The sequence below is a fragment of the Abramis brama genome (assembly GCF_963993115.1).
Source record: "Abramis brama genome assembly, chromosome: 17".
Taxonomy (NCBI): Eukaryota; Metazoa; Chordata; class Actinopteri; order Cypriniformes; family Leuciscidae; genus Abramis; species Abramis brama.
Window position 1 is genome coordinate 34,732,165 of NC_139979.1, and position 72,089 is coordinate 34,804,253.

At 38.1% G+C, this 72,089-nt stretch overlaps 1 protein-coding gene and 1 long non-coding RNA gene across 4 annotated transcripts; one reads left to right on the forward strand and one right to left on the reverse strand.

Annotated features, from left to right (window-relative positions):
• Nucleotides 1-7,156: 7,156 nt before the first annotated feature.
• LOC311067214 (NACHT, LRR and PYD domains-containing protein 3-like) lies at nt 7,157-54,184 on the forward strand. Of its 3 annotated transcripts, none has more exons than XM_084088936.1 (12): nt 7,157-7,333; nt 8,033-8,152; nt 8,390-8,503; nt 18,911-19,024; nt 20,447-20,542; nt 20,738-22,465; nt 24,495-24,566; nt 24,910-25,083; nt 29,839-30,012; nt 33,142-33,315; nt 51,672-51,845; nt 53,881-54,184. In XM_084088936.1, exons 2-12 carry the CDS (start codon nt 8,040-8,042, stop codon nt 53,885-53,887), a joined length of 2,940 nt encoding a protein of 979 aa, XP_083945062.1. In that variant the 5' UTR covers nt 7,157-7,333; nt 8,033-8,039; the 3' UTR covers nt 53,888-54,184. The 3 variants fall into 3 exon arrangements, with proteins under 3 accessions (XP_083945062.1, XP_083945063.1, XP_083945064.1); XM_084088937.1 differs by having other exon boundaries at nt 8,058-8,152; XM_084088938.1 differs by having other exon boundaries at nt 8,058-8,148; nt 8,389-8,503.
• A 9,518-nt stretch (nt 54,185-63,702) lies between these two features.
• On the reverse strand, nt 63,703-64,782 carry LOC311067220. The gene is made up of 2 exons (XR_014603197.1): nt 64,547-64,782; nt 63,703-64,472 (listed from the first exon to the last, which is right to left on the reverse strand). It is a non-coding gene; the product is annotated as an uncharacterized lncRNA (long non-coding RNA).
• Nucleotides 64,783-72,089: the final 7,307 nt, after the last annotated feature.

Consider the following 72,089-nt stretch of genomic DNA (forward strand, 5'->3'; position numbering starts at 1 on the left):
ACATTCCACTTATCAGAAAGATGCAGTGAATTTCTGTGAGTCCTCTTCAGACCAACCTCACAAAACACTGCAGTGGTGCTGCACTCAATGCACTTATAATCAGCATGTTCTCGGCAGACAACACACTGGGTAGTGATTGGTGCTGAACATTTAAACGATACCTTAAGCATGTCATCCTTGACTGCATCCCAGGCCTGAAGCTCTCTCTTCTTTGCCTTACTGTATGCACTCTCAGAACATGAACTACAGCTCGTGCCTCATCATCAGGTTCAGCCTGTTGAGATGTAACAGACATGTAAGGGTCAGAAGGGTGTGTGTGTTTGGAGTTGGGCTGGGGAAGACCTTGACTAAGGGAAGAAACCTTTGCAGGGCCAGCGATACACCTCCTCACCACCTTAATCTTAACGCTCCTGAAACGTGTGGTCTTAACTGCTTTTCCCATATCTGAAATCAAAATATTTGGCAATTATTACATAAAGCAAACTGCAACCCATATTTACCACAGCCTAAAAGACAGAAACACATCAGTGAACATGGGATGCAGATGAGGGATATGTATTTGGTGCCATAGATAGATAGATAGATAGATAGATAGATAGATAGATAGATAGATAATAAGCTTTGTCATGTGGGATGAAATCCAGCCAAGCTTTGTTCAAACCCACAGAACTTTATTTTACATCTAGTCAAGATCCCAAGGTTTCCAAACAGCCATAAAATACGTCTTGGGTTTGAATATTTCACTCAAGTCAATATGAGTAACGTTAGGTTCATAAGCGTTACCGAGCTTACAATATTATGCAACAAGCCTTACTTTCTTACAGTGTGGAAAAAGTATTTTTTACAGGCTAACTTTGCGTTTAACTAGAAACTAAATTTCCCCATTAGCTTCAGACGTAAAAACAAGCTTATTAGCAACGTTAATGCTCACATAACAGGATGACAACAGCCTTCTGAGCCTACCAGTAGACGCAGGCCCTTCTGGCCCATATCTGTGAGCTGATAACCACTGATAACGCCCATTCAATATGGCCACAGGTGCCACTATCTGGCGAAACTGGGTTCGCAAAAAAAAAAGAAAAAAAGATGGCAATACTCGCAGTGATGTTAGGTGTAAATTCACTGGGGAAATTCACTTATTACAGCAGCTCCACAAAAACAAAAAACAAAAACAAGTATGGAAAAACACTGAATAAAAATACTAGATAGAAGTAATAGATATAATAAGTGCTACATAGTGTTGTTACTGCAATTAAAGAGTCATTGATCATGATTGTCGTCCCCTTAAGGAAACAGTTCGAGCTCTTGTGAGTCACAGCTCAAGATTAATTCATCCCCGCTGTTATAAAGAGCGTTTTAGGAAGTCTTTTTTTCCGCAACCGCAATTAGATTGTACAACCAGCGTTATACAAGATGATGGACTATATTCTAGCATTACTTGGTTGTATATAATCATAATGCTTTGCAAAACTGATTCTAGAGAATAAGTCTTGTTGCTGTTGTGAATGTTGTTTAAGTTTTCTATTTAGTCAATTTATTGTTGTTCTGCTGTGACATGTACATTTCCCCCTGGAGATTAATAAAGTTTATCAGAGGAACTGGTCAGGGACCCAGAGTCTCATGCAGGGGTGAGAGATGTTGTCTATGATGAAGTCAGCTTAGCTAACATCTCCTCGATGGTGTCCAGAGGACATTACCTGTGTGCGTCTCTTCTTTAAAGTCTAGCAGCTACAGTCCCCTCGTTGCTTAAGCATATAGCTAAATTAATGATTCTTTAATGGATTTATTAAAATTATTTATGAATGACAGGCAACACTGACAGTGACAAGGCAATCTTTATTTGACTAATCATGAACTAATCATGTCATTTATTTATTGTTAATTCTTTGTGTCGCTTTTTGTCATTCAACGTCTTCTCCAAGTCTTCTATTTCGTCTTGTGCCTGGGCCCATTTCTCAAAATTGCCATATTCACCATACAAATTAAACGATATGCAAAAATCATCCATTTAGCCCACCTAAATAAATGTTTTCATATGTGTCTCTCACTCTGCTTGCAAGTGTAACAGTGTTACTATGGTTACCAATGTTTATAGTAGCGGATTAATTTTGAACTGTAATCAACTGGAACTACCTGTGCATTAAACGGTTTTATACTACAGGGCCGTTGAATGCTTGAATCTGATTGGTTGACAAACGTTCTAAGGTGTGCATTATTTTCAGGGAAACGCACGGCTAAAGTAGTTCCAGGCAGGTCTCGACCGCATTACAGTTCCATATCACTTCGCGTAGTCAACCGTAATAACGGAAAATAGGATACAATTCATAACAAGAAAAAACATTTAGCCCCATGCGCTTGATCTGCAATTTTCAATGTCTAGCTTCACAATCAATGGAAACATGCAGTTTAATTTTAATAGATAAAGTATAGTCCTATATAATCAATAGAAAATTAAACTGAATATAGGCTAAATAAATGGATAGTCCTGCAGCACGGATTTTTATTGCAGATAATTTAACAAATAAATAATTATTGATAGGCCTACTTGTTAAAAGAGCTTTGCGTTTCATTTATTTGGCTAGTCTACTGTCATCTGTCAATAATAGAAAAAAAATGAACGAATTAATTAAAACGAATTGAATTAATAAATAAAAAATAATAATGACGCACATGCTTTTCTGTCTCATTATTGCAACATCTCTCTCTAATAACTGAATTAATAACTGCATTAAGCCGGGGACACACTTTAAGGCCGGTTATGAATGTAATTTGATACTTATGATATGACTGATCATGCCCAAACGCGCGTTCAGCGCGTTCAGTCTGTGTTCAGAGTCGGTGTTTAAAATCTGCTGCAGACAGTCGACGAAAACAGTCAGAGAATGTGTCAGCTAGTCGTGTGTCCCCAGCATTAGTCTGCTATCAGTGGCTCAAACCTCCGTTACTAACTCTAATATGACGTTTTGGAATTAGCAACGGAGGCATGGGATTAGATGCGTAAGAAATTAGTCCTACATACAAGAGCGTTTTAATGACAAAAACTTTACAAACATCTTGAAATACATAATCTGAACAATGTTTCGAGGTGTGGTAACTGTAGTATAAGCGGAATAATTGACTTCAGGCCGTTGAATTATTATAAAAATAATGCACACCCGAGGTATAACGGCCACTCCGCTTCGCGTCGTGACCGCATTACCACCTCGGGTGTGCATTATTTTTCTAATAATTCAACGGCCTGTCGTCAATTATTCCTTACTTACTGCACACCTTCCAGCCAATCAGAATCGAGTATTTAAACAGCCCATGGTATAAGACCATTTGATCTTCTAAATTAGCTCTCTCAAAACCCTAGATATAGGCCAGATGACCTTTCTGGCAACACACTTTAGTGGCTTTAAATCCATTAAAAGTCTTTAAACAACAGATTGGTTACGTAAAAAAAAAAGAAAAGTATGACAGCGTCTTTGCCGAAAGCCTGGCGTGGTGAGGATGCATGATAAGCCCTCCATGAACACCCTCTCCACTGGTGCACTGGTAGCCGGGACAGCAAGCACTCTCATAGCCATAAGATAGAGTCGCGGGAATGCCTTGGACTATCTTTACCAGAACTCAAGACAGTCCACTTCATCTTCATCAGATGCTACATGGATATAGCGGATGAGCTCAGCCTGGACAGATGAGCCATGATCCACACTTTTCTTGGTGCTTTTCTTCCGGTAGCCAGAGAAAAGACGTGGAGTTTTAGCAGGTGGTGACGACTCCTGATCATCGTCTCCACTGCTGCTTTCAGGTACAGTCAGTTTCCGAGCCTCAGCCAAGACAAGGTCTGTAAGTTTATCAAAAAACATGCTTAGTTACAGCATCATGGGACTGATATACACAGTGTCACTGTTGTGAATCAATCTAGGAAGACAATATACAACATAATTGGCATTTTAAATACAGTATGCATAATGTCATGTGTGTGATAGATTGTCTTTGGAAATGGTGGGTACACATACCTATTATCATCTCCTTGACTTCTCTCTTAACTTCCTCTGGTGCTTGGACATCTTGCTCTAGCCAAAAGAGGCAGAATGATGGATCTAGTAGTGCTGACATCATGTAGACATTGTCTCCAAATGGAAGATCTATTGTCACTTCACTGGAGTCATGGGGATGCTACGGTTGGCTCCATACTTTGCTTCAAATGCCTCTTTTAGGCCACAAGTAGAATGCAGTAAAGTGCAAAATTTTGTCACCTTTGCCATTGCACTGTTCAGAACTTTTATATCTTTAAGTCCATCTCGCTCAACGAGCTGCAGCGAATGTGCAAAGCACTGAAGTCGTTTTTGCCGGCAGCTGCTCTGGATGGATTCCCCATCATCCTGGTGATCCTCATTTACGTCCTCCCACAGGTCGCCATTTTCCAGGTCATTATATTCGCTACTTGTAGCAGAGGGAAAACAAACCGTAAAGACTTTCTTCATGTTCGAAGCGTTGTCAGAGATAATGTAATCTAATTTGTGCTTTATGTTGAAGTTATCACATACTTCCTCAAATGTTTCACTAATCCTCTCTCCAGTGTGAGACCCTGTGAATCTTTCACAGATTAACAGAACTGACTGGAGTCTTGGGTTGCTTCTGTCTGGCTCCATGAAGTGGGCAGTAACTCCTTAAAAGCCCATGCATGGTCCTGTCAGTCCAGATATCCACAGTAACAGACACAGTGTCTGTTTTCTCTCATTTTGATTTGATCTCGGCCTCTTTGACTGTTGCAAGCTCATTCAGTCTTCTTGTTATGCTGCACCGACTTACTGGACAATATATTTCATCTACCACTGACAAACAATTTCTGAAGCTGGGATTGTCAATCAATGACAGTGGCAGGTTGCATGAAATGATGAGTTCATTAATGATTGATTCAGTGATGGCCTTCTGCCTAGGATTTCCCTGATGGTACACTTGCACACCTCTTGGCTGAATAATGAATGTCTCAATGCTGCTCTGTCCCTCTCCAATAGTACCTTTTTTAGCATTGGTGAATTCTGTAAACATGTAGATGGACATGGGAAATTATTTTGCATGCTACTAATACAATCTGCATAAAACTGACATATGCAGGGTTCAAAATTAGCACCATTTACCAGCCAAATGCTGGTAAAATATGCAGGTGGCTGGTAGATTTGCTTCACTCACCAGCCAAAAAAACAATAGTAATCTGAGTGGCTGGAAAATTTGAACATTCACTAGCCGTTTGGCTGGTGGATGAAAAGGTTAATTTTGAACACTGGACATATGTGTAGTGGGGGAAATAGCTAAAGGAATACTAAATGTTCTATCATGTGTTTTTTTTCCTCTGAAATAAAATGTGGGCACTGCAGCCAAGAGTGGTTGTGAACTTGTGACTATTTCACGAACTGCCGTGAGTGTGTTGCGACATCTTATAGTCTAATCTTCTGCTACTGAACACATCCCTCTAGCCCTCGGACCTGGTGAAATATTAAGTCTGTCACATCATATGGATACAACACTTTGTGATGGTTAGCTTGTTACTGTACCTGTGACGATATATGCTAAATTTAACGTCTCTTTCACATTAGCAAGTGACTGACCTATCTGGGTGCATTTTGAGGTGCCTGATGAAGTTCGACGTTGCAGCATAATTTATCTTGGTGCAGCATCATTTATCCTGGTGCCACACACCTTGCATGTAGCTGTTTGCTTACCGCCACTGTTTGTAAAGTTATTAAAACCAAAACTAATGACAAAAGGCACAACTCTGGGAGGACTTGGTGTCACCATCGTCAATGCATTTTTTGATATGTGAGTGCACGCGGCGCGCACATAGGCGTAGCGCATGCACGTTGCACAGTATGACAAAGGGCAGGGGACATGCAGCTCATCATACGCTTCCCCAACATATATACACACCAATAAAAGAAAATAGAAATACATTAATGAATTTAGATTTAAAAAGCAATAATTGCATGAAAACAGGTTGTTGATGAGTCTCAAAGCTCGTGTCTGAAGTCTTTTGGGTCGAGTCGCAAGTCAAGTCTGAAGTCAGCTGTTTGTGTGACTTAAGTGCGACTCAAGTCCGAGTCTCAGACTCGAGTCCCCATCTCTGGTGACGGCTGTACTGAAAAAAAATAATTCTGTATTATCATTTTTTAAGGCCAGACAGGTAGTTTGTTGAGGTCAATTTGTAGAGAAAGACTACACGCCTGTACACATATATCAAATGCGCATACCTATAGACTAAACATGTAATACGCATGTGCAAGAAATTTTTTTTTTTCACTGTGTGATTCTATAAGGCTTCAGTAATCAGAGGAAACAAGAGTTTTCCCATTGCTTCTAGTGACGCAGTACGAGTGAACCGTATCGATATAGGGAACAGAAGAGATCACTTTACAACATCAGGATTTATTCATTATTTAATATTTCTAAATCATTTCTGTCCTTTCCTCTTAATGACTTTTGAACATTTCAGTTTTAAAAGTGGTCCAAAGTGCAATAAAGTTATCAGTGCAGGAACAATAAATTAAACCAACCATTAAACTTAAAAGTTTACAATACAGTATTTTTTACAGTATGGTTTTAATTGTTCTGATTCTTTCAGGTTTATGTCACATTGCATTGTTCCACATTTGTAGATCGCTTTGAAAAAATCATGTCCTACATGATTGATGATGACAAACTTATTTCAGATGTGATCAAACAAAGTCCTCTTTATGATTTATTATCAGGAACTCTGCGTTCTGCAGAAAGATAAATGAAAGACAAAACTGAACAAATGAAGGCAAGGATGAACAAATAAAAAGAATGAACGAGTGAAACAACAAAAATATAAACAAAACAGAAATAATGAAGGAAAACTGATGAACAAACAAAAACTAGTTAAAGAAAGTATAAATTAAAAACCAAATAGAAGAGAGAGAAAAATAAAATAAAATTAACCAAAGAATAGGCTATTAATAAAATAAAGTAACACAAATAAAAACAAACTGAAAAGACGCAGGTGCTTTGTTTGCGAAAAAACACACATCATTTACCAATTAAATATTAATCTCCAACGCGCGTTCAACAAAGTCTACTCTCACAGGCATGCGTCGTGGTGCTCTCGTGAACGCGCGTCTCTCTCTCTCTCTCTCTCTCTCTCTCTCGTCACACATAGAAAGTGAAAGTAAGTTTTCCTGTCGCCATTTCAAGCAGGAAAAATGCGCAAGACACGGAAAAAACTGAGCATCAAAGTGATTATCAACGTTCAAGAAGGAATTTACGTGTAGTTTTATGATGTTAAAGCTGGAGGATTTGAGATCCTGTATCTTGTAAAAGTTTGATCAAGGTGAGTGAGTGTTCATGTGATACACTAAATTTACATTTATGCATTTGGCAGACGCTTTTATCCAAAGCGACTTACATTGCATTTCAAGATACACATTTTAAATTCTTATCAGTTCTTGCTTTCTGGGAATCGAACCCATGACCTTGGTATTACAAGTGCCAACGCTCTACTGTTTGAGCTGCAGGAAAGCTCAAACAGTAGTGATTGTCATTGATTGACAGGAAAGTGATTGACAGGAAAGTGATTGTCATGTGTGGTGACTTCCTCATATCTCTGGATGACGTTTTAAGTGATTGCTTGATATGAAATCTTTAATAAAGGCTTTCTTTCACTTCAGTGTTTCTTTTGTGTTTGGTGATGTTTGTGATTCTCCAGAACTTAGAAGTTTAACATTTTATGTGTAATGTATAGGCCAATTCACACCTCGCAGACAAACGTCAACAAACACGTTGTTTTATTTATTTATCGGATCAGTGTGTGTCGATGTGGGTCGGGGTTTGTTTTCTTTTTCACCCGAACATGTTCAATCAGCGTTTCTCGTGTCAGTTATTTTTCAGAAAAGTCTAAATCTAACGGTCGACTTGTGTGTGAAAAGGCCCAATGAGCTTGAGTTAACGCAGTCACATGATCCTTTTCTCCCACACTCCAGATATGTTCAGCTAAATTATGAATGTTGTTTAATTTAATCATTTAATTTAGTGTCTGAATGTTTCTTCATTCAGAGTCAGTGGAGGAGATCAAACTCATCAGATTCTCCTGCAGCTTCATCATGGCTGATTCACAAGGATCCAGAGATGGAGATTGTTCTCCAGGATGCAGGTACTTTCAACAAACATTGTTAAATATTGTGTTCATATTGGGTCACAAAACCTAGAGAAAGTTTACACTAAAACCTATTTTTTGCCTGTTTTAATTTTGAAACTATCATAAATGTTTGATAAAAAGATCATAAAGTGCTTTTAGTTGAAAGATGAATGTTTATGTTAATATGATTCCTCTCAGAAAGAATGAACACAGTAATCTGAAGGATTAAACTGAATCTGTTCTCTGTTCCAGTTCAGTCCAGCAGAAGAGCTCAAACCCAGAGTCCAGCTGTGTGTCTATGAAGAGTAACCGCTCTATGGATCCGCCAATGAAATTTAAGAGTGGAGACAAACGGCCTGATCTCAGGTATATTATTTCTATAAAAGAGGTCCTAATAGTATGACACTTTTGAATTAGAAGCATAAATTATCTCAGTCAGTCAGTCTAAAGGCCCGTTCACACCAAGGACGATAACGATAAAGATAAAGATATAGTTCTAAAAATCGTTCTCAATATTAAAAGGTTTTATGAGCAGAGTTCACACCACAACTATAACAATAAAGATATGATGAACAATGTCGTTGGGATCACTTTCTGAACGATTTTTTTCCAGCTGTCGAACGATAAAACACTGACAGCCAATCAGAATCCATTCTAATTTAAAGGGCTTGCACATTTAAAATGACAGACGACATTGTGGAGAAGTTAATCGCTGGGGTACAGACAAATCCACCACTTTTTGACAAGTCAAGCCCCTTTTCGAGGATACGTTAAAAAAAATGGATATATGGAAAGCAATCGGTCGTACCCTTGGAATAAATGGCGAGAAGTATTAATGATGAGATCATTATGCAGGCTAGCAGCAAATAGTGTAACAAAATTACCTCAGGTATCTAGTTTCGACAACATTGTATTGCTTCCTTTGAAGTTTCAGTGAAAAAGGCATGGGGTCTCATTCATGAAACATTCGTAAATATACGAGTAAATATGTGAGTGATTTGCGCGTAAAGAGACATTCCCAAAAATTCTTCTCCTGATTCACAAATACTAGGTAAACGTCAGATTTGATAGTGAAATGTGTGTGTGTATTAATGAATTCCAATCAGTCGTAAATGGGACGCGCGTACACGCTCGTTCTCTCAATTACCATAAATCCTGCACATTAAAACCGACTGACAACTATATATGGGCATCATAATTATGACACCAAAAGAGGGATTTCAACATGTCTTCTCAAAAGTGAATGAAGAAGAGAAATTTCTCAGATGCAGAAATTGAAGTTTTATTATCAGAAGTTCATTCAAAACGCCACATTTTATTTTCAAGCGTACATAGTGGCGTATCAGGTCCTAAAAACAAGGATTTTTGGCAGCATATTACAGATGCAGTTAATGGAGTTTCATCTGTTAATCGAACAGTCCCAGAAGTGAAAAGAAAATGGTTCGACATGAAGCTTGGCTGCTACACTTGTGACTTGCGGACTTGTAAAAATAAAAATAAAAAAAAAATAAAAAGAAAAATGAATAAACAGCTTGAATATAAAAAAATTAAAAAAAATTAAAAAAAGACTTGCGGACTTGTGTTCCGTTTGCAGATGCTATTACTGGCTCTCGTAATAAAAGTAAAAAGAAAAACCGTATGTAATTACTATATATAATATTTTTTTCAAAATGCTGTGTAAATATGTACCCGATTAAGGTGAATTAAAATGCAGCCTTATTAATGAGCAAAACGTTCGGATGTTAAACGCACTATTTACGCGTGGCTGGGAGCAGGTGTAGATTTATTTCGTACCAACTAACATTTGGAAAATACAAACATTTTAATGAATCCGAAAATTTACGCCAGAACCACTTTACACACGATTTACACAAAAATTCGTTCTGCTCGAGTTTCATGAATGAGACCCATAGTGTGTATATATTAGGGCTGTCACAATGTTCGATTTTTCACACCACGGTTATTGTGGCCAAAAGATTTCATGATATCGATATATCGCGATATCTATAGAATCTGTGGGGGGGATTTTTTACTTTGATTATAGTTTTTCTTTTTTACACAACAAACATAAGGATACTGATAAACACAAGGCACATGCATTGTCTGAATGTTTCCTGAAGAACTGAAAAGCTCTTAAACCTGTTGCACCGGCGGCAAGTCATGCAGATAGCAGATTTGAACAAAAATATCAAGTGCAAATATAAATGCAAAAATAAGATGAGTAAAGAAATGGGATATATGATCACAGAAACCCACTGTTAACAGGTTAATGTCACGTTTCCCATTCCATGACTAGTAAAATAATCGCAATTTACTCTCTGTAAAATGGCGTAATCCGCAGAGTGATGGACACGGAGATGGGTAAAAAGGTTGGTGGCTAAACATTCTGCAGATTTGGTTTAAGGGGATCGCACACGCGGCACACCGGACGAGAAGCGCCACGACGCGTCTAAAGACAACTCGAGGTATCGCACACCGGACGAGAAGCGTCTAAAGACAACTCGAGGTATCGCACACCGGACGCGCACTTTCTCAGTTTATGGCCAGCAATACTGTTACGTTTAAGGACATTATGAAATGAAGATAATGTCTGTCTGCACTATGTTATGATTGTACTGTACAATTAAATACAATAGTTGCTGAGTCTGCGATCTGAACACTTTACCTCAGAGCATCTGTTAACTGAATGAATTGAGAATCTCACCTGAAAATCAGATAACATCAGCAATTCTCATTCAAGCAGCTGATTTCTGTGAATGAATGTAATTAAATGTATATTGCAGCACAGGGTGAAGTCATTAACGATGATTTGAGACAAATATAATTAGGGCTGGACGATTTTGGAAAATAATCTAATTGAGATTTTTTTTTACCAATATTGCGATTGCGATTTAATATGCGATAATTTTTAAGCTCTTTATCTTTTCTATTATTCAACAAAAACAAGCAATAAATCATTGTAAAATAGGGAAGGGAATCTTTAGGCACCTCATGAGCCGATACATTTTTTTTCTTTGATCTTATTAATAAAACTTAAAATATTTAATTACATAATTATAAGTAGGCCTACTTATAATAATTACACATTATAAAACTAAATTAATACAATTACATGTTAATAATTTTAACAAATATAGCTTCAAAACAAATAACAAAGAGGGAAAAAAAATATTACAAGCAATAAACAAAGAGTGCTTTCAGTAGCCTAAGAGTAGGCTGTCTGAACGTTTTCATCTCTTTTGAAATTATAAGATGTGGTTTGTCCTGTCTGTTTAATAACTGACTGTGTCACATTAATTTCGCGTCATAAAAGCATTTTGAGATGCAAGTACATTTAACCACGTAGACAGAGTCGCTCACAGCCGCATGCTCAAACGCTCTTCGCAAAGCGCACATGAGTATTTGAAATTGAAAGCAGCTTCTGTCGGTGATTTTCATATTTTTAAGCCAACTGCATTCCAAGACATATGATGCCTTCGTAGAACATTTGTAAGTAAAATACCGGCGGGCGAGACCGCGCACTACGTAACATCACGCAGACCGCGCGTCTCTCATATCTTGTGCAATGAAGCCCGCGAATGTCCTTGTAATTCGCTTCAACTTTTCCGAACTTTATTACAGATTATTTCTCGTAAGGTTCGAGTGGTGTCGTGAGAGAGAGACAGAGGAATTAGAAGCAAGCAGAATACGGTTGTTTATAAAGCACACGCGTCATCACATATCTGTGTTTAAAACTAAGCTCAGACATAAATCTGAAATTATCTTAATCGATACAGAATCGTTGGAGAGAATCTATAACACAATATCACATAAATTAAACATAAACTGTTATTTCCTTTAGCCAGGTCTATGTGTCGCATGCCAAGTTGATGCTTCATCTGCAATACAGACTGGTTTACTCTCACGTGTCACGTGACCAGACTATAATCGCAGCTTTGCGGTTAAAAAAATCGCATTTCATCATATCGCGATATTATCGCAAAAGCAATTAATCGTTCAGCCCTAAATATAATGTAAATTTAATATAAAACAATGTAAATGGTGCTCTGTGTCGTGGCAGGATTTTGAGCCGTTGCTGAGCGCAGTTGCTGGGCGCCGCGGACAGACGGCGAACGACACCGCCGGTGTGTGTACACTCATAGAGAATAATGCGTTCGAATTTTAAAGACGTGCGCTTCTCGTCCGGTGTGCGACCCCCTTTAAGGGGATGCTTTCTTTAGGAGATGTTGTGAGCTTAATTTTTTGGGGTGTGGACAAAGTGTTTCACTCTCTCGCACATTCTTCTCAGATTATCTGCGCGGGCGCGCGCTGCGTCATCTTCTTATTTGATAGGTTTCAGTGGGTGCAATACAGCCACCTGAGAGGTCAACCAGGTACCGGCGTACCGGCGCTGAAGTATTTACGTGTCATGTTATCATAAGAGTCACATTAATTTTAAACATTGTGGTTATCGCCAATACCAGTATATTGTCACACTCTAAATAAACACGATGTTGATATTTCATGCCTTGAATATCACGATTATCATCAACACCGGTATACTGCGACACCCCTAGTATGTACATATATATGTATATATATATATAAATAAAGGTGTTGACTAGGCATTGTTTTTATTCCACTATTGACTTCGTCAGCTAAATTCACTGTTAGATTAGTCTGCACTAGACTAGCTAGATTCACTGTTTAGATGCGCTTGGAGCATAGCATGCTGAGGACATCTGCTGGTAAAAGACGTAAAAATGCAAATAACTGATATTGATTCATTCCAAAGTATGAATAAAATTTGTCTTCAAAAGATGACGGACTCCTCTCGTCTTTTAAGGATATAGTGTACCCAAAAGCGCCTGTTTTTCTTTTTTAGTTTGTGTGTAACGTAAATCAGAAGCTGGTCATCCATTTTCGCTACTTTGAAACTGCAGCGCGCGAGTGCTTAGAGTGAAAAGACCGTTATCGTTCATTGGTATGGACGCGAATATAGTTATCGTTATAGTTATCTTTATAGTTATCATTCTTGGTGTGAACGGGCCTTAATACTAGCAATGACATCAAGTAAGTGTAAGCTGAGATTTTTTCCACCTTTATATAGTGGAGTAGGTGTAACATTTAGTGGATTTTTCTAACCGCTGGTTCAGATTTGTTGAAAGCTTTACAGTGTCTGGTGATGTCACAGTGATGTTTCACAGCAAGAGCACCGTTACTAGAGTAGAGTAAGGTGCTTTATCTTTAAAGGTCAGCTAAACATTGGTCTCTTTAGTCGGTTGAGTCTTCGTCCTCCATTGTGCCTTTGAGAAGAGTCATGTGATCATGGTTGATGTTCACCTGAGTTGAATCATTCTATAATTCTATAGTGGTTTTCAATTTGTTTGTTTTGAATTCATAATTCCTAATATTATCAGTCGCTTTAAAGCAGGGCTCAGTAGTTTCGGGATTTATTCGCTGTATTATCGCTTTTTGCTCGCAGGTTTCTCTCTAGAGCTCCCCCCACAGCTTCGGAATAGATATTTGACAACACTGTTGTAAAAACTCGTTGGCGATTCTCAGACACCAGAGGCTAGTAGATCAACGACATCAAAGCAGACGGGACATTCTTTAAAACGTCTTCTTCATTCGGGTTCGAACAGCGTGAGGGAGCGCAATAATGACAGCATTTTAGCAGATTTCTTTTGGCCGTAAAGCAATTGTTTACATCGCGAGACCTGATATCACGCGATACTTCCTGACACGGTGGCCGGCGGCCCGCCAGCTCAAAGTTGCAACTGCGGATTTTCCGCTCACGGGCACCAGGGGGGTGCAAAACGACCACCATTCCAGCAGCCATATCTCCCTGTAGCCCAAGACTGGTTGCCCACTGAAGCTAAGTAGGGCTGAGCCTGGTTAGTACCTGGATGGGAGACCTCCTGAGAAAACCAGGTTGCTGCTGGAAGAGGTGTTAGTGAGGCCAGCAGGGGGTGCTCACCCTGTGGTCTGTGTGGGTCCTAACGCCCCAGTGTAGTGACGGGGACACTATACTGTCAAAGAGCACCGTCCTTCGGATGAGACGTTAAACCGAGGTCCTGACTCTCTGTGGTCATTAAAAATCCCATGGCATTTCTCGTAAAGAGTAGGGGTGTAACCCCGGTGTCATGGCCACACACCATTGGCCCTTACCAATCATGGCCTCCTAATAATCCCCTTACATTGAATTGGCTCTATCACTCTCTCTCCTCTCTCCACCTATATCCGGTGTGTGGTGAGCGCACTGGCGCCGTTGTACTGTGGCTGCCGTCGCATCATCCAAGTGGATGCTGCACACTGGTGGTGGTTGAGGAGAGATCCCCTGACATGATTGTAAAGCGCTTTGGGTGTACAGTAGTACATATGAAAGCGCTATATAAATGCCCGATTCTATTCTATTCTATTCTATTCTATTCTATTCAACCCGAAATAAGTAATATAACCATTCCAATGACTCCGAAGCTGTTCAGTTAAGGTAAAAAAGTTACTTAGTTCACCTTTAACCCTCTGGGGTCTGAGCTGTTTTCTGGGCCTGGAGGTGTTCTGACATGCTCTGACATTTGTGCTTATTTCTGTTACTTGTGACATTTTCATGGCTAAAGTCTGATTACACTGTATTCAGCACAAACTCTGCTACAATAATATATCAGCAGCATGTATGTAAAAGTTTGTAGTTCTGAGATAATGACATTTATGCGTGGTTTGTGAAAATACAAAAAAAAATTGTCACTGAAATAAGGCCATGAAACCCCTACTGATTATTTATTCACAAGACTTTTGAAAATTGTATCACGTAGCCTAGAATATTTGCTCCAAAACTATGTGAAAATCATCCTGACTGCTCATTCAGAGAAGACAATATATTGATTTAAAATTTCTAAGACGTGTTTTGTGTGAAAAAGCAATATGCGAAGGGGCGGATCACCTCATTAATATGCAAGCTTTTCACACCTGAGAAAGACAAAGACACTCCCTAATGGCCCTATTTTAGGAGCTATCAGGCCCTATCATTCTGAGCAACCTTGCACAAAGAATGAGGAGATTTAAAAAAGAATGGCTTTTTGATTGTTTGGATTTATTTACAACACAACATAATCCAAATATACACAACAAATGACACAAAAAAAAATCACACTATTGAAAACAATAATCCAAAGACAGAGACTTTTGTGCCATTCCTAAAAACATTGTACATACCTTTCATTTCCAAGGTGTTTGATTTTCACTTTACCATGTTCATGTACAGAGACTCATGTCAGTGGCATCTGGTCCCTGAAAGAAAAAAAAAAAGTGAACATACTGATATCAAGAGAAATAGGGAATATAGGGTAAGTGTACCCATTAAGCCCATGTACCCTTTAAGCCCACTTTCAACTCTTAAGTCAAATTAAAAAAAGAGAAAATAATATTTTATGCTGCTTATTATTTTAACCAATCCAGTGATTTGTTACTTCCCTGGCATTTTTAATTGCATACCAATTACATTTGGCAATGTTGAGTTAGCCCCACTCATGTGCATGCTGTCTCAGGGGACCTCACACAAAGTCACCCCAAAACTTTGGTGTTTCGGGACCCTTCAGAAATCAACACATTTCAGCAATTTTCAGCCATTTCTTTGGTAACTACATTGATATTATGTCAAATAAGAGATAAATGTATTGTTTTTTGTGTATGAACAAATAGTACTTTATCATTTTATATAATTTTCCTTTAAATGGAAAGATGAGTTTTATTAGCTTGCGTTCAAAGCTAATCTCTAGGTCAAGCCATTAGCCTTACAGAAAGATAGACTGCCAAAGAATTAAGCATGTGAACTGCAAACAATGAATGTTTTGTGATTCATTTTACATTCATTTACAAATAAATGCATCATAAATTGTTTTGTAGAGAAGATTATTTTTATAAATTAACTTTTTTTTAAGATGGGCTTAAATGGTACAGCGCCACAAAACGCATGCAAACTAGAGCCAACACAAGCTAACCTTGAATGAAAAAAACTTAACATTTCTCAATGTGGGCACAATGAAAATTACTATGATACTAGTCCACAGTATATTTAAGCTCCATGCATGTATTTGTAAACATATCTTACATTTTTAAAGGAAAACACTGTCTTTTTTCACCATTACTCACTATGTACCATTTAAGCCCACCTTATATATTTCAATGAGGAATCCCTCTAATTGCAAACTTTGATGCATTATTTGAAAGTGTTTAAAGATATCATGTCTTTGTGTGCTTTTACCTTACTAACCTTTTAACCTTACCTTACTTACACACAAATTACACACATTCATTCAAATGAGATAGAGCCCGGTTTGTCCTAAAGTCCTGTATGTATAACCGGGCATAATTCGGGAGCCAAGCTGAGTTAAGGCTTGAGATTCTGGGCATGGAGAGGTCCCAGAGGGACCCTATATTCCCCACAGTCTTGAGCCCCTGGGACCGTCCGGCTCCGAGATACCGCCACTTCCTGTCCAGCTTTGACCGGGCAAAACTTGGGGCCCAAGCCGAGATGGGGCTCTGGACTAAGGGCATGGAGGGGTCACCCAGTGGGCCGCCTATGCCGGGAGTATTGAGCCCTAACTCGGCTTTCTTCCCGAGGTATGGTCACTTCCAGTGGAACTTTGATGGGGCATAACTCCAGAATCAAGCCGACCTAAGGCTGCATACTCCCGGTGTGACCTGAGAGTCCCCAGAAACCCCAGAGTCTGGAGCCCCAACTCGGCTTCCTTCCCGAGATACACCCGGTTAAACTTCCACCTTTGACCAGGCATAACTTGGGAGCTAAGCCAGCTTAAGGCTCCAGACTCCCGGTGTGGGGGGCCCACTAGGAGCCCCTCCTAAGCCCAGAATTTGGAGCCCCAACTCGGCTTGGCTCCCGAGATACACCCGGCCTAACTTCCAGCTTGACTCCAGCTACAACTCCAGTCAAGCCAACTTAAAGCTCCAGACCACCGGCCACTAACACCTACCCATCCCACCCAGGGCTCTAATCAAACATTAGCAAAAGGATTTTTTTTTTTAATTCTTCCCTGTCACTGAATAAATATATTGATGTTTTACTTCTTTAAAATCAATAAAAAAATTATATTTTGTGAATCAAAGATGATGTGGGCTTATTTGGAACACATGCAGGCTTAAATGGTGCCAAAGTACCAATTAAGCCCATGCCAGACTTCTGACTTTATTCCTAAATTATCTTAATTTTATATTCTAAAATGTACATCAACTAATTAATATATTTTCAAATGAGAGATTGATCTTGCATTTTAACAAATTATTTTTCTTATAAACTATGTCAATATCTATGAAAAAAACCTAGATTTAGATTTTGGTGGGCTTAATGGGTACACTTACCCTAGTTCTAAAACTTATTGGGAATCAATTTTCGATTTTTCTGGTTAAAATTGCTTTTTAAAATTCACAGAATAGACACACACACAAATGTTTCCAACAATATATAATATAATGAACACCAGGTTTGTTGTGCCTTGTAAGCAGTAGGCTATGCATAGTGCTGCATATGATGATATTATCTCATCATTATGATGATATGAAATTAGATAATAGTAAAAACATGAAGCCTTTGTTTGGTGCATTTTGCTTTTCAAACGCGATCGCGCTCCAAATATGATACATTCAAACGCGATCGCGCTCCAAATATGATACATTCAAACGCGATCGCGCTCCAAATATGATACATTCAAAACCAGAGCTCGTTCCAAAATATGAAACATTATGGTTACCATATTATACATATCTACGTTTGAGCAGATATCCACAAACACAGTAACAGTAAACACGGGTCCAAATATTATAATATTCACCATATATCTAGCAACAGTTCAACTGCAATGTGAAGTTTATGCAACAATAACATAAACTAATAAGTAAGAATTTCTTACCTTACATCTTTCTTGTCTTCAAATCGCGTTCTTCTTCTTCTGATGTAAAGCCAATGTAAGCTCACGGCACGTCTTTCAAACTCGACGAAAAGCAGAGACTTGTGAAGTTTTTTCGTGCTTTGTTTTTGAGGTAATGAGCGCGTTCGCGTTCCATGTGGAGATTTGCATGTGAATATCTTTTGCGCGTTTGGGCGTGGTCTATTTAAAAATAATTAGCAAGCGCGTGAGAAGCTGGACATCTTGTTGGTTTTATACAAATTACTTAAACAGAGAATATTTGTTTTCAGTTTGAATCCGATCATTTAAAAGTACACACTTAAATGATTATAAAGATATATCGCTCATAAATGTGTGACAAGTATTCGCTGAGTTTTGTTTCAGTTTATAGACGTGCTCAAGAAAAAAAAAGTTCACCGCGACGGGGGCCAGAAAGCACACCCTGTTTATTTTCTTTATTTTACAAAAGCACAATGTTTTGATTCGATTGTAAGTGGACACATACAAAAGTAGAAATATCACAGATTCTTTTTTCATATTTCTTTTTTCTGTATGACCATAAATGACGGAGAAATTTAAGTTTATTGTACTACTATGTGAAGAAAATCCAGCAAAACGCGCCGGCGCGTTTGTCGACCTCAGAGGGTTATTACATTTTTTTAATCATGCTTAACATTTGCAAACCAGTAAGTTAATTTCTCAAAATAATTGTAATCAAAGTTTGAAACAGTGCAAAACATCGCTGAGTTACAGACGTTAAAGCAAAAGTGTTACAGCACTCCCTGGTCTTTCCTAAGACAGAAGATTCCAGTAAAAGTGCACAACATTTATAAGTCTGTATGCTTTATATTTTACTTACTTTTAAAACCAGTTCAGTCCAGCAGAAGAGCTCAAACCCAGATTCCAGCTGTGTGTCTATGAAGAGTAACTGGTCTATGGATCGCCCAATAATGTTGAAGAGTGGAGACAAACGGCCTGATCTCAGGTATATCATTTCTATAAAAGATATTCTTATAGTATTTGATTCTTATAAAATTGTTATTAAAGGTGCTGTAAGCGATGTCAGGCCAAAACATTTTTTGTCACATACAGCAAACATCTCCTCACTATCCGCTAGCTGCCTGTCCCCTGAACACACTGTAAAAAAACGCGGTCTCTGTAGACACCACAGGCTCCACAAACGGCAACAAAAACAAACTGGGCTCACCCGCACCACGAAACATAATAAACAGTGCTCCAGCCAATAACCGACAAGAAGTATTGGAGGGTGGGGTTTGGGGGGTTAGTGCGCGTGCACGTGAAGGGGGTGTGTGGAGGAGGGAGAACAGAGAAGCATGAAGAGGGAAGTTTGAATTATGGCCGACACACGACCAAAGAGACGACGTTCCGATGAACAAATTGCAAAGAAGAGGGACAAGGATAAGGAACGCGCGAAGTCCCGAATTTACACCAGAAAAACCTTCGAAAGGTGGCGAGAACTCCGCTGGCAGAAGGGCTTCCAGTCCGACATAGTTGCTCTGTTTTTGCAGAACAGGTAAATCCATTTTTCTTTCTAAACTGACGTTCATGTTCGCCAAACCAACACAAGGATGTAATTAGCTAACGTTAGATCTATGCAGTCAGCATTAACTTTGGTGAATACAACATGTATGTTTCTAGCAGCGATCAATCTCTATTGTAAATGATCAAGCAAATTCACAGTAGGGCGACAATTTGTGTGAACGATTGTTTTCACCGACTGTTTGTTATGAATTTGAATGTTCATTTATAGGCTATTGACAACTTTGACTAAATTTGTTTACGCCGCCGCCGTTGTTTATGCTCACTGGGAAACGCTAAGCTAACGTTATCTTGCTATTATTGCGTCCTTGTATGGGAGCTATAGTTATAACCTCAGGTGGCGAAACGATTTTAAGATAATGTTTCTTATTCTGCATTCTGTTCTGCAATATATAAAAGCATTTATCTAACTTGGCGACATTACACATTGAATGAAGTATCAGTAAAGCTTAACTTTGTTTGTAGTGACTATTTTGACTTTCCTTTATGTCGGAAGGGAGGGGAGGAGGGAGGAGACGGGATGAGGAGGAGGGAGGGTCTAGCTAGCCTCCATTTTGTTTGATAACAATTCGAATGTCAACAAGAAGTAACGTCTCCCGGGATCACTTACAGCACCTTTAATATACAGCAGTTTAATGATCTAGATTGGAACTGAATAATTCTAAGTTCAAATCCTGTAAGTTTCAGTCTATTAATGATTATCATTGTGCTATTGTGTAAAGCTCTATGTATTGTATTGTTAATACATTCACACACTGTAAAAGCTGTTGGTCTGTTACTCAGTTAATGACACAATTACATCAATATCAGTGTGTCTGATTCTTTACCCTCTTCATTCTGATTTAAGGTCAAACCTTCTGTCCAGATCAGTTAAAAACAAAACTGTGTACAAGCCTGTGATTCAACCACAAGACTTTAATGAAAGCATGTTTCCTGGTTTCAGGTAAAATGTAGGACATTTTGTTGTTGTTGTTTAATTTTAGGTGCTGCAATTCACATCACAAATCACTCAAACACATGATTAATGATTAACACATTTCAGAAACCTAATGATGTTCTGTGTCCCATAAATAGTTTTGTAATTTATGGCTATTTACTTCTCTGACTTGTGTAATAATGTGGTATTTTAATCTTACAGCAATGACTCTAAACCTGCTGAAGTCCTCAACACTTTGAGATCAAATCTGAGACAGAAATGTAAGTGTTTGTATGAGGGAATATCAAAGCAGGGAAACCCAACACTCCTGAATGAGATCTACACAGAGCTCTACATCACAGAGAGTGGAAGTGGAGAGATCAATAATGAGCATGAGGTGAGACAGATTGAGACACAGTCCAGGAGAGCAGAAAGAGAGGACACACCGATCAAATGCAGTGACATCTTTAGGCCTTTACCTGGACAAGACAAACCCATCAGAACTGTGCTGACAAAGGGAGTCGCTGGCATTGGGAAAACAGTCTCTGTGCAGAAGTTCATCCTGGACTGGGCTGAAGGGAAAGAGAATCAGGACGTCCAGCTCATATTTCCACTCGCTTTCAGAGAGCTCAACTTGATGAAGGACAAAACACTCAGTCTTTCAGATCTTCTTCATGTCTTTTTCCCTGAAACAAAAGAAATGGAAATATCCAGTGATGAGTATAAAGTGTTGTTCATCTTTGATGGTCTGGATGAGTGTCGTCTGTCTCTGGATTTTCAGAGCGATGTGAGGTTGTGTGATGTGACTGAATCAGCCTCAGTGGACGAGCTGCTGATGAAACTCATTGTGGGGAATCTGCTTCCCTCTGCTCTCATCTGGATCACCTCCAGACCAGCAGCAGCGGATCTCGTCCCCTCTGAGTGTGTCCATCGATTGACAGAGGTACGAGGCTTCAGTGACACACAGAAGGAGGAATACTTCAGGAAGAGAATCAGTGATCAGAGTCTGGCCGACAGGATCATCTCACACCTGAAGTCCTCAAGGAGCCTCTTTATTATGTGCCACATCCCAGTGTTCTGCTGGATCTCAGCCACTGTTCTAGAGAAGATGTTGAGTGAAGCAGAGAGAGGAGAGATTCCCAAGACTCTCACTCAGATGTACACACACTTCCTGATCATTCAGACCAACATCAAACATGAGAAGGACTATGAGAAGAAAGTGAAAGATGAAGACATGATTGTCAAACTGGGGAAACTGGCTTATCGGCAGCTTGTGAAAGGCAACCTGATCTTCTATGAGGAAGACCTGAGCGAGTGTGGCATTGATGAGACAGAAGCATCAGTTTACTCAGGATTGTGTACTCAGATCTTCAGAGAGGAGTTGGGCTTGTATCAGGGGAAAGTCTTCTGCTTTGTTCATCTGAGCATTCAGGAACATCTAGCAGCTCTATATGTGCATCTCTCCTTTATCAACAATAACATCAATGTGTTTGACCAGATTACCAAACCAACTAATGGAGACAAAGTTTCGCTATCTGATCTCCATCAGAGAGCTGTGGATGAGGCTTTAGACAGTAAAAATGGGCATCTGGACCTTTTCCTTCGTTTCCTTCTGGGTCTGTCAGTGGAGTCTAATCAGAGTCTCTTACAAGAACTAAAGACACAGACAGCAAACAGCTCTCACAACAATAAGAAAACAGTTGACTATATTAAAGAAAAGATCAGTGAGAATCCCTCTCCAGATAAATACATCAATCTGTTTCACTGTCTGAATGAACTGGGTGATCTTTCTCTAGTGAACGAAGCTGAACCTCATACGAGCCGTAGAGGATTACGTGATGTGAAACTCTCCTCGTCTCAGTGGTCAGCTTTAGTGTTTGTCTTGTTGTCCTCAGAGGATACAGTGCAGGAGTTTCACCTGAACAGATTAATTGGATACGGAAATGATCAGTAAGTAACACTGGGTGCAATCATTACAGTCTAAAACATTATGAACAAAGAGAAAATGAAAGCTTTAGCGTAAGTTCTGCCAGAAAGACTCAATCAGTGCGTCATGTATTACCTCACTTCTAACCAATAATGTGCTAACACACGCAGTATAAAAGATTGGTACTTACATTTGTCTGAGTTCACAGATGCTGACACTGCCAATTACCTCCATCCTCCCCAACCACCACCAAGATGGTCCCTTCCTTTACCTCCAGGGGGTCGGCTGCGCTTTCACCCTCGCATTGCGCGCTAAGTACGGGGCCTACGCCAAAGAACTTTATAAATTTATGCTTGCTGGGCTCAAATATACGCTTGATATATCAATTTATCTCCCGAGTCTTTCTGGTAGAACTAAGAGATCAGAGGTGTTTAAATCACGGGGCACAGATTGATTTCTTGGATATTGTACATAATTTGCGGGTGTTTCTCAAACCGTGGCTGTGTCCTAGTAAGGCTGCATATCTCGACTGCCACGTCATCAAGCGCCTCTGAAGGCTGTCTCAGTTTGAAGGATGTTTTGAAGACAGACTTCATTTTGTGTCTTTAATTCAGCTCATTTTGAAGGATGCATCAAGTAGATCCTTCGTGTTCTTCAATCTCCCACAATCCTTTGCACACATTCTAATTCATGTAAAAGAACTGATGGAAAACGAGTCGGCACTGAGTTTATCTGAGTTCATTATGAAATGTAAGACACAGATAATGTATTCGGAGATGAAGGCATACATGTTATCTTTTGTTTCTGTGTAAATTAATCACTGAACACTAAACTGACAATAATGTAAGACACTGGGAGACACAGACGGCTGTCATTCACTGTATTGCATTAATAAAAAAGCCAGTTAATATAAAGACATTTAATAGGAAGTATTAATAGTATTTTTGTGGCGTGACCGTGGGGCGGGAACATGTGTGACGTAGCCATGCACACTCACTAGAGCGTCTCATTCTAGTGTTTAATGCTGAGGACTCGAGTCTACAAGCCCCAGAAGGACCCGTGTAAATTAATTTACAGTTGAGTGCGCGAGCCTTTCAAAGTGAACTCATTTAAGCGTTGTGTGTGCACCATCTGCACAAAGTAAACTTGATAAAACAGTTAATGGCCTTGATGCCGTTCCTGGTGGGCGTTTAGCTCTTCACAGTGGTGTAGCGGACGGGCACACAGGGCATATTACATTACTGTTATTATTGTTATTAGGCTACTTTTATCATTAATTTTACAATTCATTTGCCCCGCAATAATTTCATAGCGCATCACCGCATAACTGACGCGCTGTGAGGATAAAAGATTAGATTAGCTTACTTCTCATTTCAAAGACAACTTGTTGAACACAAAACACTTCTTGATTCATGACTATACACATTTTTTCACTAAGGGCCACAAGATAAGTATTAAGAAAATAAATTAGATTAATGTCTCATCATCATTTTTCTTTATCACCAGTTGCTTGCAAAATTATGGACAATGATTCACATTTTGTGCGCATCATTTCCTGTGACAATAAAACTAAGTAAATTATTAAATAAACAAGTAGGTAAATAAACAAGCAACAAGCAAACAAACTTGTGTGCTTAATTTTTACGAATAATTTGCTGATGCAGGTACAAAAAAACTTTTTTTCTCGCCCCCGCCCCCACCCAACTCGGGAGTTAAATATCTCCATGGTGATAACCATAGCAACGGACAGGACAAACAAATCTGATATGTCAAAATAGTGTTGTAGTGTAAATGCAGACTAATAGACCTGCCACAGCAACATTAACAAGAAGAAGAAAATAACGAATCTGTGACGGCTGAATACGAGGCTTCTACAGTTATAGATATAAAACAACTTTTTCACATGTCCTTTATAAAGCAGTGTTTAATTAAAACAATAGTTGAGGGCATTTAGGAAGGTATAATGTATTATTTACTTATGATATTAATTATTATTATTATTATTATTGTTAGCATGAACAATTAACTTATTTATTTTTTATTTTCAATTAGTGTCACACAAAACACTGGAGATGAAGTTCTCCAGAAGCTGATGCCTGTGGTTACAGCAACTAGATACGCTGAGTAAGTAACACTGAGAACAAGCATATAATTAAATCATTATAACAGTTCTTTATACATTAATGGTTTAACAAAAAATATGAGTTACACTTCAGCTCTTAAACTGTTTTTTATGATATTTGTGTGAGAAATTTATATTCAAATATATGCATTTATAATGTATGTATATAAACATTTATATTATTATATTATTATTATATATCTTAGAATAACAGTTAAACTTACTGATATATTGAATTCATTGTTTTAAAAAAGAGATACTGCACAAATTATAAACACAATCAAGAAAAGCAAAGATTTCTGTTTTGATCTGAGAGAGTGAAGAGTGTGTCATTGTTCTCTACAGGTTGAGGGATTGTTGTGTCACAGATGAAGGTTGTGCTGCTCTGGCTTCAGCTCTGAGATCAAACCCCTCACACCTGAGAAAACTGAATCTGTCTGAAAATAAACTAGGAGACTCAGGAGTGAAGCTGTTCTCTGCTGGACTGGTGAATCCTCACTGTAAACTGGAGAAACTGTGGTATGATAAAGACATGATAAAGACATGATAGGCTATATACATTTTATGTGGATAAAGGCATATTTTGTACACGACTACACATGTCCTTAAAAGGCCTAGAAAATATATTGTTTTAACGACATAACGTCTCGTTATTACGAGAAAAGGTGTCGTTAAAATGACGTCAATTGTGGGAATAAGGGTTGCTAAAATGGGACGGGATATTTGCACTTATTAGTTCACTAAAAAGTTATTGTAACACTCTTTTATCCTACAAACGCTCATGAATTTCAGCATCATTACTCCAGTCTTCAGTGTCACATAATCCTTCAGAAATCACTATAATATGATGATTTGATGGTCAAAAAACATTCATTGCTGTTATTATTATCAATCTTGAAAACAGTCGTGTACAATTTTCTTTCAGGATTCTTTGATGAATAGATTATTTTTTATATATTATTTATTATATATTCATGCTGAAAAGAGCTGTTTTACATTGGAATAATATTTCACAATATTACTGTTAATTTTTATTTTTAATCAAATAAATGCAGCAGAAGAGACTTCTTTTTAAAACCTAAAGATATTACCGATCCAAAACGTTTGACTGGTAGTTTATATGCATGTATTGCTTTGGAATCATCATTCGTCTCCTCAACTGCATAATTACACCAGCACTGCCCTACTAAGGCAAAAGACCTTAACTCACCAGAGTGTGAAACTGAGAAAAATGACTTTAAAGTTATCTTAATGTCCTGGCAATTGAGTTATAGGTATAATATTGTAATTTTCACATGTTGTAGTGTATACCTTTATTAACCCAGCTACAAAAAAATGTTGAACTCAAATTTGACCTTTGACCCTTTTTCGGAAGTTACTGTATTCTGCCTTAGCATTGCCCACAAAATGACAATTGGTCATACCAAGGCAAAATACCTTAACTTCTATTTTATAGCCAATGTTATGCTTAAAATGTAAGCAATATTAAAATTGGACTCACTATGATAAAAATGGCTTTACATGTATCAACAATAAGTTAAAGTAGTGAGAATAGTTGGAAAAGTATGAATGGTTTTAATTAACATGAATTTCATAAAACAAAGTTGATTAACATCACTAAAGTATAAAAGATGTGGAACATTTAAAGTTTTTTTTTTGAAAAACTGACTCTAAAACTGAAGAGTGTGTGTGTGTGTGTGTGTGTGACTCAGTGTGTGTGAGAGAGAGAGAGAGGTGCGGGCGCGATCGAACAGTGGGATCGCGTCCGCGCCTCTCTCTCTCTCTTTCTCACGCACGCACGCACGCGCACACACACACACTTCAGTTTTAGAGCCGGTAGCAAGTTTTAAAAACTCGTGGTGGATGTAATGGATTTGCTTTCTCGTCGGTTGTTTGACATGGATTTTAACCAAGGTTCAACAAAAGGTAGGCTCTAAATTATTCCTGTTGCTGGTGTATAATGGGTGTGTCGTTGCGGCTCCAACCAACCAACTCGCATAGTTTTCAGTCAGTGGACTGTCATTGGCAGGCGAGAGCTAGCTATGAGAAGCATATTTTATTTCAGTTGTACATGTAGCTTTGTATTACGGGCTGTGAATTAAGATATCATACAAGCCTGCTCTATTCAGCGCTTGTTACTGGATAAATTGTTGATTATGGCTCGAAAAGTGTTTGTGTCTAGTTTGTGAAGTAGTACCGCTAGCTATTATTGGATGTTAAAGATTCAAAGCCATCTCCACCATCATTTTCCCCCGAGAGTATGCCATTCTTCAAACCTAACAAAAGCAATCACTGTGAAAAATGTACGTGTGTGTCTGAGGTGATTTAATTGCTACATCATAACCCCGTAACTCCAGCGCGGCAATACTTTGATGGTCGGTTAGAAGGCAGAGTGCCGTAACTTCACGGCAGCGCACCCGTAACTTCATTCGAGTGTTCAGGAGCAGCGAGAAACGAAGGCATAAAGCCGTAACTGACGTTACGGGCTTCTACCATAGTTTCCCCTTGGCTTTTTGAAGTTACGGCAAAAACATAATCTTATTCCACCCAAAAAACAATCGAATTGATACTTGATGTTTGTCTACATGATAAAACTTATGTTTATTGTCCTAAAAATTACAATAACTCATTTTCGCCAAAAATTGAAGTTACGACCTTTTGCCTTAGTGCGGCAGAGCAGTTGTCTGTAATATGATGGTGCAGATAAAAACAACTCAGACTTAATACATGAATCCATGAAGTACAGCAGATACCAATCTAACTGGCCATAAGAAATACTTAATATCTTAATATACAAGATTGTAAGCACTTACCATTGTCATGTGACTCGATTACATAATTCCTTCCTTATTGTTCATTTATCCGTGCTTCTTAATCACTCTAAAGTTTCAATAACTTTAAGCAATTCACTCAAAATGTTTACAAATACATTAAGCTTACACATGTACACATACACACACACTAGGGCTGGGACAATGCACCAATCTCCACGATACTTGAGTGCCTATACAATATGTATTGTGATTTTTAAGAATTGCGATTTGCGATTGTTTCTTTGCGAAGAATTGCGATTTGCGATTTGTAATTGAAAATTACAATCAATTAACCTGTTTGTCCCGTGAACACTCAGTGTTAATTGTTTATTAATTCTAAGAAATGTACATTTCCGGGGCATGGGAAATGTCTTTCTTACTTTACAGAACTACTAAGAGCAAGTAGACAAGATCTGTGATTAGTGACTCCAGATATGAGCTTGAGACACGGACAACTTTACGTGTGACATGAACAAGATTTTATTAACTAGTCTAAACACTTAAACTCCTCTAACATACACACACATACATGCATACAGTTTACCAAAGGAAAGAGAGCTGAAGCAGAATACAGGAAAGCAAGAAGTTATAGCATTGTTTGAAATTCAGCAGATCAACAGCCTTGAGCAAACCATCAGTTTAGTTCTAACATGACCTTCTTTAAAAGGGTTAAGGATACTTAAGGTATCAAATAATGAGACTAAGTTTGATACTTGCATGTCTCTCCCATTTTAATTAAACTGTCCTGATGCAATCTGTTGAGGCTCCAGTTGATCTTTGCTGATGTGGTCTTGATGAGAGAGAACCAGTGGGAGTCAGAGGATCGTTGGTGAATGGAAAGACAAGGCCGCAGCCTGGCACAAGCTTGGGGGTCCTTAGAAACTTCTAGTCCAGCATCATCTTCACATCAGCATTTCAGAAAGGGACTAAGAGAGCAAGACGGCTGATCTTGTGATCAGTGATTTTTAAAGTGTGAAGATGTCACACCCTCTGGAGGTGTGTGAGCCAATGAGAAGATTTCCCTTTGGAGGGAAATTTTACGACCCATTGTGTTCTAGCAGGGCATTTGAATATGTAATTTCATTGGGTGTTTAAGAAAAGAATCCTCAAGATTCTTATAATACTAATGCATCACAAAGTTAGCAAAAGGTAATGTAAATTAACAAATCGGGGACGAAGATTGGAGTTTATAGAGACCAGACATGCCACACATATGATTTTGGTTAACCATAGTATGCAAAGTCTGAAACATTAACCCAGTAGAGTTTACAAGAATACAAAAGCCAAACCACATAAAAGGAAAATCATGAGGTGGGAAAATTAGATACATGTTTACACATTTCTCAAGTGGTTATATATAGAATATATAGGATTAACAGAGTTTATTTCTCCTTCTCAGCAAGAATGAAGTGAGAGTCACAGCTCTCTGGAATTTTCTTTTGGGGTTGTAAAACTCTTATCAGTCTCAATGTGTCCTATAACAGGACACCGTGTTCTGCCAGTGTATTAGCTTCATTTGTGATGTTAGTTTTGGGGGAAGTTTCACAGGCCTTTGTTGGGAGAGTGAGTTTGCTGGATTATTCATTTAAAAAAAAAGAATAATTTGTGTGTGTCTGATTGGTCCAGACGCAACAATATGATTTTGTCAAAGGTTTAAAGGGGTGGTTGATTCTGATTTCACTTTTTTAACTTTAGTTAGTGTGTAATGTCGCTGTTTGAGCATAAACAACATCTGCAAAGTTACAATGCTCAAAGTTCAAAGGAAAGGGAGATCTTTGCCCTTTAATGCCCTTTTCACAAGATAATAGCATTAAAAAATAGCATTATACCACCCCTTTAATAGACAGACGAATTTGAAGATCGTGTGTGTGTTTGAATGGAGATCACAGTATTTTAAAGATGAATCGTGCAGCTCTACTGTCTTATCTCTCTCTCAGCATATGAGCAGCGCGAGGGCTTTCAGTGCTTTCAGTCTCACGTCTCTTCCACACGTCCACTTGAAATGGATATTACGACACTCATAGATAACGACACATTTCAAACTCTGTTGGAGCAAAAGTGGCTAACTTCTGTCAACCTCGTCTATAAGCAAGGACAAAAATAAAGCAATTTGATTTGAATTAATATTGATTCTGGAATTTAAAAAATCTATTTTAAAATTGTGATTTTTTATTTATTTAATTTGATGTATTTTACAAGTTCCTTAATGTTTACAAATACATTAATTACACACACACACACACACACGTTGGGTTTCCATGTTTTATGGGGATTTTCCATAGAAATAATGATTTTTATACTGTACAAACTGTATATTGAATCCCCTTGAATCCTAACTGATGTAATTTAACAACTTTTTTCTAATGAATATTTGTATATATGTAATATTGACAGCATTATGTTAATTATGGTCATGTTTATCTCTGGATATAGGCTTAATGTGTGTCATTGTTCTCTACAGGTTGGTTGATTGTGGTATCACAGATGAAGGTTGTGCTGCTCTGGCTTCAGCTCTGAGATCAAACCCCTCACACCTGAGAAAACTGAATCTGACTGGGAATAAACTAGGAGACTCAGGAGTGAAGCTGTTCTCTGCTGGACTGGAGAATCCTAACTGTAAACTGGAGAAACTGTGGTAAGATCATCTCTACCATAAAGACTCGGAGTGAATAAGGATTAATATGTTCAGTAGATAGTGTATACAGTATATCTTTGGTGTAAGCCCCATCCGGTGGTTCAGCGACAGATTCCAGCTTGAGCCGTCAGATCCTGCCGGCGGGAGAAGGCAGCGGTGAGGAGTCTCCCTGAAGAGGAACATTTACATCTTACTATATTATTATCTCCCAAAAGAAAGTAAAACTAACAGTTAAATAAACCAGACGAACTACAAACAAGACAACAGTTGCAGGATACAGTGAAGAGGTTTACAAATGTTTGCTGTAAATCAACTTGCCTTGTAATGCTTGTGCAAACAGACCCTTGTAAAAGCGTGAGCATTGCCTCAAAATGTGTGTGTGCAGCTGAAAAGAGGGAAGTGGTGTGTGTTTCACCTGAACGAGGGCTGTCACCATATTAGCTTTATCACTACATGATTATCATGGCCAAAATAACACACAATAACAATATATCATCATATCTATGGAAATCTTGAAAATAATAATAGTAATAATAATGCTATCAGTCAAATTCATCTTTACTTTGTTTATTTTGTGTTATTTTTGAAACAGAAGAATCACTCCATCACATACAAAAGGAACAATTACACTTAATGCGACCGGTTTGAAATAATGGTAACACTTTATCACAAGTATACAGTAACACAGCACTTATAAATCATTTTCAAACTATTAATTTATAGTTAATGAATAGTATATAATAGTATATAAGCTGTAGTTAATATATTAAGAGACTATATACAAATAGCGAATTCTTTGTTCACTGTCACTGTAATTAACCAAGTATTATTGTTTAATTAGCTCTTCTGTAAAGAGTTAGATAATGCTTTGTTTATGACGTATTAACCATAAATAGTTCTCACTTTAGATTAGGTCACGGAAAATCAGAAAATGTCATTAAGTGCTTTCACACTCACTCACACACACACACACACACACACAACCTCTCTCTCGCTCACTCACTCTCTCCCTCTCTCTTTCTCTCTCTCTCTCACACACACACACACACACACACACACACAGTATAGAATCGGGATATAGGTGCATCGTGTGTGTGTGTCTATCATGATTCTTGGGTGATACGATATGTACTGCAATTTTTAAGAATAGCATTTCTACATTTACATTTTACATTTAGTCATTTAGCAGACGCTTTTATCCAAAGCGACTTACAAATTAGGACTAAATTAAGCGAGTCATCATGAAGAGGCAAAAATAACGCAAGAAGTGCTCAAAATGCGAAGTTCATGCATTATACAGAGTAGCATAAGCCCGATAAGTGAGGTTTTAAAGGGAAAGGGAAGGGTTTTTTTTTTTTTTTATGCGGTTAAGTGCTCATGGAAGAGATGGGTTTTCAGCTGTCTTTTGAATGTTGTCAGGGATTCTGCATTCCGGATGAGGGTGGGGAGAGCGTTCCACCAGCATGGAACTGTGAATGAGAATGTTCTGGAAAGTGATTTTGTGGCTTTCTGTGATGGAACCACAAGACGTCGCTCGTTGACCGATCGTAGGCTCCTGGTAGGGATGTAGACTCGTAGGAGTGAGTGAAAGTAGGAGGGAGCTGAGCCTGTGATAGATCTGTAAGCAAGCGTCAATGCCTTGAACTTGATACGAGCAGCGAGAGGTAGCCAGTGCAGAGAGATGAACAGAGGAGTGACGTGGGCCCTCTTGGGCTCGTTGAAGACGAGACAAGCTGCAGGTTCTGGATCATCTGTAGAGGTTTGGTTGCACATGATGGAAGTCCAGCCAGAAGAGCATTGCAGTAGTCAAGCCTAGAAATGACTATTGAATATTGAATATTTCTACAATATTGCGATTCGATATTGCAATGTATTTCTTTCTTATTTTTTTTTTACACTAGACTATGGGTAAAAGTTAAATCATACACTTATACAGACTTTACATGATGTATAAGATGAGTCATATTTACAAATTCAATTCATCACATCTTTCTGAGTTTTATTTCAGAAGCTTCATACAGTTCTACATTCTCTTGAATAAATAATTCAATTACAAATACATTTTTTAACAGACACTTGTCGCCACCTAGTGGCAGAATAAGGTAATAAATAAATGTGTTAGTTTAAGCGCCAAGTTTCTATCAAAGGCTGATTTACTCTATTTTGATCACTATCGTAGACATCAGTCTGTTGCCTGGCTGCCAGTTTCTCTGTAGCTGGTTAAGCGCTCTTTGAGTGAGGTAAACAAAGCTATAATCAAATTAAAAGCAATAGCTGATCATTTTCCATAACGCGGTCGCTATTTACATCACATATCATCAGTAAACTGTTGCGTTACCAAGGCAACAACTGACAGGTTTGTATTACATCCCAAAGAGCGGCTGCTATCAAACCCACAGTGGAGAATGAAGCTGTAACCGCACCAGGTGACCCGGATCAGCACGGAATGGAACGGTTACGCAATGAGAACCGTTCGGCCCGACAGTGGAAAAGTGGCTAATGTCGTAAATACGAGTGGGAAGCTCTGGATTTTCTACAAACCCTTATCTTTTTGCCACATATAACAACAATCATTATCTATAAGCATAGCAATTATTATTCAATAAGAGACAATAAAGAACTAAAGTCCAGTTCTGCTGGACCCTTAGAATCGTCCCAATCCTCCCCTGCTAACACACACACACACACACACACACACGTTCCTTAAAATGTTTACAAATATATTAAGCACACACTCTCTCTCACACACACACATATATATGTTCCTTAAAATGTTTACAAATACATTAAGCACACTCACACACACACACATACACACATTTCTTAAAATGCTTACAAATACATTAAGCACACACACACACACACATTCTTTAAAATGTTTACAAATACACTACGTATTAAAGCACATTCACACACGTTGGGTTTCCATGATTTATGGGGACTTTCCCTAGAAATAATAATCTCTATAAGAACAATAAACTCTATAATCAATCCCCTAATCTTAACTGATGTATTTTCACAATGTGAACTAATGAGTATTTGTATATATTTAATATTGATAGCATTATGTTAATTATGGTCATGTTTATCTCTGGATATAGGCTTAATGTGTGTCATTGTTCTCTACAGGTTGTGTGAGTGTGGTGTCACAGATGAAGGTTGTGCTGCTCTGGCTTCAGCTCTGAGATCAAACCCCTCACATCTGAGATATCTGAATCTGTCTGTGAATAAATTAGGAGGCTCAGGAGTGAAGCTGTTTTCTGCTGGACTGGCGAATCCTCACTGTAAACTGGAGTTACTGTGGTAAGATCATACGTTACTCTCACATGAAACTGTCACCAGGCGCATTTCCATTACAGATTTGCGCAAAACTTTTGCAAAATTTTTTTTTCTAAATGTCGACAAAAAGCTATTGCGAAATGACGACGTTTCCATTAACCGTGTTATGTGACTAAAACTTCATTTTTTCCTCTCGCAATAAGTAAAATCATTCCAAAAACCATGGCAACGGACATTGGTAGGTTTATGTATATCCCAGCCACTGCACTAGCCATTATTATTAATCGAAGATGTATGTGTGTTTTCCAATCATTAATGGTAAGGAGCAACCCTTATTATACTTGTGAGCGGCACATATGAGGTGTTTCTGGGTGTTTCTCCCTCATTTCTGCTTCGAGGTCTTGATTGTGGCATTTATTTGAGGTTTAGAATCCAGTATTCCTGTAATTCTTTTGCCTTATATGAATTTAATAAAGAACTCTGTCTCGTATTCTGTCCAAACACACTGCCTCGTCTACGTCAGGTGACTGTAAATGCGCAAAAACTGTTTCCATTGCAGTTTTGCGAAATATTTCTTTTTTGAATGGCCTGAAAAACCACCTCATGTGAGCGTAAATACTTTTTTTTGATAAATGGAAGTTTTTGCGAAATTGGCGTGTTTCCACTGGGCGTATTTTCAATTTTCAATTTCAATTTGCGCAATTTGAAGGGTAATGGAAACACGGCTACTGTGAATTCATAAAGTATAATCAAAATGGAATAAAATGCAGGGAAATAACTACTATTTCATTAATTACAAGCAAAGCTATTAAAACAACATGATCAAATTCATCAAATTATTCTTACGTCTGTTCATATGATGTAAGAGAATTTATATTTTTAAAGCGTTTGCTCTATTTCTCCTGCTGCTGTGAGTTCATGTGTTTGATCTGTAAATGATTGAACACATGAGCTGCTCCTCATTAAGGTGATTCTGCAGTGCTGATACTCACACTGAAAAACACACTTTGCAGAGATGGCAAAAGTATTCACTTCATGTACTCAAGTAGAAGTACAGATACTTGTGTTAACATATACTCTGGTAAAAGTAGAAGTACTGATGTAACTTACTCAAGTAAAAGTACAGGCAAATTTTGGAAATTTACTTAAAGTACAAAAGTAAAAGTAGCCTTGTGAATGACAACCATTTAGGGACTGTTCGGTATTTATGGAATGGACCATTGGAGGAAAATAGGGGAGTGTGATGTCATATTGTGTGTGCACGTGCATCTATGGTGCGCGTGAAAGAATACGTCAGCAGTGCTCAAAAAAAAAAAAAAAAAAAACATTCGCCCGCAGCCGCTCTAGTGTTGTAGGTAGGCACTAGGCAGGTTTTTTGTGTTCATTTCTATTGCATTACGATTGAAAGCAGTATCAATAATGTCAAAAATATGATGTGCAGTCAAGATCGGGTGTGTGTACATGCTGTTTAAATGAGTGTTCTCACCGATACGTTTGTTGTGATTCGCGGAGTTTTGACGACTTGATATTATTTCTTATTCTTATTCAATAAGTAATTTACTGGTCAGGCATTATTGTTAACTCGCAAGACAGTAAGGAGAAAATGACAATTTGATGGATAATTTAAATATATTCTGTAATCACATTTTGGTAATGTATTTATTAGGGGTGTGACGAGATCTCGTGTTACGAGATCTGGCGAGATTAAAACGCGACGAGATTTCTCGTCGAGGTGAAACTTTGTCTCGTGAGTTGTTGTGATGTCAGCGTGATGGATCGTGAGGGTGAAATTAGTATTGAAGATGCAACCTGCCACTTTTAAATCATTTGTGTGCCGGGCCAATCACACACACACTCCGCGCACACACACACACTCACTGTCCCTCGCTCACTCACTCGCGCGCGCACACACACACACACACGCTCACTCGCGCGCGCACACACGCACACTCACTGTTGCTCGCACTCTCACTCACTCGCGCACACTCACTCTCGCTCACACTCAACCCGTCGTGGAGGACCGTTAAAATTAAACATGCTAGTCTTTCTGTCGTGATGTCCTGAAGCATCGCAGACGCGTAGGTTGTCGCCCACTATGACACACTATACGAAATGAAACGATCGAATCTTGCGTCTCGACGCCCGTTGTCCTTTACGAATCTCCACGAAACGGATCGTGCCAAAATCGCGCTAAAATAGTGTAATCTGAACCAGGCAGGTAATAAACATTTGATCTATCGCGCAAAGAACCTATTAAAGCACTAAGACATGGGAACAGTATAGCTAACATTCACATATCACAAGTCATATCGACATCGCAATATTAAACAATGTTATCGCACATCGCAGCTTTTCCTCATATCGTGCAGCCCTAGTTACTGCCCAAAGGTCTCAACTGCTGCCAGAAATTGTCGACATGCTTATATTCTTGAAAAAGAACATGACCATAATCTGTGTAGTTAATTTATCTCTTTTTCATGCTTGAAGAAATTTTTTTTTTCTGTTTGAACTTGTAGTTTTGAGAGAGCAGTAGGCTACTTTGATTATGGATACACACTTACTGTTTGCATTTAAAGTGTTATTTCATTTATTAATTTTATTTATACTGTTTTATTTTTTTTTATGTTCGATTTGTGGAAAGGAGTTAGATTTCTCATGTGAAATCGTACAGGGGAGAAGCCAGACGGTAGAGTTTATAGCAAAACATTTTGCAGTGTTTGCATGTCCTTTACTGCATAGAATTCATTAAAATAGAAGTAAAATAACATTCATTACAAGTTGATTTCAAAATGCACCTAAATTGTTTTGCATTTTGTGATTTTCAGTTGAATAAAAGACTATTTTCCATTCATACATTTCATCATTGAGGATTTCTTAAAAATTGTGTAAAAATCTCGTCTTGTCTCGTTCTCGTGAACCCAATCTCATGTCTCGTCTCGTCTCGTGGAGTAAGCGTCTCGTCACACCCCTAGTATTTATATTCCGCCATTACATCTGAGCGTGAAACGTTGGTTGGGTAGTTTCAAGATATAAAAATAATGAATAATATAATAATAATTTAATTGTTCATATGTGTTTATTCTTGTTAGAAGATTTTTTTTTTACTAATTATGAACACAAATTAATCACGACAAACCAAATTAATTGTAATTGTATTAATTATACCACTGATGAAAGCTGATACCAAGGTATTTTAGGCATACAATTCTAACATAATTTTTCATGAAAAATCATGATTGTATTTATTTATTTTTCGAAAGTAAGGTTAAGCTGTTTCATGACAACTCTCTCTGGGTCAGCTGCAGCGCCAACACAGATTTGAATGTTGAGATATGATTTTGTCAAAGGTTTAATAGACAGAGGAATTTGAAGAAGATTGTGTGTGTGTTTAAATGGAGATCACAGTATTTTAAAGATGAATTGTGCAGCTCTACTGTCTTATCTCTCTCTCAGCATATGAGCAGCACGAGGGCTTTCAGTGCTTTCAGTCTCACGTCTCTTCCACACGTCCACTTGAAATGGATATTACGACACTCAACACTCATATGGTGTGTTCAAGTCATCTCATAAAGATTGTATTTACGAGTTGAACGCACATGAACGCCTCCACAATAGCCGCTTTTCCACCGTCGAGCCGACCGGTTCTTATAATGGTAATGAATGCTCAGCCGAACCGTGCTGGTAGAATCCGTGAAGTAAAGTCTCCAGGATTGGTCACTTGTCTGTTGTCTGGCTGCCAGTTTCTCTGTATCTGGTTAAGCGCTCTTTGAGTGAAGTAAACTAAGCAATAATAAAATTAAAAGCAATAGCTGATCATTCTCCATAACGCGGTCGCTATTTACATCTCATATCATCAGTAAACCGCCGCGTTACCAAGGCAACGTCTGACGCGTTTGTATTATATCCCAAAGAGCGGCTGCTATCAAACCCACAGTGGAGAATGAAGCCATAACCGCACCAGCTGACCCGGATCGGCACGGAATGGAACGGTTACGCAATGAGAACCGTTCGGCCCGACAGTGGAAAAGCGGCTAATGTCGTAAATACAAGTGGGAAGCTCTGGATTTTCTACAAACCCTTATCTTATGTGGCGGAGTCTACAACGTTTTGGGATGGATACAGTCTAACGTTACTTGTCCCAGATCGATTTGACTCAGCGATTAGTTGTTAGATCTGGACGGGTGAGTGATTACGTTAAACTGATATCTTGGGAACTTAATATTCTTTGGTCGCCTGCGATTTATTTATTTTTTATTTTTTGAATGGGTATAGGCCTAGGCCTATTTTGGTTTATTTTCCCCAAGTATTGAGTTGGGCCTACTGTATTTCGTTTTTCTCTTTCTCTTGTATCAATATCAGTGAGGGGCTTCATCTGATAATGGACTGAAAAAAACAGACTTGGACAGTTTTTCTCTGACGGGCGGCTGCACATGATTAGATTTGTAATAGAGTTCAATATGTTAGGGCATTATTATAAATGACTGTTGCTTACTTATATCAGTGTGTTTTATATATAAAGGGAGCTTGGGAGTAGCTTTTCATTTTTGCTTGGGAAGGAAGTGCGAGCTATTCGTTTCTCAACGGATTTTTTCCCACTCAGCTGCTGATAGTTCTGGTTCAGCAGCTTTAGCAGGGTTTCTGCGTTTATATGTGTTGTTCTTTTATTATTATTATCATTTTTATGTTATTTATTTCCTTTTCGGAGAGATACATGTCAACATTTAAAATACAGGGTGACAGTGGATCAATCAGGATAATGTTTATTTTTTATGAGGGTGTTTTATATGGTGATTTTGATACCATAGATTATACATGACAACAAAGCCTTTGAAATTTGTGACTTTTAATACTAAGGGTCTACATAGTCCAGTTAACCCTCTGGGGACCAAGCTGTTTTTGGGGTCCTTGAGATGTTCTGACATGCCTTGACATTTGTGCTTTTTTCAGTTATTTATAAACATGTTAATGGCAAAGGTGTAAATTCACTCTATATAGCACAAACAGGGCTACCATAATATGCGAGCAACGTGTATGTAGATGTTTGTATTTTTAAGAGAATAATGTTTATGCGTGGTTATTGAAAAAAATTAAAATGAAAGTTGCTGAATTAAGACCACAAAACACATATTAACTATGTGTCCACAAGAATTTTGACTAATTGATGTTGTCCCTTTGAGTTCTAGCTTCAAAATGATGTAAAAATAGTCTTGCTTTATCGTTCACAAAAAAAAATACATTGATTTAAATGGTGTAAAACAGGTTTTGCTTGGAAAGCCAATATGCGAGGGGGAGGAGTAGTTTACACCTTAGATTATGAATGTCCCACCCACTCTGTATAATGAGCCATTCACTCAGGTGTGAAACTGACTGAGCCACAATGCAAGGACAAAAGATGTATTTAGAAGAAGACTTATATTGACCATTTAAGATTTCGCTTACATCTCTCTTGTAAATATGTTTTGCTATTTTATTCAAAATGTTACAATTACAACAATAATTACAATTTCAACAATATTTCAAGTGTACTCTTTCTTTGTAAAAAAAAAAAAAAAAAAAGATTATAGGCCTACATTTTATCATATGTATTCATTAGTTTGAATATAGCCAACATTGGAACATCTAACATCTTAGTCTATGAATTTATTTTTGACAAAAATAGTATTTTTTTTGCAGTTTAATACGTTGCTTATACAAATACATTTTATTTCAACATATACTAGTCGATTTTTACTCATCTCAGTAGGCTATAGCAAAGCAGTTTATTCTTTCACACACAGACGCGCGATTCATATTTAGGCTAAACAGTCTTTACAAATATGTCCCCTTCATTCATCTCACAGAAAGGCGAGTCATATTATAGAAATGCGATTCATCTTTTTGCGGTTTACATAGGCCTACACTAACGTTATTCCATAACGTTATTCCACACGTGAGAAAAGAAAACAGCCTACCTCACTCCTCAGCGGAATCTGCTCCTCATTTCAGGAGATATTGCTCCTCATCAGCACTGTTCTGAGGAATATTTTCTCCATAAGGTAGGCTATAATGTCTCACTCGCGAGGAGTCGCGACGCGCTTTGTTTACAGCTGATGTGGGCGTTTCACAGCTCTGAAATAGTTCTCAGAATTTGCGTTTGAATAGCACGCGCTCTCCGGGGAGTGGTCACATTACTGTGAATGAGCTCCTAATGAGCTCGACAGGAGTCGCTCTCTTTTTATACAGATTACAGAAGCTGAGAATATTTGTTTTTTATATAAATGACTTCATTTAAAAGATGCGATCTCAAGCTTTATGCCCGTGGGTCTGTTTGCCTGTTTGACTGAATTTTCGCGGAGTTATAGATCATTTTCGAACGCGTTTCAAATGGGAGTTTACTGACAGAGAGAAGGCAGAAATCGCATCATGTTAATTTTTCTTTATTTGTCAAAAAGCAAAACACTTTATTTTTATTGTGAGTATACAGAAAAAAAATAGAAACTGAACAGGATCGATTGATGTATTACACGAAAATGAAAGATCAAAATTAACAGAGCATTTAGTGTTTATTTTGATTGCTAAAAAAAAAAAACGAGCAAAACGCGCGGGCGCGTTTGTGGTCCCCAGAGGGTTAAAAGAAAAAGAGTATATATGTACCTTAAGAAGTTGGGGGCAGAAATAGTTTTTCTGCAGGAAACCCATTTAACGGACTCCGAGCATAAAAAATTTAAAAGGGAATGGGTAGGTCAAGTGTTTGCATCCTCGTTTAATTCTAAGTCAAGGGGAACGGCTATACTGATAAATAAAAATATCCCTTTTACAGTTACAAAATCGGTATTTGACCCTTCAGGAAGATATGTAATGATACAAGGACATATGTATTCTGAACAGTGGACAATGTTAAATATATACGCGCCAAATATTGATGATCACTTGTTTATGCAAAATGTTTTCCTTCAAATCGCTCAATCATCAGGCTCACTTTTGGTAGGTGGGGACTTTAACTTTTGTCTTGACAATGTACTTGATAGATCTTCAACCAGACCGTTGCCTCTTTCTAAAGCAGCTCAATCAACCACTGCTTTTATGAAAGATTTAAATCTAACTGATGTTTGGAGGCATGAACATCCACAAGATAGAGATTACTCTTTTTATTCACATCCTCATGATTCACACACCCGTATAGATTATTTTTTGTTATCCACCCAACTTTTATATTGTGTGATGGATGTTGAATATCTTCCTCGTTTATTGAGTGACCACTCTCCCCTTGTAATGTCATTGTCCATCCCAGAAAAAATAGGACGAACTTATAGGTGGAGGCTAAATCCAATTCTTCTTAGACAATTGGAATTCCAAAAATTTATTAGAGAACAAATTGATATTTTTACGTCTACAAATAAACATTCTTGTTCTAATAGCTTCATATTATGGGACACTTTAAAGGCTTATCTTAGGGGCCATTGTATTGCATATACTAAGGGGTTAATAAAATAAAAAAATCCAAATTGAATGAGCTAGAATCCGAAATCTTAGCACTTGAAAAAATATACCATAAGGATCAGAATAAGGATGTTTATAGGGAATTACTTAATAAAAAAATGGAGTATAATAAAATGAACACCTACCAGGCAGAGAGGGCTATTATTAGTTCTAATCAACGTTATTATGAGCTTGGCGAGAAAGCACATAAAGTTTTGGCCTGGCAATTAAAATGGGATGAACAGAAGCGAACGATAAATGCTACAAATACAGGCAACGCGGAAACATATATTCCTGTAGAGTTTAATGATGCATTTAAGCAATATTACACGGAGTTATATACTTCTCAGGCAAGTACAGATAGTACACAAATGGATTCTTTCTTATCCTCAATCCACTTACCATGTCTTTCAGAGGAGGACAGGCTTGATTTGGATCAACCTTTTTCTGCCTCTGAGTTGACTGAAGCCATTCTTATAATGCCTAATAATAAATCTCTGGGTGAAGATGGCTTCCCATCCGAATTTTATAAAGTTTTTAAAGATTTACTTGTGCCATACTTGATGGAAGTACTTGACCAGTCTAGGATGGACAAGTGTTTTCCAGACTCTTTTTCCAATGCAATAATTTCGGTAATATACAAAAAAGGTAAAGATCCGCTGAAATGTGCGTCCTATAGGCCAATTTCTCTCCTTAATGTGGATTATAAATTAGTTACTAAAATGATAGCCAAGAGGTTAGAAACTCATCTTCCTCTGCTGATTAACCCAGACCAAACTGGTTTCGTAATGGAGAGGCTTTCAGCAAACAACTTGAGGAGACTATTCAATGTCATTCATACTGCTAAAGAAAAACGTATACCGGGAGTAGCTGTTTCTCTTGATGCCGAAAAGGCTTTTGATCGCGTTGAGTGGCCATATCTTTTTGAAGTGCTGAAAAATTTTGGATTTGGAGCTGCATATATTGACCTAATTTATTCACTTTATAAATCTCCTAAAGCAAAAATAGTTACTAATGGAATTACTTCTGCCACATTTCCCTTGTATAGAGGATGTAGACAAGGATGCCCCCTAAGCCCAGCTCTCTTTGCATTAGCTATCGAACCTCTAGCCGAGGCTATTAGATGCAACTCTGATATAAAGGGCTTTGGAATCGGCCCTGAAATGCATAAAATATCATTATTTGCAGATGATATTCTTTTATTTCTTACTGACCCCATAGACTCTTTGTCAAATCTACAGAATGTGTTACATTTATATAGCACTTTCTCTGGATACAAAGTGAATATTGACAAGAGTGTCATTTTGCCATTATCAGGGTTTGACTCTACTGCACTGGACGGCTTTTCCTTTAAGTGCTCTCCTACTGGAATTAAATATTTGGGTATTCAGGTAGATGGTGACTTAACCCTCTGGAGACCACAAACGCGCCCGCGCGTTTTGCTCGTTTTTTTTTTTTAGCAATGAAAATAAACACTAAATGCCCTGTTAATTTTGATCTTTCATTTTCGTGTAATACATCAATCGATCCTGTTCAGTTTCTATTTTTTTTCTGTATACTCACAATAAAAATAAAGTGTTTTGCTTTTTGACAAATAAAGAAAAATTAACATGATGCGATTTCTGCCTTCTCTCTGTCAGTAAACTCCCATTTGAAACGCGTTCGAAAATGATCTATAACTCCGCGAAAATTCAGTCAAACAGTCAAACAGACCCACAGGTATAAAGCTTGAGATGCATCTTTTAACCCTCTGAGGTCGACAAACGCGCCGACGCGTTTTGCCGGATTTTCTCCACATTGTAGCACTATAAACTTAAATTACTCCATCATTTATGGTCATACAGAAAAAAGAAATATAAAAAAAGAATCTGTGATATTTCTCCTTTTGTATGTGTCCACTTACAATCAAATCAAAACATTGTGCTTTTGTAAAATAAAGAAAATAAACAGGGTGTGCGTTCTGCCTCTCCGTCGCGGTGAACTTTTTTTTCTTGAGCACGTCTATAAACTGAAACAAAACTCAGCGAATACTTGTCACACATTTATGAGCCATATACCTTTATAAACATTTAAGTGTGTACTTTTAAATGATCGGATTCAAAACGAAAACAAATATTCTCTGTTTAAGTAATTTGTATAAAACCAACAAGATGTCCAGCTTCTCAAACGCTTGCTCATTACAGTTAATTTGGCCACGCCTACTCGCGCAAAAGATATTCACATGCAAATCTCCACATGGAACGCGAACGCGCTCGTTACCTCAACAACAAAACACTTCACTTCACTTTTCGTCGAGTTTGAAAGACGTGCCTGAGCTTACATTGGATTTAGGCTACCTCAGAAGAAGAAGAACGCGATTTGAAGACAAGAAAGATAAGGTAAGAAATTCTTACATAGCCTAGTTTGTTATTGTTGCATAAATGTCACGTTGCAGCTGAACTGTTGCTAGATATATGGGGAATATTATAATATTTAGACCCGTGTTTACTGTGTTTGTGGATATCTGCTCAAACATAGATATGTTTATGGTAACCATAATGTTTTATATTTGAGAGTGATCGCGTTTGAATGCATCATATTTTGCAAGCGATCGCGTTTGAATGTATCATATTTTGCAAGCGATCGCGTTTGAATGTATCATATGTGTTTACTGTGTTTGTGGATATCTGCTCAAACATAGATATGTTTATGGTAACCATAATGTTTTATATTTGAGAGTGATCGCGTTTGAATGTATCATATTTTGCAAGCGATCGCGTTTGAATGTATCATATTTTGGATGAAAGCAAAACGCACCAAACGGCTTCATGTTTTTATTATTATCTCATTTCATATCATCATAACGGATGGAAACATTTGAAGTAACATGATAATCAATATATTTTTCTCTAGCTTCTTTTGGAAGATTTATAGGCTGCTATAGGTTATTTATTGTTATTATTATTTTATCCGCACTGCGCATATACCTTATGCCTACAAGGCACAACAAACCTGGTGTTCATTATATTATATATCGTTGGAAACGTGTGTGTGTGTGTGTATTCTGTGAATTTTAAAAAGGAATTTTAAAAAGCAATTTTAACCAGAAAAATCTAATATTTATTTCCAAAATCGTGCAGGCCTTTCTCTTGATATCAGTATGTTCACTTTTTTTTTTTTCAGGTCCCAGATGCCACTGAGGACTTCAACATTCACATGAGTCTCAGTACGTGAACATGGTAAAGTGAAAATCTTGGAAATGAAAGGTATGTACAATGTTTTTAGGAATGGCACAAAGGTCTCTGTCTTTGAAGTGCTTTTTTGGCATTTGTTGTGTATCTTTGGATTATGTTGTGTTGTAAATAAATCCAAACAATTTAAAAGCCATTATTTTTTAAATCTCCTCATTTACAGTATTGTGCAAGGTTGCTCAGAATGATAGGGGCCTGATAGCTCCTAATAGGGCCGTTAGGGGAGGTTCTTTGTCTTTCTCAGGTGAGAAAAGCTTACATATTAATGAGCTCTCGCATAAGGCTTTTTCACACAAAACACGTCGTAAAATTTTTAAATCAATATATTGTCTTATCTGAATGAGCAGTCAGGGTGATTTTCACATAGTTTTGCAGCAAATATTCTAGGCTACGTCATACAATTTTCAAAAGTCTTGTGAAGAAATAATCAGTATGGGTTTCATGGCCTTATTTCAGTGAGAATTTTTTTTTGTATTTTCAAAAACCACGCATAAATGTCATTATCTCAAAACTACAAACTTTTACATACATGCTGCTGATATATTATTGTAGCAGAGTTTGTGCTGAATACAGTGTAATTAGACTTTAGCCATGAAAATGTCACAAGTAACAGAAATAACCAGAAATGTCAGAGCATGTCAGAACACCTCCAGGGCCCAGAAAACAGCTCAGACCTCAGAGGGTTAAATGAAGTCATTTATATAAAAAACAAATATTCTCAGCTTCTGTAATCTGTATAAAAAGAGAGCGACTCCTGTCGAGCTCATTACGACCTAATTCACAGTAATGTGACCACTCCCCGGAGAGCGCGTGCTATTCAAACGCAAATTCTGAGAACTATTTCAGAGCTGTGAAACGCCCACATCAGCTGTAAACAAAGCGCGTCGCGACTCCTCGCGAGTGAGACATTATAGCCTACCTTATGGAGAAAAGATTCCTCAGAACAGTGCTGATGAGGAGCAATATCTCCTGAAATGAGGAGCAGATTCTGCTGAGGAGTGAGGTAGGCTGTTTTCTTTTCTCACGTGTGGAATAACGTTATGGAATAACGTTAGTGTAGGCCTATGTAAACCGCAAAAAGATGAATCGCATTTCTATAATATGACTCGCCTTTCTGTGAGATGAATGAAGGGGACATATTTGTAAAGACTGTTTAGCCTAAATATGAATCGCGCGTCTGTGTGTGAAATAATAAACTGCTTTGCTATAGCCTACTGAGATGAGTAAAAATCGACTGGAATATGTTGAAATAAAATGTATTTGTATAAGCAACGTATTAAACTGCAAAAAAATACTATTTTTGTCAAAAATAAATTCATAGACTAAGATGTTAGATGTTCCAATGTTGGCTATATTCAAACTAATGAATACATATGATAAAATGTAGGCCTATAATTTTTTTTTTTTTTTTTTTTTTTTTTTACAAAGAAAGAGTACACTTGAAATATTGTTGAAATTGTAATTATTGTTGTAATTGTAACATTTTTAATAAAATAGCAAAACATATTTACAAGAGAGATGTAAGCGAAATCTTAAATGGTCAATATAAGTCTTCTTCTAAATACATCTTTTGTCCTTGCATTGTGGCTCAGTCAGTTTCACACCTGAGTGAATGGCTCATTATGCAGAGTGGGTGGGACATTCATAATCTAAGGTGTAAACTACTCCTCCCCCTCGCATATTGGCTTTCCAAGCAAAACCTGTTTTACACCATTTAAATCAATGTATTTTTTTTTTGTGAACGATAAAGCAAGACTATTTTTACATCATTTTGAAGCTAGAACTCAAAGGGACAACATCCATTAGTCAAAAGTCTTGTGGACACATATTTAATATGTGTTTTGTGGTCTTAATTCAGCAACTTTCATTTTAATTTTTTCCAATAACCACGCATAAACATTATTCTCTTAAAAATACAAACATCTACATACACGTTGCTCGCATATTATGGTAGCCCTGTTTGTGCTATATAGAGTGAATTTACACCTTTGCCATTAACATGTTTATAAATAACTGAAAAAAGCACAAATGTCAAGGCATGTCAGAACATCTCAAGGACCCCAAAAACAGCTTGGTCCCCAGAGGGTTAAAGAATCTCTATAAACTCAATTTGGCTAGTCTTTTAGAGAAGGTGGGTAGAGATTTAACCAATTGGATGGATTTACCACTCACATTACTTGGTAGAATAAATGCTGTTAAAATGAATATTTTGCCCAAATTCTTATATATGTTTCAATCTCTTCCAATATTAATCCCTAATTCATTTTTCACTTCTCTTAATAAGTTAATAAGATCCTTTATTTGGCATCGTAAAACTCCTAGGGTCAGCCTTGATAAACTGGCTTTGGATTATAAGCAAGGAGGACTGAGACTTCCCAATTTTAAGATGTATTATTGGGCAGCCCAATCCAGGTACTTAGCTCAGATGTTTGCTAATACCCCCTTTCCCTCTTGGCTGAATATGGAGAAATCTGAGATAAAAGAAGAATGTCCTGCCAATATTTTATATACATGGGATGACAGACTGATTAAAACAAGAACTAATAATCCCATGATTAGACATTCAGTTCAGACTTGGAATAAACTGCGGTCTCTGCTGGGACAGGATAATTTTCTTTCCCCAAAAACACCTTTATGGGGGAACAGATTGCTACCAATGTGTCATCAAAACAAAAATTTTAAGATATGGGCAGATAAAGGAATTACACTGGTAGAGCATTGTTTTGACGGTGATGTCTTAATGTTGTTTGAACAGTTAAAGAATCGATATAATTTGAGTAATAAAGAATTTTTTAGTTATCTACAATTACGAGATTGTTTAAGAGTCAAAGCAAAAACTTATCCTAAATTACCGGATTTGACATTTATTGAGCAACTCTGTTACTCCGATAAACCACTATATAAAACTATCTCTAGAATATATGAAGCTCTTATCTCAAATCAGCCTTTAGATGACCCAGATAAATCCAGAAGGAGATGGGAGCAGGATTTGGGGGTAAGGATAGATGCAGACCTGTGGGGTCAATTATGTAAAGATGGGGTCACATCAACCTTGAATTCTAGGTATAGATTAATTCAGTTTAATTTTTTACACCAGCTTTACTACACTCCAGCTAGATTACATACATTTAATAACAGTATTTCACCCCTCTGCTTCAGATGTGGTACAGAGGAAGGGACATTTTTGCATTCCACCTGGTTGTGTCCTAAAGTTAAGGTGTTCTAGGTACAAGTATGTGATAGTATATCACAGATTCATGGAATTGACTTTCCAATGGATCCAGAGGTATGTTTATTAGGCAATTTTAACAACTCTAACCTCCGAAACAGAAAGGCTATTAAGCTTACTGAAATGTTGTTAATAATAGCTAAAAAATGTATTGCTTTGAAATGGAAAGCAGACACTGATGTGCCTATTGGAATGTGGTTGTCGGAGATTTGCAGCTGTGTACCCTTAGAGAAGATCACATATTCAATGAGAAACAAGGGTGAATTATTTTATAAAATCTGGAAACCCTTTTTGAATTATATAAATATAGTACCACATGTCTTGATTTCATAGTTAACTGTAGTTAACCCTCTGAGGTCTGAGCTGTTTTCTGGGCCCTGGAGGTGTTCTGACATGCTCTGACATTTCTGGTTATTTCTGTTACTTGTGACATTTTCATGGCTAAAGTCTAATTACACTGTATTCAGCACAAACTCTGCTACAATAATATATCAGCAGCATGTATGTAAAAGTTTGTAGTTTTGAGATAATGACATTTATGCGTGGTTTTTGAAAATACAAAAAAAAATTCTCACTGAAATAAGGCCATGAAACCCATACTGATTATTTCTTCACAAGACTTTTGAAAATTGTATGACGTAGCCTAGAATATTTGCTGCAAAACTATGTGAAAATCACCCTGACTGCTCATTCAGATAAGACAATATATTGATTTAAAAATTTTACGACGTGTTTTGTGTGAAAAAGCCTTATGCGAGAGCTCATTAATATGTAAGCTTTTCTCACCTGAGAAAGACAAAGAACCTCCCCTAACGGCCCTATTAGGAGCTATCAGGCCCCTATCATTCTGAGCAACCTTGCACAATACTGTAAATGAGGAGATTTAAAAAATAATGGCTTTTAAATTGTTTGGATTTATTTACAACACAACATAATCCAAAGATACACAACAAATGCCAAAAAAGCACTTCAAAGACAGAGACCTTTGTGCCATTCCTAAAAACATTGTACATACCTTTCATTTCCAAGATTTTCACTTTACCATGTTCACGTACTGAGACTCATGTGAATGTTGAAGTCCTCAGTGGCATCTGGGACCTGAAAAAAAAAAAATGAACATACTGATATCAAGAGAAAGGCCTGCACGATTTTGGAAATAAATATTAGATTTTTCTGGTTAAAATTGCTTATTAAAATTCCTTTTTAAAATTCACAGAATACACACACACACACACACGTTTCCAACGATATATAATATAATGAACACCAGGTTTGTTGTGCCTTGTAGGCATAAGGTATATGCGCAGTGCGGATAAAATAATAATAACAATAAATAACCTATAGCAGCCTATAAATCTTCCAAAAGAAGCTAGAGAAAAATATATTGATTATCATGTTACTTCAAATGTTTCCATCCGTTATGATGATATGAAATGAGATAATAATAAAAACATGAAGCCGTTTGGTGCGTTTTGCTTTCATCCAAAATATGATACATTCAAACGCGATCGCTTGCAAAATATGATACATTCAAACGCGATCGCTTGCAAAATATGATACATTCAAACGCGATCACTCTCAAATATAAAACATTATGGTTACCATAAACATATCTATGTTTGAGCAGATATCCACAAACACAGTAAACACGGGTCTAAATATTATATTCCCCATATATCTAGCAACAGTTCAGCTGCAACGTGACATTTATGCAACAATAACAAACTAGGCTATGTAAGAATTTCTTACCTTATCTTTCTTGTCTTCAAATCGCGTTCTTCTTCTTCTGAGGTAGCCTAAATCCAATGTAAGCTCAGGCACGTCTTTCAAACTCGACGAAAAGTGAAGTGAAGTGTTTTGTTGTTGAGGTAACGAGCGCGTTCGCGTTCCATGTGGAGATTTGCATGTGAATATCTTTTGCGCGAGTAGGCGTGGCCAAATTAACTGTAATGAGCAAGCGTTTGAGAAGCTGGACATCTTGTTGGTTTTATACAAATTACTTAAACAGAGAATATTTGTTTTCGTTTTGAATCCGATCATTTAAAAGTACACACTTAAATGTTTATAAAGGTATATGGCTCATAAATGTGTGACAAGTATTCGCTGAGTTTTGTTTCAGTTTATAGACGTGCTCAAGAAAAAAAAGTTCACCGCGACGGAGAGGCAGAAAGCACACCCTGTTTATTTTCTTTATTTTACAAAAGCACAATGTTTTGATTTGATTGTAAGTGGACACATACAAAAGGAGAAATATCACAGATTCTTTTTTTATATTTCTTTTTTCTGTATGACCATAAATGATGGAGTAATTTAAGTTTATAGTGCTACAATGTGGAGAAAATCCGGCAAAACGCGTCGGCGCGTTTGTCGACCTCAGAGGGTTAACTAGTTAACATAGTTACACTGTCTTACATTGTATCTCCATTTGTATTATTATTATTATTTTTTATTATTATTATTATTATTTATTTTATTTTATTTTTATTCTTCTCTTTGTTGTGGTTTTTGTTGTTACTGTTGCTTCATTTGTGTTTTGTCGGATGTTTGTTATTGTATTTGAAAAAAGTTAAATAAAATTTAAAACCTTTTAAACCTTATCTTATCTTTTTGCCACATATAACAACAATCATTATCTATAAGCATAGCAATTATTATTCAATAAGAGACAATAAAGGACTAAATTTGAAAGTTTCTTAAATTAACTAAAATTCTACATTTATAACTATACAAATAATTACACACTGCATACAGTACAACACCATTCTTTGATCAGATCTTTGAAATCAAGCCGTCGTGCTAAATCGTGTTCTAACAGTTCTATTCATGAATGAATCATCTAGACTGGTTTTATTAACGGGTTTTTCCTATTCACTGCAATGAACTGACTCAAATGATTCATTCACGAATCAGACATCATTACAAAAGTATATCTATGACTTGAATGACATCGTAAATGTTGATTGATTCCTCACAGAAATTGGCTCCAAGGCTTCAGAAAGCCTAAATATATTCATCACTGGACTAGTTTTATTGTCACTTGGTGATTTTCCGTTTCTGCCCTGCGTCGTTTCTGAATAACCCACGAACGTCTCAAGGACACACACACACACACACACACACACAATCACGTTTCCTTCAAATGTTTACAAATACATTAAAGAAGCATTTCACCCGTGGGAACATTAATCTTTATTGAAAGTGGGTCATATATGTAGTCGAACTGTAAAATAAATTTCGAATTTGGTTCCTTGACTGAGGAAAGACAGAAAGTAACTTTAGAGCTCATTTGTAAGAAAGACAACAACTCCCACAATGCACCACATTGCACAGCTCCCCAAGCCACTTCCACTAATCCAGAACACCGCCTATGAGGTATCCGCCTATCAGAGAAATCACTCTTCCGTCTACAAGGCTAGCTGCCACCAGAGCTTGAAATTCATTTCACACAAAATGTCTAGTTAGTTGGCGAACTCATTAGTGAATTACTCCTCGTTTGTATTTCTTTCGAAATGGTGAATTATTGCATGGTACCGGGATGTTCAGTCAGAACATATTGTGTGCGAAACTAGGATGGTTCACAACACAAACGTCCGTGTCCTCGTCTGATTCAGAGATTTCGTCCAGGAGAAATTGGCATCGTTGAAATTCTTTGCAGCGGACGGACTCTATCTCTGTGTCCGTAGGCGAACAGTGAGAGCACAGGCACCAGTCCGCCCTAACTCGAGCCAGTCCGGGCTCCTCATCCGCCACAGGTCTTCTGCCTCCTCGTCCGCCACAGGTCTTCTGCCTCCTGTTCCTCCATCAGCCTCTGCTGCTCTTCGCTATATTGCGGCTTGTAAAGATAGCCACGGACATCTGATTCGAGCATGACAATTTTTACATCATTATAAGCAGGAACTGCAACACTGAAATCCTCATTTCTCCCGTCTCAGGGGAAAATGAGGGAATAATGCACAACCATTCAAAAATATGACTGGGTTTCTAATGATACAAAGCTTAATGCAAATGGTGAAGTGTCCCTTTAAGCACACTCACACATACACGTTCCTTAAAATGTTTACAAACACATTAAGCACACTCACGTTCCTTAAAATGTTTACAAATACATTAAGCACACTCACACACACACACACACACACACACACACACACAATGTTCCTTAAAATGCATACAAATACATTAAGCATTAAAGCACATTCAAACTCTCTCACTCACACACACACACACACACACACACACACACGTTGGGTTTCCATGTTTTAATGAGATTTTCCATAGAAATAATGATTTTTATACTGTACAAACTGTATATTGAATCCCCTAATCCTAATTGATGTAATTCAACAACTTGTTTCTAATGAATATTTGTATATATTTCATATTGACAGCATTACGTTATTTATTTTTTAAGTGTCATGTTTATTTCTGGATATAGGCTTAATGTGTGTCATTGTTCTCTACAGGTTGAGGGAGTGTGGTGTGACAGATGAAGGTTGTGCTGCTCTGGCTTCAGCTCTGAGATCAAATCCCTCACACCTGAGACAACTGAATCTGTTATATAATAAACTAGGAGACTCAGGAGTGAAGCTGTTGAAGGATCTGAGGGATGATCCACATTATAAACTGGAGAGACTATGGTAAAAATAATTTAAATGATTTTCATCATCATATTTTCATTTAAAAATCAAATGGCTGATTTACTCACTAGAAATATAAGTAAATTGTACCAGGTTCAGCAACACCACGTGTGTGTGTGTGTGTGTGAATATTTTGACATCTTTTATCAGAATTGTGAGATATAAAGTCCAATTCTAAGGGAAAAAAAAGATGGATTTTTTTTTTTTTTTACCTCAGAATAGTTTATATCTCACAATTCTGACTTTATAACACGCAATTGCGACTTTATATCATGCAGTTCTGACTTTATATCTCCCAATTGCGTATTATAAAGTCAGAATTGCGAGATATAAACATGCAATTCTGAGAAAAAAAGTCAGAATTTCAAGTATATTTCTCACAATTGCGAGTTTATATCTCATAATTCTGACTTTATAACACGCAATTACGACTTTATATCACGCAATTTTGACTTAATAACACACAATTGCGACTTTATATCACGCAATTCTGACTTTATAACCTGCAATTGCGACTTTATATCTGAGATAAAAAGTCAGAATTGTGAGATTAAAAAGTCGCAATTACCTTTTTTTATTTTTCACTCTGTGGCGGAAACAAGCTTCCATAGTCTGCTGTTAGCTGGCAGATCATTTGGCTTCATACACATACAGCTAGAAAGAAACGTTGACAAACGTACTTCTAATCATTACACTGGGTATCTAGTTAATGCAACTTTTGATATAGTAACTTGAACTCCTAATATTTTACTATATGGAGATATAAACATAATCGAAGCACTTACAGGATTTTCATTCAGGATTTCACTCTTTGTGAGGTTTCGTTTTGCCGCGTTCAGCTACAGTACGTGTCTGCGGGAGCACCACAACAACAATCTGTGACGCTGTATAATAGGAACTCACTCGGCTAATAGCTGCCCTGATTGCTGTCTCACGCTAGGAAATAAATTAAAGGGGGGGTGAAATGCTATTTCATGCATACTGAGTTTTTTACACTGTTAAAGAGTTGGATTCCCATGCTAAACATGGACAAAGTTTCAAAAATTAAATTGTACGTTTGAAGGAGTATTTCTGTGCCAAAAATTGTCCTTCCGGTTTGTTACAAGTTTCGGAAAGTTTTTTTCGGGTATGGGTCTGTGTGACGTCAGCTGGGGCGTAATTTCCTTATATGGGTCCTAAGGGCTCTTCTCCCGGAAAGGCGCGGGCGCGCGCGCACTTGTAGACCAGAGCAAGAGACGAGAGCGAAAGCAGTATGCCATCAAAGCGCTCTGCTCAGCTTTTGGGAAGTCAATGTCACCAAAGAAGTGGGTTTTTGGTTGCCAGGGCAAGACAACCCTGCACAGATTCCCAAAGAACCCAGCGTTAAGGGCCCAGTGGATGGAGTTTGTTTTTTCAGAGCATCATCAACGGAGTTGTGCAAGACTGTTTGTTCCCTGCATTTCGACGATGATTGTTTTATAAACAAAGCCCAGATCGACGGATTTGCAGATCGTCTAATGCTTAAGGATCGAGCAGTCACAATGATAAAGGTTTGCGGTCGCAGGCGGTGAGTAAAACTGCTTCAAATGTCTCTGTGTGTTGTTGTTAGCTCGGCGCGTAAGCACAGCTTTAGCTTCGCCCACACGACCCGCCTCCAGACGCTCGTTTTTTTCCGTAAAGACTCGGTACAGCCTATCTTTCTTTTATAAATATAATAAAACTAAAGACTTTTTGGAGATATGAAGGATGCAATACTACTCTATAGGTACTCAAGATTAACAGGAGATTGAGTGAAAATGAGCATTTCACCCCCCCCCCCCCCTTTAATTACCGTTATAAATATAAAACGTCACTAAAGACCTATAATTTTCACAATCATTTTTAATGTTAAAATATATTTGTCGGGGACCCCCCAAAATCCAAAAATAAATTCTTATGGGGGGTCCCTAATGACTTATGGAGGGTCCGGGACCCCCCGAGACCCCCCTCATTTCGAACCCTGGACAGATGTAATATCTCATACTGCATATGTGACTGTTTGTGTGTTTTATGTTAGGTATTAGATGCCAGTCTGATCTTCTGATGATCATCTGATGGTGAATAAGGATCCACTACAGAGACTCACAGTCAACAGAATCAACAGAGACTGAAGATACAGTGACTTCACTGTTATAAATTAAGACTTCATTTAGATTTCAGCGATCCTCTGACAGACCTGATGAGGCGGCAGTGAAACACCTTTTATTTCACAGCAATCAGCAAATTATTTTTTACAGTTTCTCATTCATAGATTAATCATTTTATTTGTATAAACCCACAGTAACTCAAAAAGCTTGGAGTAAATAAAGAGCCTGAATATCTTTGTGTTTGTGTTGTACCAGCAGAGGGAGACAAAGACTGATGAAATATAAATTTTTCATAATTATGAGAAGTAGTGATGGGAAGTTCGGTTCTTTTCCGTGAACCAGTTCTTTCGGACAGTTCGTTTCAATGAACCGGTTCAAAAAAATGGTTCACCAGTTCTTTTACGTCATCACGTAATGACGTCAATTCTATCATCCCGGCGGATAAATATACATTCAAATAAAGGCATTTGTAATCATAACTTCAGTTAAATAATAGTACTCATAGTCATAATCATCTTGGATAAGTTTCTTACATTTACGTTTTGAAAATGAACCCTGTAGTAGGTCTAAAGCGATGCGCAAACGCGGATGTTTTAGATGTCTTAAAGATCTAAAGTGAATAAACTGGTCTTCATCAATTTTATTTTATTTGTAATTAAATAAACTTACATTTCGCTGAATTCGGCCCCTCATTCAAGACCTTGGTTCACCCGTGCTCATGTATCAGTGCAGCATCAGTTGGCCAAAAGAAAGTTCGGTTCAGAGACGGTGCTATCACGCATGTGCAGTCTCTCCAGCTCATCGGTTCTCCGTATCGAATGTGTCCGCAAGAAACAGTTCTCGGTTCTGTACTGGTGATCCAGATCCTGCAACAACCAGTTCTTGACTCGAGAACCGTAGCATAGGCCTGTGTGTGCTGAGCTGAGAACTGCTGAAACCTTACTATAGCCTACAGTCGACAAAACTAAAAAGTCGATGCATGTCTCCAGTATGTTTAATACGTTATGTTTTGATTAACACATTATAAACATTTACTTTGCACAATTAAAACCTTGGCAAGAGTTTACATCAAAAATGTATAACAACTTACTTAGAAATTAAATTATCTGTTCCTGAAAATAATGTTTTAGTATAATAATAAATGTTTAGTTTTACAATCCATTCATTATGTTTCCAATCTTTAAAATAATACAGTGAAAAGACAGTATGTGATAAACATGTTTCTAACATGTTTTATTTTGTTACACTTATTGATGTTCAACAAAATACTTAAGAAACATGCATTTCGTCCATGGGCGAGGCTAGCCCCTTTTTAGGGGTGCTTCAGCACCCCTAAAAAGGAGCTCAGCACCCCTAAAACTTGGAGTAAGAAATGTTGTTATTCTAAAAATATATATATTTTTTTTTTTTTGTCTTTGACAAGGTTAAATAATGTTCTTCATCTTCAGTCCGCAGCAGCGCCAAGCAGAGCGCAGGTCAGAAACAGAGGCGCGCGTGTGTGTGTGTGTGTGTGTGTGTGTTTGTTCATCTGAGCCTCATTGGTCTTTCACTTCTCGTCAATGTCAGAATATTTGAGATGACCAATCAAATCAAAGTAGGCGGGCTTTATGTTCACAGAAGCTGCTGAGCGCGAATTTTACATGGAATTTTAGCAGCACGACTGACGCTTCAGTTTACGGTCAAGTGCGAGTTAAGAAGATGTAAGTAGCTAAACTAAACATTTTATATTTGACAGTTTTTTAGGTCATAAATGTTAAACGAATGACAAAAATAATTAGAAAACTAATAAACTTTTGTCTAATTTCGCCATTTTGAGCTGAAAATAGGCCTATATAACGTGTAATTATGTCATTGTGAGGGGACAAGAAACATTAACAAAGCCGTTTTCATAGGCACAAGATTAATAATGCATGTGTAGGCTACATGTTGAGAATTAATATAATACAATTTGTAGCCTTCAGTAAATTAAAAAAGTTCAGCTTCAGGAGGGGAAGAGACAGGGCAAGATCAGGAGACTGAGAGATAAAGACAGAGTGATGGAGATGAGGAGAGAGCAGGTTTTAAATCTATTTCTTATCCTTTTTTGGCCTTCAAACGTCTTGAAATGCACATATCAGAGAAATAAAAATGTTTAACCCCATAACAACCTCAAATTTATGACCTCTTTGATTATAAAGCCCTGTCTACGGCCATGTATTAGGCCTAGATCAATAATGAATGTGTACATATTGTGAATGAATTTAATAAACTTAGTTACCTAGCTTTCCTGGTAGCTTTGTCTGAGAAAATGATTCATAAATCAACCTATCAGTTGACCCTATGTTTACTTTCTTCACTGACAGACAAAAATGAAAAGCCTATATCAGTCAAAGCTCAGCTTTAGGAGGGGAAAAGACAGAGCAAGATAAAAACAAAGAGAAAAAGAGTGTGATGCTGATGAGGTGTGAAAAATAAACAGCTGCCCACACATGGTTTTAAAGCTATTGTTATCCAATTTTTTTGGCCTTCAAAACATCTTAAAATGCACATATGTAGATCAGAGAAATCAAAATTTTCTCGGGGGAGCATGCCCCCGACCCCCCCTAAATACCTCGCATTTGGTACCTCAGATTATAAAACCCTGCCATATGCATGTTACTGGATGAATGAATGAAACTAGTTAATAATGTGCATTAGACCATAAACTAACTTTTTTTTATTTTTAAATCATACCCTCATTGGGGGCTGAGCCCCCCTAAAATGAAAATCCTAGAATCGCCCCTGATTTCGTCCCTCTGAAAAAATTGCACATATGCTCAGCTCATCGGTTCTCAGTATGTCGAACACGTCCGAAATAAACAGTTCTCAGTTCTGTACTGGTGATCCAAGAACCGCTGAACCTGTACGCTCGGTAGTGCGCTCATGCTCAGTATCAACTTCTAGTGCTCATCACTTCTCTCAGCACAACATGTCTCAGTTCAGTGAACTGTTGGATTTACTGGAGTAACAATATAGGCCTACTCCGGGATATTGGTTTATTTCGAGTCGAAAGGACTGTCAGGGCTCAGGCATGTCTGAAAGTGAGTAACTTTAGTAACTTGTGGATGAGTGCTGACGCAAGACGCGAACTGTTTCGAACGATTCAGTCCGATTTAGTGTACTGGTTCGACCAGTTCACTAAAAAGAAACGGTTCAAAAGAACGATTCGTTCACGAACCGGACATCACTAGTAATATTGTCTGGGCCTTTTCACACAGCTGGCAACGTAAGCGTGAACTCCACAAGAAGCAAGTGGAGTTGGGACTCCCAGAACATAGTCTTATAACGTAAGCATAAAACATACAGGAGTCCTCAGGGGCAGGGGCTTAAAAGTATAAAAGGGGCATATATATATATATATATATATATATATATATATATATATATGCTTTGCATCACAGAAACAAATTATATTAAAAAGTATATTAAAATAAAAAATTAAATTGTATTTTTTTTTTCTGTATTTTTTAATCAAATAAATGCAGGCTTGATGCCCATAAGGGACTTATAAAAAAAATAAAAAAAAGTAATGTGTATGCAAATTTTTTACCAATACTGTACTATTATACTATTGCTGCAAAATTATCAAAAATGTTAAAATAATAAAGTCACCATTTCGCATGTTGTTGTCAGCCTACACTTCACATAATAAGCCCGTAGGCCTGGGCTTCATTTAACAAACTATGATAGTTTCATCAAATGGTAAACGGTATGTGGATTTTTAATTGAATCGACACTACCTTTTATTATTGAAAAAAAAAAAGTTCAAAAATTGTTTGGTTTATTTTTTTTCTGCCGTCGAGCAATCTACTCACTGAAAGAACCATATTTGGCTCGAGAGCATCGTTCCCGAGCAGACTGTGTGATTACCTACGTTTACACTAGTGCATTTCCATCAAGAATAGAATGGAATAATATACATTAATGGGCTTATTTATTCATTCATTTATTTGTTTATTTAGGCCTATTCATTCATTCATTCGTTTATTCATTCATTCATCCATCCATCCATCCATCCATCCATCCATCCATCGGCAGGACTGCGCAACTCGCTGGGGCTCCAAACTGGCAATGGTGGAGTGCATCCTCGAGCAGGCCCAAGCGATCAGACACATCCTGTCTGATGACAGAAGGAGCAGCCTGTCCCTGACCTGGCAGGACATGGACGTCTTGAAAGCTGTTCACGAAGCACTGAAACCAGTCGGTGACTTCACTGATATTTTGTCAGGAGAAAATTATGTGACCAGTTCCTTTTTCCTCCCCATACTCTAGCTCTGCAGGGACAATGTGTTGGCTGTGTCAGAAAACGACCTCCAGCTAACAAAGTCAATACAAACTGGAATTCTAACAAAGCTGGAGGCCAAGTATGAATCCTATTCTGTGTGTAAATTAACGCGAAAATGCACTTTTCTCGACCCTCGTTACCGTGGAGGATATGAGACTGATGACAACGCATTGGCTGAGACCAAGGCTGAATTACAGGCTGAGATTGTGAGCTTAGAGGGGCAAACACCAGCAGGTCCAGTGGCCATCAGAGTGGAAGAGGGAGAGGCGCAACCCGAACCCCCACGAAAAAAGATGACTCTGGGAAGTATCATGCAAAAACAAGCCGATGCAATGGCATGTCCCGTCGGCACCGTAGAGGACCGAGCCGGAGCTGAAATAACAGCCTACTGTTTGGAGCCAGTTACTCAAGGAGACGAAGACCTCCTTCTCTGGTGGAAATGTGCTGCCGGGCGTTTTCCCCAGATGTTGCGAGTGGCCCGAAAGTACCTGTGCGTCTGTGCCACAAGCTCACCATCGGAGTGGGTTTTCAGCACCGCAGGTAAAGTTGTCGGTCCACAATGTGCCCTGTTAAAGCCGGACAAAGTAAATATGCTGTTTTTCCTGGCGAAAAATCTTGACTAGATTTGTTGCCACTTGACACACAGTGTGTGTGTGTGTGTGTATTTATTTTTATTTAATTCATTCAGGTATCTTTGTTGTTATTAAAAGTTGTTCGGGCTGCGTGATTTAATTTAATTGATTTGTGTGCGCGAAAACTGTTCTGGATGTTTATGTTAATTTAATTCTGTTTGACTGTTGTATTTGCACTTTTTTATAAGCTGCTATTTGTTGCTAATAAAAGTTGTTAATATTGTGCATGTTATGTTGTTATTGTTTCAGTATTAGTGTTTGGTATTCAGTTTCTGAACAGTTTAGGCACAAGCCAACAGTTTGGTGACGCCGTCTGAGCCTTACGTCATAATTTTTAATTAGTCACAGTTGTGACACTGCCACAGTAAAGCCCTGCAATATGCTCACTTAAGTAAAAAACAAAAACAAACAAAACGTGTGAGATATCTATATGTATGTGCCATGCCAATATGTTTATTGTTTATTTATTTTTCGGCATGTATGTTGATTTTGAGCATTTGCCTATGCTTATTTTTGAGGGGGACTTTTGTCCGGCTCTAAGGACTCTTATTAGGATGAGCTGAGGGATAAAGGAAAAAGGGGGGCGGCCATTTTGAAAGGTGTGTTTGGTGAGGTGGCATGTTTTTTTTTTGGCTAACCTAGCTCTGAGTAAATTGTCTAAAATGTTCTCTGGGAAGAGAGACTTGGTGTATTAGACGTTGGAGCCCTTTCATATGTGCACGCTCTGGTCTGGGATATACCTGGTGGACTATACTCTGGGGGCCTATTTTTCAGCTGGAGGATAACCTGTTTTTGTGGGGCCTTGAACCAGTGGATTTATATTTTTTCCTCTTTTTGGGGACATTGTTTTTTCATCAGGACTTTAAATTGCCTACATATCCTCAAGCAGAAAAGGACTGAGACGGGACTGTTGAGTATTATTTTTGTTATTTATATTTTGCTTGCATGGACTTACTACTCTTGAACTTTTTTTATTTGGACTATTTTGTTTGAGTTTTACACAAAGAGTCAACAGATTTATGTTATGTTTGCGTGTGCTTTACAATGGTCTAAGTTGCCTTTATATTTTCAAAACAATGTTGTTTGGGGTCTTTGATGTCTTTACAGTCATACTGTTCTGTGTAGTATCTTTGGCAAAGAGTAAAAGGAAACAATAGTCAACTCCCTTTGAGATAATTATTCAACCTTTTATGAAGATTTGGAGTTGCTATACAGTAATGCTGTATACCGCGGTAAAATAGGGAGGAGGTTTGACGGTATCAAAATTTGGATCCCACCCAACCCTAGTAAACTAAGTGCTTGAACGATATACTAGACAGACAAATTAAAACAACATTTAACACTCACTGAGGTGTACCGAAATGGCACTCTGGTGATGACGTCATCACAAAGGTTCGTCATCACACACGGATATGTACCAAAGGTGCTCTCAACTCCGTTCAGAGCCCAGGTTATTTCCATATCGGCTCTTCCCATATCGGAAGAAGATAGTGACGCTCACACGCTCTGCCCCATCAGAGCCCTGAGAATATATCTGGAGCATTGTCTCTTTCAGACAGTCAGAACAGCTCTTTATCTGTTTATTTATCTCTATACAATTATTTATTTATTTTTGCCATGTGTATATACTGTGTATGTGTATGTATATATACACTCACCTAAAGGATTATTAGGAACACCTGTTCAATTTCTCATTAATGCAATTATCTAATCAACCAATCACATGGCAGTTGCTTCAATGCATTTAGGGGTGTGGTCCTGGTCAAGACAATCTCCTGAACTCCAAACTGAATGTCAGAATGGGAAAGAAAGGTGATTTAATCAATTTTGAGCGTGGCATGGTTGTTTGTGCCAGACGGGCCGGTCTGAGTATTTCACAATCTGCTCAGTTACTGGGATTTTCACGCACAACCATTTCTAGGGTTTACAAAGAATGGTGTGAAAAGGGAAAAACATCCAGTATGCGGCAGTCTTGTGGGCGAAAATGCCTTGTTGATGCTAGAGGTCAGAGGAGAATGGGCCGACTGATTCAAGCTGATAGAAGAGCAACTTTGACTGAAATAACCACTCGTTACAACCGAGGTATGCAGCAAAGCATTTGTGAAGCCACAACACGCACAACCTTGAGGCGGATGGGCTACAACAGCAGAAGACCCCACCGGGTACCACTCATCTCCACTACAAATAGGAAAAAGAGGCTACAATTTGCACGAGCTCACCAAAATTGGACAGTTGAAGACTGGAAAAATGTTGCCTGGTCTGCTGAGTCTCGATTTCTGTTGAGACATTCAGATGGTAGAGTCAGAATTTGGCGTAAACAGAATGAGAACATGGATCCATCATGCCTTGTTACCACTGTGCAGGCTGGTGGTGGTGTAATGGTGTGGGGGATGTTTTCTTGGCACACTTTAGGCCCCTTAGTGCCAATTGGGCATCGTTTAAATGCCACGGCCTACCTGAGCATTGTTTCTGACCATGTCCATCCCTTTATGACCACCATGTACCCATCCTCTGATGGCTACTTCCAGCAGGATAATGCACCATGTCACAAAGCTCGAATCATTTCAAATTGGTTTCTTGAACATGACAATGAGTTCACTGTACTAAAATGGCCCCCACAGTCACCAGATCTCAACCCAATAGAGCATCTTTGGGATGTGGTGGAACGGGAGCTTCGTGCCCTGGATGTGCATCCCACAAATCTCCATCAACTGCAAGATGCTATCCTATCAATATGGGCCAACATTTCTAAAGAATGCTTTCAGCACCTTGTTGAATCAATGCCACGTAGAATTAAGGCAGTTCTAAAGGCGAAAGGGGGTCAAACACAGTATTAGTATGGTGTTCCTAATAATCTTTTAGGTGAGTGTATATATAACTCCTTTTTAAATCAATAATTCGTGTCAAATTATTTATTTATTTTGTAGGTAGCCATGTAATAAGCAGGATAATGTATAGAGAGGCGGTCGTTATAGCGAATAACAACCCCTTCAGGCTGATTCAAGACCCCTCCGCTTCGCGTCGGGGTCCCGTTCAGCCTGTCGGGGTTGTTATTCGCTATAGCGACCGCCTCTCTATACATTATCCCATATATATATATATATATACCAGAGGTGGGAGTAAGTCACTAAATGCAAGTCTCAAGTCAAGTCCAAGTCTTAACATTGCAAGTCAAAGTCAAGTCATTCTGTTGTAAGGGTCAAGTCAAGTCAAGTCATACTCTTTGTCAAGTCAAGTCAAGTCGCAACTTAGTCATCAAGTCATACCAAGTCACACACAGGCTCGTTTTACACATTTTTTTTAACTCTGGGACTTTTATTACTTATTTAGACACAGAGGGCTGATGGGTTACAAAAATAAATAAACTAACTTGTGTGTAATAAATAAAATATCATTAAGAAGCACTTTAAATGCTCTAAAATAAAAATAAATTAAATGAACACAAGTAAACAAGAATTAATAAAACTTTTCCCATCTTGTGCTAGCCATACATATAGTTATTTTGCTGTGATGTCAAATTTCCAGATACTTACATAATTGTGATGAATTTAATCCTTTTCAAGTTATTATTTTGCAGTGTAAGATTAGTTAACACCTTTAAATATTACATAAATGTATTATCCATTTTTATTAAACTTAATGAGTGTATAAATCAGCAGCAAAAAGTAATTCTTGAAAAAATCTGCACAGTAATTTTATAAAATCTAAACATGTTAATAAAAACAAATTACTATTAGTACTCTTATAAAATTCAATCAGGCAGTCATACATTTCACAATTTTATATTTATATATTAATGTCAAGAATTCAGAAGTGTATTTATATAGCCTACACTACACAGAAATAATATACAATTAAATTATGCTTATTTTAAATGTATTGAGCAGGCTAGGTATAAAAAAAATATAAGCTTTTAATAATCTTTCAGTGCGCAAAACTATGATAATGAAATGCTTCAAAACAGAACGCACAAAGCGCGTATGCAGAATGATGTGCTCAAAGCAACATGGAGTCACAGTGTTCAGCGCTGCGCTGCACAAGTGCGCATTTAAAAGTTCACGGCACAAAGCGAAGAAATGTCGAGCGCACAAATCCTAGTGTATATCTGTCCAACAGTTTATTGATCATTTGTTTCACAGTTTTAAATTCCAGTTATTGTGTGTTTGATGCCGATTCATAGTCCTTGTGATGTGCGTGATCTAACAAGCACACGGTAGTGAGTCATTTAATGTTGAGTATATCTCTTGTTCCTTTTTTTCCTAGCATGATCATAAACTTTTCAGTGAAAATATAAATAAACATGTAATTCTGGGCTAGACCCATGATCCAACTCCATGTTTCTTAATGACAGTAAAAGCTCTCTATTTAATCTTACTCATCTAAAGTGTATGGTTGTGCCAAATCACATCCACATTGGAAAGTGCCTTTTTTGATATCAGCTTCTTTCACTCCAGCACAATCTGTGTGTAGCCAGCCCAAACACGTCACACTGTACCCACAAGGTCTTCGCAACACTGGGATACAATGGCCTGTGAATAAGATACACATGGTATAAGTGTATTCACCTTAAAATATACAGTAAAAACAAACATGGCCTACCCTTTGCCCACTTTCTGAAAAAAGCACACACGCAAGTCCCCTGCCATACACTCCAGTCCTATTGTAGGGGGGCGCCGCTCAAGGGGAGGCACTCCTCGACTACCTCTACATATGCACGACTACGCCACCCTGTTTAACAGGGAAATACTCATGAATTTAATAACCCACGAAAAGGACACACAGGACCGTTGTTATCGAGGAAGGGCCAGAGACGTGGATACAAAGATACAAAAATTTTATTGTAGTCAGCAACAATCTTAAGACAACATTAAAAGACTGGGTAGTCATGCAACACTCAATACTCAAGACGTCAAGGAGGAAGCCGAGGCTTAACAATGGCAGGTACACTACTTTAGTGAGCACAAGGCTCCTATAATCACTCTTACCACCCTGTGCACAGGTATCACACGCACACTCCAATACGGTCAAGCATGAACGCACAGCACTCTGTGACAAAACCTCCACCACCGCACGTGAGGGCCTACTAGCGGCCTGCCTTGAAGCCTCGGCTCCTAGAATGAGAGCAGAAATTACTGCACTGGTTTCAACATACAACAAGGACGCTAACTACAAAAGAAAACACAAATAATAGACATTTAAATCAACAAACCAAAACACAATAACACAAATGATATTTAAGATTTTGTACCAACACAGAGTGTATACATGTAGTACAAAACTATTCTTCTAACAATACTTTCAAAAACAGAACAAACATAAACAAACCAAAACATGCAAAAATAAATACACAGAAAAATATATATAAATCACACAAATTGAAAGACTAGTTGGAGAAACAACCCAGCAATCACAAGAAGGAGCGCTAGAGAGCAAGCGTCACACAAGACGCACAAGTCGAGCGCACGTGTTGATGAGAAATGTTATTGCCGGGAAGAATCCGGACGTACAAACAGCAGGAATCCGGGTGTATAAAGCAGCAGCGTCAAGCAGCGTTGCCCCACAGGTGTCACTGACCAGTCTATTCCTCCTAAAATATAAACATAAAACATATACTTGCAATCTAAAAAGGGAGCGCCACGCAATCGTGAAGGTTTTACGTACCTTCATTTCATAACAGTCGCCCGTCCACGTCACGCGCACACAAGACAACACCATGAGGAACGCCAAAGGAGAGTAACAACTGCCAACAGCCCACAGTTGCGATTTATCCTCAAGCTCAACGCATCACCAGACGCGGAACCGCGCAAGAGGAACGCCATAGGAGAGTAGCAGCTGCCAACAGCCCACAGCCGCAATTTATCCTCGAAGCTAAAACGGAACAATTGTTTACATGACATCACGCATCTCTGTTTAACTAGTCAGCCAAACACATACCTCCAAGCGAGAACGGATGAGGAACCAGGAGGGGCAGTGCCGGGGCAGTGCCTGGGCAATGACGCACCACGCAGACGACAGCCACAGGTAAACAGTGACTCGAAACCCTTTTTATATGGTCCCGCATCGTTATGATTGAACTCACGCCCGAACGCATTAGGTTAATTAGACGCAGCAGTACGTCCCACTACACTATAATGAAAAATAATAATAATTTTCTTTTCCTGTAAATTACTAGTCTGAAACATTTTTCAAGTTAAAACAATAATCAGACAACCAACCTCTACAACAACATATTTTACTAAGTCTGTTGCATGATATTCTGGTAGATATTGTGTTTGTGACAGACCAATGGTCTCTTTGCTCAACCTGAAGCCCTTCAGCTCCATCTCTGCATCTGTTCAAGCTCAACACAAATTAAAGATCAAACATTAGTTGTCATTTTTAAATCAGTCAGACCAGAACATTTTACCAGGCTTTTTCTGATGAAATAAAAACAATGTTCTTAAAGCTAGCTGAAAATTTTGGAACTACATATACATAAAATATTTATTATAGTCTTTAAGTCTTGCAGTGCATACACACACTCCACAGTTGTTTGCATCACCCTGGCTCTGAAGCCACTGTGGTGGATAAGAGATAATCCAATCAGTTTCCATGTGTTACTGAAGCCATCACTGATGAAGAAAAAGATTCATAGACAGTCACAGACAAGAACATTATTAGACACTGCTGATCTGAATGTAATAAAGTGCATTCAGACAGATCATTCATATTAAAAGTCCTGATTACGCTGCCTTTATTTTAATGTGAAATATACCATATGTAATAGTCATTTATGACTAAGAGATTACACATGGTCTTTACAGTAGACAAAAATAAATCTTTAATACAGTTTGACTGAATGGTCAGTGTGCTTTATATGTACCTAGTTTGCTGCAGCACAGACATTTTAAAAAGGGTACAAATACATGACCAAAGTATTTCCATATGAAGCTTTGGTATATCTTTGTAAAGCTCCATGGAATCAAACACCCGGATCTCATGACTTTGAACACAGAACACCTTTAAGTTATTAAGATAACTTTAAGATATTAAAAGGAAAAGATGTACATAAAAATAGATAAAAAAAATATTTCAACTAACCCACAAAATTAAGTGGTTCCCAATCTCAGGCTCTCACTCTTACTGACACATCGAGGAAAAACCACAGTGTTGCTTCCTTTAAGGGTGTTTAAAAAAAACAAAAAAAACCAATTCTGTGTAATAACCTCACAACACCCTCCCCCTGTCGGTGATTGGTTGGAACACTATTTGTTTTGGTTTTGAGTGGTTGGTGAAACCAATTGTTTTTGTGTGCAGATCTCAGAGCCTAGGGTGCCTACAGAGACGCGTTTTTTTGACGGCATGCTTATGGGGCAGCTAGCGGATCGTTATGAAAGATTAGATGAATGTGATAAAAAAAATTTGGGCCTGAAATCACTGATACAACCTTTAAAATCAATTTGACATGCTGTTCATATGGATTACAAATAACTTTTTCTTACCTTTAGGGCAGATGTCATCATTGCACATAGACGAGTTGTCAAAATAATACTATTGCTGAAATTGTGAAAACCTGAAGTGTATTCTTGAAACCTGACTGGTGTCTTGCAGATCAGGCAGTATTTAACACACACTGCAACACCTTTATTAGGAGAGACTGAGAGGCACTGATTAGGAGAGGCACTTTACTCTGGCATTATCACACATTTACAAATGTTTTCATTTTTTTATTTAATGTACAAACCTTTCTTCACTGAATCTATGTCGTAGACTGACACACTCTTTGTGACAACCACTGGTTCTGTGAGACCTGGTGGGGTTAGTCCAGGGCAATAAGGACATGTTTCCTCTGTGGGCTCAAACCTTATCGGGACCTGACTTGACTGAGTCCTTCATTTCTGTGGCAAAATTTCTGGTATTCTTTTGTTTTGCCAGAGATAGTTGGTCATTGCAACCAGTTGGTGCTTCTTTAGTCCTTCCCCTACAACACCAAGCTCAATCTCTTAATTTTCAGAGGGGTCCCCTGACAAGTCACTGTCTGCCCTGAAAGACTCAATTAATAAATCTTCTCTTTCTTGGAAGAGCCACCATATTGCCATATAGATATGGATGCATCGATACTGTTTCTTTATGCTTTTACAAAGGCAAAACCAGTCCCCCAACAATTTTCCGCCCAAAGAGGCACCATCTTTCTTTCTTTCCTCACTGTCAGAAATAGGGCTACAGTAGGAGTCCATTTCTGTCCCCCAAGGTACAATCAACACTAACGTATATAGGGCTTATTATTGTACCTCAAGGTACATATATGTACCGTTTCTTTTAAAGGTTAAGGTACAATATTGTACCCTTGAAGGTACAGCCCCAGTGACAAGCCATTGTACCCCTAAAGGTACAATTACAGTATGTACTTTATTTTCTGAGAGTGCTGAATAAATTGAAAGGTAAACAAATCTGCCAGAATATCCATGTTCCTAAAGAAAATAGCAAAAACAGAGCAGATTCCCTCCAATGACGCTGAACTGTTAAGATCAGTGCACTCTGTCATTCTTGTGGTGGAAATCAGTCCTTTTTCCTGCATCGTCTTCAAAGATTCTTCTCTCACAGGCTCAGGAGGAATGTACGGTGGAGCAGAATCTGATTAAATGCTCACACTCTGCACCAGGCTTTCCACTAAGTTTGGCCAGAGTCATGAACTCCCAGCACTCTGCTACTTCACAAGGCAATGACTTGAGAGGTGGTGCTTTTCTGCATATGTATCAGGACTCTTTGGCCTCTACTATTCTTGGCTGTGATGAAGACGCCTTGTCTTATCAGAGCAGGCATGTTGTGTGTGGACGTGACAGCCTCTTTTATACGCCAGTCAAGATTGGAGAGACGGTGACATTGAGTGCAATGTTGGACAGTGGTTCGATGGCCTGCACTATAAATGAGTCTGCTGAGATTTACATTTTACATTTACATTTATTCATTTAGCAGACGCTTTTATCCAAAACGACTTACAAATGAGAACAATACAAGCAGTTAAACTAACTATAGGACAACAATATGCAAGTGTTATGACCCTTCCCAGTTTAATCTAACGCAGTACGTGTACTTTTTTTTTTTTTTGAATAGAAGATAAAGTGTTTGTATTAATGAATCAAGTGTTGCCGGAAAAGATGCGTCTTCAGCCGTTTCTTGTAAATGGCCACGGACTCTGCCGCTCTGGTGGAGGAAAGGAGCAGAAAAAGGTCAGAGAAAGAGATTTAGTGCCTCTTTGAGATGATGCACCACAAGACGACGTTCACTTGCACAGCGCAGGTTTCTGGATGGCACGCAAGTCTGAAGTCATGAGTTTAGGTAGGAGGGAGCAGAGCCGGTGGTTGTTCTGTAGGCAAAAGTCAGTGAATTTGATGCGAGCGGCAACTGGCAACCAGTGCAGTTGTAAAGATGCGTGAGATGAAAGCGAGATCAGCTGGTGCAGTGGAGGAATGAGGTGAGTTTAAAACTGATGTCATGCTGCGTGTTCAACCTAAATCATCATTCAATCTTACCATGGAAGTGTATGGCCTAAAGATGGTAGTACCTGTGTTAGTATACTGAACTAAATTATAAACGCAACACTTGTTTTTATGAGCTGAACTCAAAGATTTAAGACTTTTTCAATGTACACAAAAGGCCAGTGTTGGGCAGTAGCGTCGCTACAAGTAGTGACGTTACTAGCTTAACTACATTTCTCAATAGCGTGGTGGTAGCGTCGCTGTTTTCTGAATCAAATAGCATCCACACAAGCTGAAGCTACATTTTCTGAAGCACAAGCTCAACTCGGGCACCGCATGATTAACATTGCGCAACATCAGCATCACACGTGCACACGGAACGCACATGTAGGAAACCTTGTGAATTACGGCTGTTTCAGACCACAAGTGCGAGCAGCGCAAATTGTTTTCGGCGTGCATGTTCAATGAGTGCATTCACACCGCGAGAAGGAGCAGCGCATGAGCAGTTGTGAAGCTGAGGGTTTCAGCGCCGAGTCTAATTTTCATTCACCATTGAGCTCACGCTCAATTAAAGGTGCTGTATGTAGCTTTTCTACCAAAACGAATCCTTTTTTTATTGCCTGTGTGTGAAGGGGTTATAATCTCACATTAAAATTATCCACTTTGCGGGTTTTGCTATTACCTCTGAAAGCAAGTATTCTTATTTTTATGTGAAGGTCCCGGGTCGGATTTGTCACCTGCATGCGCGCTCCCGAGCCTCTCGACTCGTCTAGCCTACTGACTTTGCACTCAACAGCGACGACACTGCAACTTATGACATGGACTTATGACTTATGCAACTTATGACATGTCTGATAACACTAAGAAACGACCTGCTCCCAGCACAACACAGACAACACAAACTCCACATATTGATAAAAAACAAAACAAAAAGTTTTTTCTGCTGAAGCTCGTAAGGCCAGACGTGAATCGGATGAACTTCGGGTAAAAAACACGGCTCAACATCGGCAGGGCATTTGAATCATGGAGAAACCTTATCTACAAACCTAGAATGTACATTTCCTGAAGAAAATGTGAAGTAGTGCTTGCAGTGGCAAAATTCGGCACGGTTGATAGGGTTCCATACTTATCATGGTACGAGCATGGAGCATTAGTTCAACGTCAAGCTGATAAAAGTAGCCTATTATTTTAACGTTGCAGTGGGAGTTTACCTGAGTTTCCAGCATGTTGTGGGATGCTTTGTGTGTTGCGTCCGGTTGCGTCTCAGTCTGGCCGGTACTCACAGTGCTCGCTCATAAATTCGAGCACGCGTAAGAGCACGCGCTTGTAAACTTATTGGTTGCCATCTGAAACATCACCGCTAGAGGCCGCTAAAAACTACATACAGCACCTTTAAAGTGAAAGCACACTTTTGATGGACAAAATAAATATGATTTTATTTATCATAGTGATAAATAAAGGAGTGATGATAAGTACCTAAAATGCACATAATTTGCATGTATAGTGTGTTTTAACAAGAACTAGAGTAGACTAGGTGTCAGAAATCAGAAAGACTCAAAAATATTTATAGAAAATGTACCCATTTAAACTTGTTTTTATTAATCAGTTTGGGTAAAAGTGGTGTTTTATAATATATATATATATATGTATATATGTGTATATATATATATATATATATGTATATGTATGTAACGGAGTAAAAAGAGTGGCTAGTTAAATTATATTAAAAGTGATGCAACTACGCCATCTAGGGGCAGTTTGATTCAGTGTGACAGTGGGATTTGCGTTGCATTTACCCACACTGGCGATAAAGAGATAATGGGTAAGTCACGCAATTTGGGAGGTCTGGGACAATCGATGTTTTCTTATAATTCTAAGTACATATGTCTCGTATTTTGTCACGCAATGTACTTATAATGATTTCAGTTAACTATTTTGAGTTTAGTTGATGATTTATGTGTCTTGTAAAGCCATGTTTTAGAGATTTGCAACCAAGCACATTTTCATGTGAACTAGCGTGCTAATTGTCACTTGCTTTACATGCTATTTAGATTGTTGTCCCGAGATCTATTTGCTGAACCCACGATTCCACTCTGTCATACTGTGTTCCAGGTAATAATCTTATGTTGTGTAAATGGTTTTATCGTCATGTTATTTGTTGTGTGCAAGTCGAGTTTAGCTATCTTGCAGACCAGCGTGGTAGTCTTGAGATTAGCCACACATGTGCTCGAGTGCTGCGTTTGCAATGATAATGTTCCTTATTTTGTTATTTCAATATAATGTAAAATGGATCAAGTAGTTTCACTATTGTACTGCTGAAATGTACTGTATGTTGTATGTAGATATTATAATTCAGCCTAGATATTCTAAAACCACTATATGATCACACACAGTTTTATTTTGTTTCATAGACATACAAGTTATGCATTTTTGTTGTGAATATGCTTGATATCTAATTTGATTTATTCCACATTAGTAGTATGTTGTGGCAAAAATATTCATTAAACAATCATCAACTGCGTAAGAGACACTCTGAAATACAAATGATCATTAAAAAGTATTTTATTCTTGCAAGAAGGCCCAGTTGCCACACAGAAGTCACCAGTACAGTCTGTGAAACAAGTGCGACCAGGAAGGGAGGGCAGAGCAGCCTTTATACTCTCTTTCAAGGTTTCCTGCTCACAGACTCTTATCTAAGAAAAGGGAAGGTCTCTCTGCTAGTGATCTAATCCTGCTGAGTTTATTCTTACAAACTCACAAGTTCTAAATCGGACGGCCTCTGACCCTAGGGGTTAGAGCCCCTTTTCAGTCTGCCTCCTCCTGACGTCACACCTGTTTCCCAGAGTTTAAAAACACACACTCTTTTGTAAGTAAGAGAAACAGAAAATCTGCCATTACAAGTATCACATACATTTGTAACTAGCACAAATACATTCCTGTATTTGTATATCATTTACACACACTGGAGATAAAGAGATAATGGATTGTTGTCCCGAGATCTATTTGCTGAACCCACGATTCCACTCTGTCATACTGTGTTCCAGCAATAAAGAAACCTGATCCAAGTGGTTGTCCGTGGTGATGTGTAGGAGCAACAGTAGGATGGAGTGACCCGTCACATATATATATATATATATATATATATATATATATATATATATATAAAATAAATATTTGTGTGTGCTGTAAAGTGGTTAAAAAATGAAATCGGAATCGGCTAAAATCTGTATCGGCAGGTCAAACTCAATGAAAAATCGGAATCGGCCTAGAAAATTGTAATCGGTGCATCTCTATAATCTTTCTGATTGGCTGGTATCAAACATTATCACATAATCTGATGTTCACCTAGATGTTTTATTTATTTATTTCTACATTTGCTGTAGTATTGTCGATGGGTTCAATAACACATCCCGCAAAAGGGGGGCCTTGGCCAGAACCTAGTGATAATTGGGGGGCCTTGTCATGGAAAAGTTTGGGAACCCCTGATTTAGAGGACATGTTTTTTTTTTTTTTTTTTTTTTGCCATGTTGGTAGGCTACTGTTTGGAGCAGGTCTAAATTATTTTGCTACTGTGGTTTGAGCTGAGTTGAGTTTTAAATTAACTTACAGTTAGTCCTGCAAATGTGCCCAAGTCTAAATTGTGCATACCCAGGCAAACACATGTGCATATGCATACCTATACAGATGAATACACACACACTCTTGACACCTGGTTTTGTTATTATGTGGATCACGTTTTTTTGTTT

Coding starts and splice junctions, on each gene's coding strand:
- LOC311067214 (XM_084088936.1), top strand. CDS start 8,040: ATGTTTCTTCATTCAGAGTCAGTGGAGGAGATCAAACTCATCAGATTC. Junction 22,466..24,494: donor ATTGGATACGGAAATGATCA/GTAAGTAACACT, acceptor ATTTTCAATTAG/TGTCACACAAAACACTGGAG. Junction 24,567..24,909: donor ACAGCAACTAGATACGCTGA/GTAAGTAACACT, acceptor TGTTCTCTACAG/GTTGAGGGATTGTTGTGTCA.